Raw genomic sequence first — 58,001 nt, 5'->3', positions numbered from 1 at the left:
AGGTTATCGAGCGCCTGCTTTGGTGCCGAAGTGGCTGTGTTACCACTTCCTCATGCTTGCGGCTGCCTGTCTGTCCGAGATTAGGAGCAGTGCAGAAGAGCCAGGGGAAGGACACACGTGAACGGCCCTCAGCTGTGCTGCAGCCAACGCCAGGGACCCATCGAAATACCCAGCCTGGCAGCGTGAGGGATGTGGTGCACACCAAACAGCTTTGTGCTCCAAGTGGCTCTGGCAGGTTCACGTGTCCTGCTGACTTCTGTGGGAAAGCTGATCCTGAAGGGGTGGGAGTGAGGGTGGTGATATCCTAAAACTTGCGGGCATTTTGGCAGTAGGCATCTCTCTGCAGCCTCCTCAGGATGTCAGGGAATGCCGTGCACAGTGCCACGCTGAGAAAGAAGTATGCTCCTCCTTTCAGCAGATGTGTATTACATAGATATATATTACAAAGTGCTTTGTTTTACTCTGTTGTCCTGGATCAGTTTTCCCTCATGTCATCCATCCCCCTTTTCCCCCCCTGAAACCATTTCTCAGAGGTTCTTTGTTAATTACCTTCCACTGGTTTCAAGTGTTGGAAAAGCTGCTTATTTAAAAAGCATGAATGATCCTGTTTTGATTGAATGATTGTTGGGCCAACTCGGATGTGGTTACAAAGCCCATGACGCTGAAGGAGCAGTGTTGGTGGGGTTCAACCAGAAGCGTGTCTCAAGATGTAATGAACAGAGGCAGGTGTGCACGACACCAGATCCTGAAACCAACTGCTTTACTCTTTTGCTAACTTTCAAGCTCAAAAGCACCTCAAAGGTCAGCAATCTGCTTGGTCCTCTTCTCAATTATGTCTCAGATCAGCCTGCCCAAAACCTGAGGTTGAATGTAAAAAAACCTCAAAAAAAAAAGAACAGAAATTAATATTCAAATATCTGAAAAAGGAGGAAATATTTGCCATCTCACTTTGCTAAGCATTTAGACTTTCAAGACTTACATGTCTTCAGGATTATTTTGGGGCAGAGGAAACCTCTGAGCTATTCTTATCCCACAAGAGTGTTTTAAATAAGTCCTTCTTACACTCCCATTAATTTTTAAATACATTGTTATGTGGATGTCCATCATCTCCTCCTTTTAACAGCTTTTATTTTTATATCAGATAAGTAGCATGCTCACAATGCTTGCTTGCTATTCTATGTATGGAAATGAAATCATTGCTTTACACTGAAGTTGTAAAGAGCGCGGATCACACAGTGTTTACTAGATTGCAGCCGAGTACAGGGTTTTGCCTGCTAAATGTTCCCACTGGCGGCTGGAAACCGGTCCACATGGGCACCTTCCAAATCCCAGTTAATAATTACCGCTGGCCGTGCTAAGTAACGCACTGCAGCATCAGTGCCTTTCAAAGAGTTGGAAAGTTCACAACTCGCGTAACAATAGGCCAGGCTTGGTACAGTGAAGCCCGGGTCTTTTTCCCTAATCAAAATTCTCTACATAGACGGATCTTTGCCCAAATTATGAGTACATGATTTAACCCACAGTGACTGGGGTCTTTGATCCAAATGAAGCGTGCGTGAAGTTTAGCAGCCTGCTACTGCAGTGGTTATAAAGAAGTTATTGAATATTTGCTGTTAATCGGAAGCGGAAAGTGACTGAAAGTACAGTGGTCATGTTTTAATGGCAATCTGGGTTAAAGAAAAACATAAAATACAGTGTCAGAGGACTACCAGTGTAGAGGTGCTGTGGCAGTAACCATCTGTGCAGCTTCACAAACGATCCTACCAACAGCTCAACCACGAGAAGTGCCTCATTACTTCTTAAATGAGAAAAAAAAAAAAACCCAAACCTGTAAAATTATGATTCTGACTTTTCACTTGAAGCACTGGCATTCAAACATCAAAGTAAGCAGCCGCGGGCTCACACTTTAAGATGGGATCCAGAAGAAAACAGGAAAGCAGAGCTCGCGCCCCCCGCCCGCCGCCGAAGCCAGGGCCCCCGTTCCTTCCCGCCACCCCCTGCCGGCTCCCCGCGGCGGGGGCCGGGGAACACAGACCCACGGGTGGGGGTGTGCACCCGTGGGGCTACGTGCCGAGTCTGCTTGCGCAGGCTGGGAAGACCTGGGGTACCCGCGGCAAGAAGGCGGGTGCGCAGCGGGTCCGGCACCGGGCTATGGTACGCCGGGCTGCAACGCCGGTGGCGGGGGATACGCCGGGACCCGGGGGTGCCGTGGAAACCCTAATGTGCTGGGGGCGGGGGGCTCGGGCCGCCACGAGACCCCCGAGAGGGAGCACCGGGAGCACCACCACCCCCCACGCCGTAACTGCTCGGCAGCGCGGACCTCCTCGGATGGCGGCGGCCCCGCCGCACAAAGCCCCCGGCTCCGCGGGAAGGGCGGCCCGCACTCGGGCTCCGCCTTCGGCCCCTCCCCGGCGGCCGGGCCCGCGCGGAGGGAGCCGGGGCCGGGGCCGGGGCTGTCGCCGCTCAGCGCAGCGCAGCCCGCTGGGGGCGATGTGACCCGGGCCGCCGGAGTGCGGAGCGGCGCGGAGCGGCGGGCGAGCCCGGGGGGCAGGAGGGGGGAAAGAGAGGAAGAGGGAGACACTCCGAGCCGGGGAAAGATGTGGCTGAAGCCCGAGGAGGTGCTGCTGAAAAACGCCCTCAAGCTGTGGGTCACGCAGAAGAGCAGCGGCTACTTCATCCTGCAGCGGCGTCGGGGCCACGGAGACGGCGGCGGCCGCTTCACCGGTACCTGGTGGCGCGGGGGGCTCGGCTGGGCGCCGAACCGGGCCGGGGCGGGCCGGGCCGGGCGGCGGATACCCCCCCCCGCCCCCCCACCCCATCGTGCTGCCTGCGCTCTGCCCCGCGGGAACTTGGCCGCGCCGGCGGGACCCGCCAGTGGGGTGGGCTGCGGGAGGCGGGAGCGGCCTCTTTGTTCGGCCCGCGGCGGAGCCCCTCGCCGAGCCGGCTCGGCTCGGCACGGCTTGGCTCGGGGATAGCGCGGAGCGGAGCGGGCGGAGGTGCGGGGCGGGCGGTGGGCGCCGCCGTCCCGGGGCATCGCGGCTCCCCGCCGCGGGCGGTGCGGAGGCTGCCGCCGGCCGGGCCGTGGGGGCGGCCGCGGCTCCCCCCGAGTTGCCTCGGGAGCAGCTTCGTGCTTCTGTAGCCTTGAGCGCCGCTAAAGCCACTTTTGTTTTTATTTCCCCTCTCTCCCCTCCCGCTGTCTTTCTTAAACGTGACGAAGGGCAAACTCGGGGACCGTCAGCCGCGGCGCGGAGGAGCCGCGCCGGTGCCCGCGGCCGGCGGAGTTGGATGGGGAGGGGGGTCGGGGGGGGCCCGCTCCGAGCAGGGCCGGCTGTAGCCCGGGCGGAGCTCCCCGGGCTCGGCGGGGGCTGCTGGTGGCACCCCCATTGGGCTGTGCCCCCCCAAGACCGGCCGCGACCTGCGCTGAGCCCCCCCCCCCCCCTTCTATAGTGGGAGCTATATAAATACGGCTAGGATTTATGACTCTTGGCCGGTACGTACATTACGGGGAGGGGGTCGCTAATTCAGTCTTGTGGAAGAGTGGATTCTGACTTATTTTTGCATTAATTATACTACGGCTTATGTGGGTGTAGATAAGGCACGTTGTAGCCATGTGGCACTGTAGCTACGTGCGGTGAAGGGTATATATGAGGAAGGATCTACCCTCGCAACAGTATAGATCTGTGTCTAACTCCAGTGAGAGCATCGCGTGAGGCTGCGTTGACGTTGTAGAGTAACCGAGTAAGGAATTTGAGCCAAACTTTTGGTTCAGAAGATATCAGCAGCTGTATTCAAACACACAATACTTTGGAGAAATAACACAGTTTAACAGTGTAATTCTTACTTAAAAGCAGATGAGGCTGTTTTGTACCTTTTAAAAATCAGAATTTTTAATGGTGACTTCTGCATTTGAAAGTATGCTCAGGTATTTTCAAAGTCAGTATTTTCTATGTGGTTTAAGAAGCTACATTGTCACGTTTGTTATTGATTTATTAAAACCTTTTGCTCCTGAACCATTGACCCTTGCCACTTGGTAATACTGCTTTTTGCATTATCTTTTTTTTAAATTAGGGCTTGTCCTAGCTGTGGGGTCATAAAGAGCACAAAACTTAATTGTGGCTTGGTAGATCCCGTGTTATCGATGTATTACTAATGAAATGCTAGCCCTGGAAAGGTTAATGGAAGTTTTGCCAGCTAATTAAACAAAAGTTTACCCTCATATTTTCCCCCGCCCCCTGTGTGGAAGTCATAGGCCACTCTTTTGTGATTGTAAGGACGATGTCGATTAATTTTCAGAGTTAAAAATAGCTGTTTGCAGCTGCTTGATTTAGGTCCAGGACAATCATGAGGTTCAGATCCACAAATATTAACTCCTCGTGCCTGAGCTTTCCACGGCAGAAATTTGCAAGCTTAAACCAAACAAGCTGCTTTTCTCTCTGGTTAAGTTTCAGGTGAATCATTTTGCTGAATCTACAGTGCACGGGCTTGCATAAATCTCTTTTGGCTGGCAAAGGAAAGCCGCTCCTGTCTCGGGCAATGTTTTCCAAGGGAACTGTAAATTCTGACAGTCTCTTAAACCATTTGGAAATGCCTGTATTAAAAGTGCTTAGAAATTAGACTCCTATAACCAAAAAGCAAGTGTAGGGGAGCATTAAGCATAGCTGGAGTTAGACAGATAGCTTAATTTTTTTCACAGTTTCTACTTGGGACAAGCGAAATGGAGACCTGTTCTGAGAAATACTTGGGCTTTGCTGGTAACTGCTTTCGGTGCAAAGCTTACCTCCTGGTTCTTGCTTTACATGACTAGAGAGACACTTTATTAGTACCTGCCTCTTCCAAACTGACAGATACAAAGGGCCGTTAAGCACTGCCATATTTCAGAGTATGGTCTACCAAGCTGTAAGTTAGAAGATTTTGTTTGTTTTACTGTAGAAGCAAAACTTAAGTGAGAATGATATCTATATGTTTTCTTTTCCCTCTAGTAACTTGAGCCCTGGCCAATTGCAATTAAGTTTAATGGAAAGGTAGAAGTTTCAAAGATGTGAAGATCCTGTATGTGAAAGCCATGGTAAAAAAGAATCTCGTAGCTCCTCTGGTGAGGAGGCTGCGTATCCTCAGGCTGTGTTAGACCCATGTGGGATCGGCAGGACAAAACCCCCAGGAGACCGATTTCATAATCCCAGGAGATAGATTTCATAAGTAAAGAGTGTAGATGGGGCAGTGGACCACCCATGACATCATTTGCTTTAAACAGGGTGGAAGGGTGCAATGCCTGAGCTGTCCTTGTGCATGTTAATTCAACATGGTATTTGCACTTGAACCTATGTGAGGACATCTGTTTTATGGCCCTATTCTCGTATTTGCATGTCCTTTTTCTTCTAGGACACTTCTCCCTCCTTATCAGGGCATTTTATCCATTATGTAAGAGTAAGTTAGCACAGCTGGAGGGTATATTTTATGTGGATTTAATTCCTGAAGCATGGACTAGAGAAGACCTCTCACACAAAAGTGCTTTTCTTCTGTACCTACGTTTCTTTCTTTGAGTACTGTGTTTCAGTCAGACTCTGAGAAGATGTTTGTAAGAGAGAGACTGTATTTACTACTGTTATTTAATTTGTGTCCTAGGGCAGTTACCAAATGCACAATGGACTTGTGAGCAGTGCCAGTACGATGGAGGCCGTGTTTAACTCTTCGTTACCTGGCCAGTGTCATTCTGGTTTCTGTCTTCCTGAAGGATATACTTTCCAAGTAAATGTTTAACTTGCTACATTACCTGGATCTCTACATGAGAAGTCTGTTGGATCAGAGACTTAGGAAGGAAATAACTAATTTTTAACCTAATTTTAAGTTAAGATTGTGAAAATTATTTAGATCGGTAATTTCTGTTAGTTCTTTGCCCGATTGGAGACCTCTTTGTAGGTTCCTACAAAAAGGCTTGTGATACAGCCATGATTAACAGGTCAAAGTTGGTTGGATTTGGTACTTGCTGATATCTTTGATTCTGAGGTTACATATTAATGGCGAGATTGAGATGCCATCAGTAGTTAAAAATACTGTCAAATCCCTTATGGTAGAATAGTGCAAGATGGTTTAACCTGTAAGTGAATCACTACTTTCATTTCTAGTAGGGGATGTTGAAAGCTTCATTCACCTTCCTGTTTGATTAGATTAGTTTTGTGCATTTTGACAGCAAAACTGCTTGTTCTGGGAGGTGTTGGGAATGATTTCATCATGAGCACTGGACTGAGAGTAGTTTTTCACTCTTCCCAAGCACCTAACTTTGCAGTTGCTTTATGCAGTACTTCACATTGCACACTCTTAGTATATAAAAACCCACTTAGGATTCTTTTAAATACTTGTGAATTCTTGCTGTTATAAATAAGGTTAAATAAAACTTTAAAATGAACTCTTGTTTCAAGCAGCTTTTTGTCTTTACTTTTTGGGGTACAATGCTTCTTTAACTTCTTGCTTGAAGTAGATCAATAAAAGATGATGTTTTGTTCCTGTTTTACCTGTGTTTTTGATTTAGTTATGATACTTCCCCCTACTATTCTTCCAGCCTCCATTTTCAGCTCAAGGCACTTTTCAAGCTGGATGTGGTCTTACATTGTTTGCAACTCGCAGAGGATGAACATTCTGAAAAGAAATTAATTTCTCCTTCAGCTCATATAAACCTTTAGAATGCACAACTTTAAATATAAGATAATACATGGGCAAAAAGAAGCATCTTCTGTATGTGAATCTGAACCTTATTATTCCTTCAATAAAAATAAATGTGGTTGGCATGATAAATACACTTCCTTGGGCTATATGCCAGCAATTGTAGTAAACTCCCATCTTAGGATTTTATTTTTTTCTTTTAAATAAAATTCTTGCAGGGCAATAGCTTTCAGACTGATCTGTAGAGCACCTCTTTGTTGTGAATGGAGATCTGACTAGTTACCTAAGAGCTCTCTTCCTTATTTTCCCCTTGCCTGGATTTTAATTTTTTAATGCATACAGAAAAATGGCTATTGATAAGCTCTATGTAATTTTTCTGGAAATTAAAAAAGCAGATCTGCTGCTGCTCTTTCATATTCTCTAGTCCAAACAGTACTGCAATCATAGTAAATACATCAGCTTTTAGTATCCCTGTGCATCTCCCAAGGTCCAGGTAAATAATTTCATACTCTATTTCAGAGAAAGACAGTAAGGGGACACAGAGGTTGAGGGTTCCCATGACAAAGATGGGGAATCCATCTAGATTGCTTCTGTTCATTACATTTTAGCAGGAGGGGGTCAAAAATATACTGAAGACTTGGATTTTTAGCAGAGAATGCAAATGGATGTCCTTGTAAACTTTTTTACCTTTTGGAGGGGTGAAAGGCAAAATGAGTAGCATATTAAAAGATCTGTCCCAATAGAGTCTTCAAAACAGCTTGCCTTTTCATCTTAAAGTATGTCCAAGATACCAAACCAAGTTATTGACAGATAAAGGCTCAATCTGAGCTCTACTTAAAAAAAAAAGGCACTTTTAAATGCAGCAGGTTGAGGAGAGGAAGATGTCACAATAATGATGTTAATAAAGGATATCAGTAGTGCTTACTGTCTGTATTCACGGTTTTGTTTTCTTAACGAAGAGCTCTCTCTGAAGCCTTGCACAAGGAGAGGGGAAAATCCAAATACTTTACTGAAAGCTTGGCCTCTCGTCAAAATGTTATCTAGCCTTGCCCACAACTGGAATTCAGATCGACAGGTTTTTTTCCCGTTTTATTTTTTTTTTACTCCTTATTTTACTGTAACATTTTTTAAGGAGAATGAATGCTTACAAGCTCTTTCCTAAGACTGTGGCTTCTCCTGGAGGCATGATCTGGAAAGAGGGGTAGAAGTGGGAGGGCCAGGTTCCTTCCTGCAAAGCCAGGCACCCCAATACTGGAGCCTCCTGAACTGTGTGTGCTGCTCTGGCTCCTGCTGTTTGCCTTTCTGGGGTGGCTTTCCTGCTCCTAAGGCACAGCAAGGGTGTATGGGTAAGGCAAAACACAGGTTCTTGTGTTGAAATGCTAATGTTGTGTTAAATACTAATATTAAAGGTGAGAATGTACCTGTGTGTGGAGAGGCAGGAGCTGGGTTGTGTCTGCTTAGAGACTGACCAACAGCCTGTGCAACACTAATCCAGTGAACAGCTATGATGGCTTTTTATTTTCCTATTGTGGAGGCCAAATGGCGCAGAAAAAGGCAGGAAAATCAGAATGGTTTGGGTTGGAAGGGACCTTCCAAAGATCATCTAGTCCAATGCCCACTGTCATGGGAAGGGACATTTTCACTAGGTCGTGTTGCTCAAAGCCCCATCCAGCCTGACCTTGAACACTGCCAGGGCGGGGGCATCCACAACCTCTCTGGGCAACCTGTTCCAGTGTCTCACCACCCTCATAGGAAAAAACATCTTCCTTATGAAATAATTGAGCATGTCTGTGGTGGCAGAGTTTAAGTAACGCTAGATCAGTCCCTTCAGTGTTATTTACAGAAGCCACCAAAAATGAGAGACCTTTTTATATTGCCCCAAGTAGCGTCCTGTGTCTGGGTAATTTACAGGACTGCAGCAGCAGCCTATGTTCCACCTTCTTGTCCATTTTCAGGTGGAAAACAATTTCAGGTATTTGCACTTGTAACGTGAGAATCAAAGCATTTGGCTCTGTGGCCTTCTCGGGGCTATAAAAATAGGCTTGGCCTGACCTGGACTGATGGCAGAGGACTGAGATAAGCAGCTGTGAGAATCCTGCCGAGGCAGCATGCTCGCCTGAGGAAACGGTTCATGGGGAAGCAGGGGCAAGGAGAAATTACCAGTGCCTCAGGGCTGCAGTGCCATTTCCACCATCCTGGGAGAGCAGGTGCACTGTTCGGCTCACTTCTCTTTCCCCGGTGTGGTCTTTCCCTCCCCATGTGGTGGTCCGATGCCAGAGCAAGATCTCAGCATCACACCCAGGGGTATGGGAGTCACAAGGACCATGGGACACCCGCCTCTGCAGTGAAATGGCTAAACTCCCCTTGTTTCTCATGTGCAATCTCCTGGAGCACTGACACTGGGCAATAATGATTAAACAATTTATTTTAATTTGTTTCTGCATGTTAGATTGAAAAAAAAAAAAAACCAACAGAAACCAATTTACCCTAGTGGCAGTGTTTGATCTCCCAAAGCCCATGTTGGATGTAATGTAAGGGCTTGAATGTTGATATTTCCCTGGGTGAATAAGTGCTTGGAGCATTAGGTCTTTATGCTGAAATCTAACATTGTCTGTGCTTATCTTCAGTGTGGTGTGCCCTTATCATTAAAAGGAAACACAGCCTTCCTAAAGCCCTTGTAGGAGTCCTCTTTCATCCTTTTTCTTACGTACTTGCCCAAATAAGTTCTGTTTTTTTTTTTTTTTTTTTTTTTTAGTGGGGGAAGCCTAATAAGAAATATTCTCTCATGGGTGCTGTATTGTATCTGAATCTGTTTATATAATTTTGCAGAATTCAGCAAAGACAGTGTGGCTGGTGTCAAGCCGAGACGTTGAGCCGCTGTTGTTAGTGGCCTTACATAACTGACGGTGTTCTTATCCAGCAAAAACATGGATTTTAGGGAGGCCTGAATCAAAGTAACAACCTGTTAAACATCTGAGTTTTGAACTTTTAGAGAAATCGAATCAAGATGGCATGAAAGACCTAGAGACATCCCCAAACATTTATGATGGGGGCCAGCACTGGCCAGCACTAGCTTCATGCCCACTGTCCTGGGCTATCCTACCTTGGTGCAGATCAAAAGCCTCCACCCTAGCCTATAATGCCCAGTGCCTGTGGGATGAGCAGCGGTCTCTGGCTGGGCTGCGAGAGGTGAGGATGAAGACAGCGGTGGCCCTCAATGCATCTCAGCTCTGTGTCTCACCTTGGGCCAGCCCCGGGGCTGTGATCACCAGTTAGGGCTCCTGTGTGGTGGGGTGGTTGAGGCCAGGTGGGAGCCAGCTTCATAACCCACCCCCCCCATCCCTCCCTCAGCAAGGACAGTGCTCCTAGGGAGAGCTGCTGAGATGCCTTGCAGAGCCAGGCGAGCAACTCCTGCTATTTGGTGCCATCCCGGGAGCACCCTTTTGGCAGGCTAATCTTATTCTGGTTGGTGTGAAAACCACCTTTCTGCTCCAGCTGGAGCACAAGGATGGTGGGGGGCTAGGGCACGGGGACATTGACGTGTCTGTCCCTGTGTTCTGCTGCCTGGTGGTGGGCTGCTCATTCAGCCAGTTTGCTTGCCTCCTCTAGTGCGGCTAATTGCTGCCCACCATGGCTATTGTGAAACTGTAATTGTTTGCAAATCATTGCGAGATGCAGGAAACTATGTGAAGAAGTGTAATTAGGATTCAGGGTATGGAGTGCTTCTCAGCCTCAAAGAGTCAAGATTAATTCTGCTTTATTGAAGCTGTTAGTTCAATTTCACTGTCCTAAAAAAACCCCAACTTTGTTTTTATTATCATCTGGATTGTTTGATTTACTCTTTTCTCCCAATTTGCATGCTTGAACAGCTTAGATAGAGTGCCTCTTGCAGCTATTAACTCTCCTTGTGAAGCTGCATCCGCTGGGAAGCAACCTGTACTGTTAGCTCCTTCCACTTCCCAGGAAGAGCTTTCTCCTTTCGGGCAAAGTATTGGTTTTGTCAGACTGCTGCTTTTGCTTCCTGGACCTGTTTTTCTTTCAGTCTCCAGCTTTCTGATGGAGGAGCAGAGGTAGCGAGCAGCAGTGAAAAGCTGTAGTGAGCTCCCAAGGATGAATTCAGAGGCATGCTTTATGCTTTGTGGCTTTGTGCTGGAGTGAGACCCTGACAGGATGCTGGGCTATGGCTGTAATCACAAATCACAAATCCTGAATCAGTTTGGTTGTTTTGTCTTACAAAAATAACCTAGTCTGATTGAAAAAAGGGCATGAGTGTTTAAAACAGGGCTTTGGCATGATACGGGTGAGCATAGCCACCAACTGCTCTTCTGCACAGCCCTGCAGAGCAGCCACCGAGCAGTGACTGCAGTCCCTAGAGACCTCACAGTGCCACCACTTCCCTGACTTTGGGAATGCCAGGTGCCTGCGGCCAAGAGCAGCCTCAGCTTTGGAGGAGCTGAGCATCTTGGCAAACTGGTTTGGGTCCAGGTACTGTGGTGGTCCTCTGCCTGTTTTCTCAGAAGGGCTTGATTTGGCAGTTATTGTTTAGGCAGGGCTTGTTGCACATCTGTCCAGCTGTGCTGGTCTCAGGTGCCATGGAAACCTAAAGTCTTTTTTATTTTTCCGAGTGGGCCAAGGAGAAGCGCAAGGACAGTTTTCTCTCTGCATCAAGCTTCTACAGTGGTCAGTTTGCTTGTACAGTGGCTAAAGCTGTTCCCCAGGATGCTGGAGACACCGATTGGACTGTCTTCTGTGTGACCCCTTTGGTTTCGAGAGAGGGGGGGTAAGCGCTTGATTTGGGAGGTTCGGGGCTGTGGCACATGGATGGGGTGAGGTGCCCATCTTGTGCACATCTGGCCTGCTGCTCCCCAGGTTTTAAAAGTGCCATCAGAATTTCTTATCAACTAATTGCAGATACCGCACGTTATTGCCTCTTTGAACTACATTGACCTTCACTCCCTGCTTTGTAATGAATTTATGAGTTTCCGTTAAACAAAAGATCCTGGCTGTAATGACCAGATGTCTTATTTAAAAACAAAGTAAAACTGTAAGGGTAATGTTGCTTAGTATTGTGGTACTGCAGTCTTCCTTGTCACTTAGTCTTAGATTTAACTCTCCTTTTTTTTTTTTTTCTTCAAAAAAAAGCAATAGCAGCTTTGGCCTTTTGCTTTTTTGTTCTATTTTTTGAGGATTTTATTAATTTATTGGTCCCAGACTCCTAAATGATCAGTCTGAGTCCCTCTGCCTCGCAGCACAGCTTAGCTGCTGAAGTGACCACCCCATTTATGGGAAGGCATTTGAGTAGTTCTGAAAAATTTCCCTTTAAGGCCTTTAAAATATGATGGAGGTAAGCAGAAATCATCTTGCTCTATGTAGAGGGTGCCTTAATTCATGTGCTCTTGAGCCAGCATAATTGTTAATGCCTTGGACTGTCTCTTGAGTATCGCCTAAAAGATGGAAATAATAGATAGTTTTTCAGTTCCATTTTTTAGTTTGAGTTCAGCTTTAATCACTCTCTGCCCAGTGTCTCAGAAGTTTGAAAGAATATTTGAAATACCACGTGGATAATCAACACCAATCCGGGAAAGGAGCCTGCATTCTTTAGTTTGAAAGGTACAGTATGTTTAGTAGAAGTTGGTGTTAGATTAACTTTCTGTAAACATGTTCCTTTTTCTAGATTAGTTATGAACATGACACAGTATAACTTGTAATGGGATCTTTTATCTTTCTGTGGGGGTATAAGGAACCATGTCTTTAAAGATGAAGAGTGGTGCACTTGTGATAGTTCATTTGAGAACCTGATCATTATAGCATATCCTTGACTTACTTTTTTTTCTGTGAAGAAATGCTCAACAAGTTTATTGTACATGATGTCCTGTTTGCATCCTCTTTGGTTACAGATTGACCTCTAAAGGGGAGACACTCCCTACCTGTTGCAGAATTTGAAATGGTTCCTTGCTAATTTTTATACTTCAGTTTATTTGCAGTATTGTGTCTGTAATATGCACGTACATTTGATAAAAATGGATCTGCAATTAGAAGTACAACAGTCTTGTTTTACTTGGAGGTATTCCAATTTCCAGTATTGAAGCAGTAAAATATGCACAAAAGTAGATGTTTCAGTGAAATAAAAACTGCCAAGTAAAGTGTGGGATTTGTAGCAAGTTTTCCAGATTTGTTTTATAGACTTACTTCTAAAAAAATACAGATAGGTGTTCCGTCTACCTGAAATCCAGCTTACAGCTAAAGTGATCAGATTTATTGAGGAGAAGCATATAATTTCAGTAAAGTGTGTCTTTTTCCACTTCTGTCCTCTCCTCCATATTTGTCAGAAGTATACATTACACCTGAAACTTGCATATGAATTTTAGCCTGGGAATATTCTTTCTGCATGAAGAAACTTGTACCTTTTGAGGAACCTGTGATGTTCTGTCAGCAGTCTTTAGCAGAAGGCTTTGCAAACTTACGTCTGCAGCTTTTCTTAGGGCAGTTACTGTACAGTTAACTGCTTTCCTGAAATACTTCTGCATCTCAGGAGGTCAAAAAGCAGACCAGAAGTTGGTGGAATGGCTTGTTAAAGGGAACAAAGTACTCTGAACTTTAAGTTCCTCCCAAAAATCTTGTCCCATATAGAGTAAAAAGAAAAAAACAGTGGGAATTGTGGGAAGGAAACCAGTGCAGCAGTTCTCTCTTTTCCCCAACTGCTTCTGTTTTCTTTTAATTTTGGACTGTCCTGTAGTATAAATGGTTTCACTGCTGCCTGTGAAATGGAAGAGGTCTGTTGCATCCTAGCTGAAGGCATGCTAATGCATCAACATGTGAGCCAGAGACCCTTTGTATAATTTATATGTACCCGAGAGCCAGAGACCCTTTTATTTTATAAGCAGACCCTATTTTACAAGAGACCCTTCCATGGAACAAGCTGTTAGGACATATTATTAGAAAGGTTCTTGCTCACAAGCTAGGTATTTTTCAAAGCATGTTTCAAAATCAGTGTACTGTGTAAAGTTTCTTGTTTGTTCAGGAATGTTTAGGTTGTTTACTTTTCAGTGCTTCAGTGAGAAGCATAACACAAGTGTTATGATTTGAAAGTTACCCCAGATGAGTATGAGGCAACTCACACTGGAAAAATTTTGCCTCTAATTGTAGTAATTTTCATGCTACTACAGTTTCAACTAAATTATATTAGACCTGCGTGTATTTATTAGTGTTGAATCCTTTTCATGCTTCTGCAAATGCAATTGTATTAATTCCCTTTTTCCTCCTCTGCCTCTGTCAGTCTCTCCTTTATTTTTTAGCACTTAAGCATCAACTTCATGTGCAGCTGAACCACTGCAGAAGTACAGGCACTAAACCGCAGTCATGGGGTCCTGCCAGACAAGGTTACTGCTCCATGTTTGGCAGGAGAAAACTAAAGAGAGGAACGGAGGGACTGCTGCACAGCCTGCAGTGATGGTGAACAGCCTTGCAGGGGGGTAGGGTGAGACCCAAACATGGGCACGGAACCCACACTTGGTGCTTGCTCGGCTTTAGCAGTACTTGCTTTTATTTTTCCCCTGCTGCCCTTATGTCCCTTCTGGAGCAACCCCACCACAAACCCTTCTGGCAAAGGTGGGACAGGATGGGACCCCCTGTCAGCCACAGCGCTGGCTTGGAGTGATTTAGGTGTGAGGTTGCTGCGCCCTTTTGAAGCCCTTGTATGGGGGCCAGCCCACTTGGACTTTGTTCTGGCAGGTATCCTGAAGACCATGCTCTTTTTTTTCTTCTCTTCGATTTTTAGTTCTGGCTCCTCCTTGTCATCCTTAGTTAATATTTTAGCTATGGGTAGTTTAGACAAGGGAGATTATTTTTTCTTTGCACAGTTGAAGGAGGAAACTTTTTAATAGTTGGTAAGCAAAATGGAAATTGTAAGCAGAAGTAAACAGTGAGAAGAGGAATTGTTTTTTTCTGGTCAGTTATTCAGGAACAGAAAAAGGAATTCATTTTACACAGGCTAAGAAGTAAAACCAAAATTTTGCAGCTACTTTTCTGTTTTCATGCATGTTTTCATTATTTTTGGAAAAATATTTCACAAATCAGATGTTCATTAAGCATTTCATTGGGATTTTGATAGCACTCACTGCTGATTTTTTTCCATGACTTTAGTGAAATGAAAAAGAAATCTTTCTCCTAGGTCTATAATCAGGCGAAAACATGCACAGAACTTCATAAGTTTCGTCTTATTTTTCTTGCAGTGTCTCAAGTCTTTTGAAATTGGAAAGTTAAACCCTATTTTTGTTCTCTGCATCATTTGATGCTATCTTACTGGCTTTAATCCAGCTGTTTTGAAGACTGCACATTGAAGTTGGTGCTCTGTTTTCTGTGAGCGCAGATAATTTGCTACCTTTTATACTTGAATGAATTTTTGTGTCTTTTTCTTGCAGTTACAGGAGAGCATTTAGCATTTTCTGATATTAATCGTGTTATTGGTCTCTGAGTCTCCATTTTAAATAGATGGGTGTAGTATCTGGACATGTATTTAGCTGAGAAGCAAACTGGTGCTGAATAGTATCTCACCGTACAGTTTTAAAACATCTTGTGTCCAACTTTTGTGGGTTTGAAAGCATCATCAACAGTGTGTGTGAATGCAAGGAGGAAGTACTTGATGTAATTGTCTTCACTCTTGGAAGGTTTTTGATGCTATTCCATGTGAGCTTCTTACACCTCCTAGACAGAAAGTGGTTACACTGCTGCTTTGTTGTGCCATACTCAAATTAATTAGCTGTGGTTTGTTGTCCAAGTGAGAAGGCATTTCAGGTGAGGACTTTGTAGGTTTCGTTTTATTGTTTGCATTAATCACTTAGGTGATGGGCTAGAGAATGCAATCATAAAAACTGCACATGGTGCCAAGGGGAGGCAGAACTTTTGGAGGCTGAGAATAGTTCCTTTTGTGTTGGATAAATGGTGAAGGAACAAAAATACAACTGTAAATATAGCATTTAGGTCTGGGAAATTAGATGTGTAAAAGGAAAATGTAGTATTGCAGAAAACTTCCTAGATGTTCTTGTGGCTTAAGCAAATTGAATATAAGCTGCTTCTGAATGGCTGTTTGTAGGTGACATAAACCAATTCTGAGTTACTTTAATATGCCAGTTTGCAACTCATGGCATTTTAATAACTTTTTCATGCATAGTATGGTCCTGCCTGCTGGGGGGAGGTTAATGGGGAAGGCCAGCAACTCCAGCTGGCCTCCAGACTGAAAAGACTTTTGCGGGGGCAGCAGTTGCTCCAGCTCTCCAAATGAGTTTGCCTGTATTTATGCCAAGTGCCAGTTTACAGTGGGTTACTGCTGCAAGCTCTCTTGCATACATTGGTGTGTACACAATGTACAGGAGGTGATTTTCCATGTTTCTTATGGCTGAGACCTTACTGGTAGTGAGCATCATGTCCAGTTTGGAGTGTTACACTTAAAGATAAGCTGGTGAGATTCCAGTTTAAACTCAAGAACAATGAGCTGTTTGAAAAGTATGACCCATAGGGACAAGATGAGGCAACTGGGGTTTCTTTAGAAAATAGAGAAATCATTAAAGGGTGGGCAACTATGGTGATATTTTTTCCGTATGTCAAACATTAACATCAGAAATGCCTGTGGCCGATTACTCTTCATTTTCTGGGAAGGAGGATTAATTTCCAGCAAGAAAGTTTAAGATTGTGGTGGTTGGCTTGTTTGTTTGGGTTTATTTTTGCTGTGAGAATACTTAATGAAAATAGTGGCAGAGGCTAGCAGGGGAAGTTGTTGCATCTTGGTTGTGGGAGGCTTTGAAGAACAGGTTAGACAAACACCACTTATGGCATAGGTGTATTTATCCAGCTTCAGAGCGGGGCTGGAACAGTAACTTCTTAAGGTGCCCTCAGGTCTTTCCACTTCAATTCTGTGGTTATATACATATATATGAGGCAAAACCAGAAATGCAAAGAACTTGATATGCTTTTGATCTTCTAATCTGGTTTGCCTTTCACATTTCGAACATCTGTAAATCACAGCATAAAATAGGGGAAGAATTGTTATCATTACGTTCTGTATTTTAATTTTACGCCTTTAGATGTGAAAAGACTTGCAGGCTACAGGGATGAAAGTTGGCACTAATTCTCTTTTCCCCTGCTTTTTCTTTGCAGGTCGCTTGGTTGGTGCCCTGGATGCCGTGTTAGACTCTAATGCACGTGTCGCTCCGTTTCGAATTTTACTCCAAGTTCCAGGCTCACAGGTTTACTCTGCCATTGCATGTGGTGAGTTATTGAACGGATCAGAAGTTTACTGGGCCGTAGCTATTGGTGAGTCACAGACGAAAAACCCCAAACTGATTCTGAGCATGGTCAGTGTCTGCATGTCCAAGAAGCTCAAGGTAACCCCAGCTAGTAGTGTGTGTGTGGAAAGCTATTGCCTATATCTTAACAACCAAATTAACGTCTGGTTAAAAACCCAGATAGGAAATATGAAAAAGTGTTAACTAGGAACATTAAGTGTCTATAGAAAGCTTGTTTAGCTGAGGGTGTTTTGCATTGATTTTCTGTCTTGCAAAGTAGTGTGGTTGTGTTCATATGCATATCTTTTCCTACAGTAGTAATAGTTCCTTACAGCAAGAAGCTACTTAGTCTAGGCTTTCACCAGTCTAGTCTTTCGCTTGCTTACTGTGAAATGTCTTACCACGCTTGGTTTTAATGAAATATAACTGGAACATTTGGAAGATGGTACATGATTTAGGAGGTAAAGTTGTGAGGGGAGAATGTCTAAGTGCCTGCTCTGTTGTGCACAAATCCCTTTTGCAGTGTTTCTGCAACCCCTGAAGGTTGAGCTGATCTTCAGGAAAGTGATTATCAATGTGAATTGCAGCAACCTTGTCATGGCATAGTAAAGGCCATCTGAATGGACTTGTTCCATTCATCCTGTTCCTTCTTGGCCAGTCTGCAGGGCTGTTCTCATCCCTTCTGCTCCAGTCTATAAAATCCTAGCACTGAAATTTACAGCAGGTTTTCCTTTGGGAGTGGTTCAAAGCTGTGCCAGGGGAGATTTAGACTGGACATAAATAGAAGCATTTCTTTACTGAGAGGGTGGTCAAACCCTGGAACAGGCTTCCTAGAGAAGTGGTCGATGCCCCAAGCCTGTCAGTGTTCAAGAGCCATTTGGACAATGCCCTTAACAACATGCTTTAACTTTTGGTCAGCTCTGAAGTGGTCAGGCAGTTGAACCAGATAATCCTTGTAGATTATTCTATTCTATTCTATTCTATTCTATTCTATTCTATTCTATTCTATTCTATTCTATTCTATTCTATTCTATTCTATTCTATTCTTTCTTATACAGATCAAGCTGTGAAATAGTTAGCTAATATAAGTGTTAACAAGTTGTTCAAGGTGTTTGACAGAGTAGTCCTTTAAATGGAAGCAGGAATCTATGTATTCGCCCTCTTTCTCTGTACATGCTCATTCAGCATTTCTTCCTTGGTTCAATAGAGATCCCTCTGCGTGTTCCCCATTAATAGCGGGAATTTTTCCCTCTGTCAGATGTGTGTGAAGAAGCTTGCATAAAGTCTATTTGTGCTATTTTTGTTGTGGCTAGGTTTTCATTTTGCAATTGCTCTATGCTTTATATCACTACCCCCTTCCTTTTTATATATAAATAATGCCATCTCATGGAGAAATTTAAGAGCTTCATGCTGACAGTTCTCTGATGAAGCCAGGTAGCTTTCACTGGAAAAGTAAGCTCAGTGTGCTGCCATGGGCTTCTTGATCATTTGAATATGTAATATCCCTTTCTGGGGCTGATCCTTGCCCTATCCACACTCTTACTGCCCACAGGTTGTGGGGTTTTTTTGTACTAAAGGAACTACAAATCAAAACTTGCCTGGTTGGGATGGTTAAGGATTTTGCTGAGATAAACTTACTTTATTATTGTTTTCTAAAATTCTCTTTGGCTCTTCTGAATGGATGGTCAGCCCAGAGAAAATGAGATTTATAGTAACAGAGCGGAAAGCAGAGGGCTCTGTTTTGTATGCTGCGTGGGTAGGACATACATGCTTGCCAGAGCTGCACAGAAATGAAGAACCATGGTAGCAGAAATTGTTTCTGAATGATATCGCTGCTGTGAAACCCTGATGTGAGTGTCCAGGGGAGAGCTGGTGCTGGCAATAGGAGTCAGAGGAACAGCATCACCTGACCCTTTTCTTAGAAAGCTGGAGGACTTTCCCCACGCAGAAAGCTGTCGCTGCTCACCCAGCTCTGTCCTGTCTGAGCGAGGTGCTTCACGCAAATGCAACATTAAGAGTTTTGTTACTGGATTTGGGAGGAGCAGTGAGTCAAATTAAGGTTCCTGCTGTATAGCAAGGACAAGGAGCAGCTCCAGGAGCTCCTTCCAGTCTCCTGGTGTAACTTCGTTAGGGATAGCCATCATGTCATTAGGCAGTTAATTAAAAAGTCATTTTTTAATTGTATGTTGGCAGTCCTCTGTTCCAAGAACTGTAAGCTGAAATGATAATATATGCATAAGGGTCAGATCTGTATTACAGACTTCTGCAAATCTCTGAGGGCTGCTAGGAAGTCTGCCCAGCACGGCTGTTCTGGCAGAGATGTTTTAATCCAGATGGTTAATCATGTTATACCAGTACAGGGAAAAAAAAAGGCTAACCTCAGCCCTAGTGTAGAGCCACTTACGATTTTCCTTTCAGAAGGCTTGTGGACAAAACGGAAACCCAAGTCCCAGTCAAGTGAGGTAGCTTTTGGGAGAGGGAGAACAAAGGGATTGGTGAGAAGTGGGTTTAAAAAAGAGATTATGAGGAGTGAGCTGTGGTTAGACTAAATATACAGTTGGCACAGGCATGTGAAGAAGGTGGGTGAAAGTTGGAATAAAATGCTGTGCAGAGCATCAGCACAGGAAGAGGAATAAGGAAGAGATTGGCAATGCTTGGGTCAAATCACAGGATGACTTTAAGCCATGAAGTGGAAATTAGAAATAAAGAAGGGATCTGAAAAGCTGAGTAGTTAGCTTGACCAAATGAAAGGGGCAAAGAGAACTTTCAGTATTTGAGCAGAATCCCTGAAGATACCTAAAGGCTGGCAGGAGAGATTGCAGTAGCCCCTGTGGGAGATAGCCAGTGCCAGAGCCCAGGCTCGGAGCAGTCCAAGCAGTGTAGGTGCTGCTGTGAAAAGGCATCTTGCTCACAGCTTATTTCACAAGAGGCAGTCCACCAGCTCTCCCATACAGTTGGTATCTTTTGGGTAGCTCAGAAATAAAAGTTCAACTCAGTATTTTCTTTGCACAGCCATTTCATTATACAATGACCGCATTTCTGATGTTCTTAACCATTGATATAATTTGTTTTCTTTACGTAGAGGGCATTTAAGTGTCTCTTCTTTCATGATTTTTTTTTTTTAATTTAACCTTGATTAATGATATTTATGAAGTTCCATCACAAGAACTTCCTGTCAAGGAAGTTAAATCTTGGAAAGTTTCCCTGCCAGTTGGCATTCTGCATGGAAAACAGAGGAGAGGAAAGTGGAAAATCCTTAGCTAAATTTATCATTTTTTTGTTGTGAGGCAACATGATGCATCTCTAATGTACACACAAATCAAATCTTGAGATAATGGGTCTTCTATTTGAGATTCACTTTATTATTATATTCATCTGTGATTTGTATGTCTGCATCCAACTACTTCTCTCCTTTTTTCCACTAGCAAGCCATTAGGAAAAACAATTTTTGCTGCCTTACATTTTTACCTATAATGTTTGATCACTGACCAGTAAGATCTGGAGGGGCCAGATTTTCCCCTGATCCCCTGTATGTTGCCTGTCTTGCTCTGACTTTTCTGTCATCGTGTGATGCAGCGACAGTTCAAGCAGAAAGAGCCAAAGCAAATAGGTGGTGACTGAAATATTATTTCTAGAGTTAGTGTGAACACATTACATTTAAAACAATAGCAGAAAAACCCTCAAATAAATCCTTAGAGAAGGAAGCCTTAAAGATTTGAAAATCTGTATTTGTCAAAGATTCTCTGTTCACTGTGTTTCTTCCCCAAACTGCAGAAGTGTGCTCTTCTAGACCTTTTAGGTGTTGCTGAACCAAACTCTTTTTATTTTTAGGTAGTTTAATTATTTAATAGAGAGCTTTTCAAATAGGATGCAGATTATGACCATGTGTATTCCTCTCAAAGGGTGTGCATGTGTGTGGGGGTGGTGTGTGTATGCATGTGCGTACTGAGGGAGGGAGAAAGGAAGATCAGGGACTTTTGAGAACAGGATGTAAATCAAAGGTTTCCAGAGGGTGGTTAGGGAATGTCATGTCAAAATAAGCTTCAGTCTAGCAGCGCAGGATGAAGTTTTGCTGTTTTTTCTGCTTTGACTTTTAATGCAGCATTTGGTGGCTGAAAGCATTTGAGAAGATAAAACTAAAAGCACTAAAACTAATTCTCTAAAACAATGAGATTTTTGTTTTTCTCTAACTATACTGCTACGAATGAGACCTTTTTGACCTGTTTGCTACCAAGAATTTTGAGGTTGAAAGTTCAGTTTTTCATAACGAATTTATGAAATAGTGCATTTTAGTACTTTTTTTCTTCTTTTCAGTTTTATTTTTGTAGTACGAGTTTCAATACACTACTTTTTGCTTTTCTAGGTGCCACTGCAGAGGAGATAAACCAGCACTGGGAATGGCTGGAACAAAATTTGCTCCATACTTTGTCTGTGTTTGACAATAAAGAAGATATTGTTAGTTTTGTCAAAGGGAAAGTGAAGGTAAGGAAACTGTCTTACTTTTACCCTTCACTGCCTCATTACATGTGGTTTATTAGAAATAATGTTACAAAGTTGTTGTCATTTGTATTTGGTTTTGTCTATCTAAACATTATTTATTGGTTTTCTGTGTGGTACTTGCACCTGATGTGGTCAGCATCTGTGCATCTTTACTCACATTTCCTTGGAAACATCTCAAAACCAAAGTATCTAATTTAAACTTTATCCTACCTGTCCCTTTCCAGCTTCAATGTTCTTCTCTTCCCTGTGATGTGCAGCTGAGCTTTCTTCAGCATCTGCTTTCAGTTCTCCATCTCCACAGAACATTATGTTAAATACCTTCCCTTCCTATAGCTCAGCTTTTCCTCCTTAGTACATTTCTTCTCCTATCTCCCATGTTTTTCCTAACTTTAACCCATCAGTTTCTCCTGCCCATTTCCATACTCCTGTCCTTCTTGACGGGGCTCAGAGGTATCATCAAGTGGCCACAGGGTTGAGGAAATGAGCATCCTTTTGGAAGACTAAAGAATTTTAAAAGTGAGGGAATTTGGTGACTGAAGACCAGATTTAAAATAATAACGGCACGTGTGGTAAAACTTAGAAAGCCTTAGAAAGTCCTGAGCTCTGCTTCTAGTAAAATACGTGCTTCAAGAGTAATGTTGTGATGGCTGGCGGGTCTGTGGGTCTGCTGGTGACTATCTCAGGTCCTGCTGCAAGCTTTTTCTTGCTAAGAGTTTTAGTGAGGTGCTCTTCCCCCCATACTCCTTTTTTTGGTCTGGAAAATTTGTAGGAACTTACTGGTTTTGGTGGATTTCAGCCCTGCTATTGTGATCTCAGTGGGATGTGAAGTTGGGGAAGAAGGGGACGGAGGGGAGAAAATCACTATGTAAATCTTAGTTTTATCCTGCTTTCTTAAAAAAAACCCACTTTATCTAAGTGCACTGAAAAGCTCGAATACAATTACTGCTTGGTAATTGCAAATTATACCAGGTGCTGTAACATACAGATTATTTGAATGGTGCAATACATACTTAACTCATTTGTTCTAATACTGCATTAATTAAAAATACTTAATTATATTTCCATAGATGTTCTTGAAACCACGTTTTTAATGGTTCCAAGCATGTTACAAGTTAACTGACACATCTCACTGCATTGCCTCTTCATAGGAAAATACTACTGGTCCGTATACACAATTGTTACTCTACCTTTGCTCTGTATACACCAAACAACAGCAATCATAAGCAGTAGTGAAATTGTAAATATATGGTTTTGCCAGACTCATTGAAAAAATAGTAATAAAAAAAGCCCCCAGAAGTTTTGATTTGGAAGCATTCAAAATGTATGGAAGATGCAAACACCATAGAAAGTTCTCCATTTGTGAAAATTGCAAATCAATTTTAATTTCTATGTAAGAAAGGGTTGCATTATTAAGATTTGAATGGGTAGCTTGTAGCAACTTCCTCGAGTGTGAATGCCATCGCTTAGCCTGATGTATTATCTCATTATGGACTCAGGCGCTGATTGCGGAGGAAACAAGCAGTAAGCTTGCCGAGCAGGAGGAAGACCCTGAGAAGTTCCGAGAAGCCCTGGTGAAGTTTGAATCCAGATTTAATTTTCCTGAAGCAGAGAAGTTGATCACCTATTATTCCTGTTGCTGTTGGAAAGGAAAAGTTCCTCGGCAAGGCTGGCTTTATTTGAGCATAAATCATCTCTGTTTTTACTCCTTCTTCCTGGGCAAAGAATGTAAGTGTAAATGCATAAGAAATCTAATGCTGGAGAGAGATATAACTATATTAAAAGCAAGAATAGCTAGAATTTTAATGAAAAGCCTAGTTCACCTCTGAAGTTTAGTTTCTGATTTTTTGTTCTTCAGTTGAAAAATCCTGTTTAATGTAGTTTTCACTTCAGCCTTTATGTTTCAGTATGAATCCAGTAATAAAAATAAGACTATAAGAGCATGCAGACACAGCTGCTATCTGATTCTTTTTCTTGCCATAGTGAAGCAGCCTTAAAATGTAACCGACATCCTACAGATTCTGAAATAGACACTTTTAGTGCCTAAAACAGTGAGTAAAGATGGGTCCCTCCCAGAGGTGGGGAAGCAGAGTTGACGCTGCTGGGTAGCAAGGGAAGGGCTGGTGAGGCCAAGGGATGCTGGAGTCCAGCTACCTGCTTGGAAATAGCCCAGGAAACATAACAGGGCTGTGCCCTGGAGAACCAGGTGAAAAATTGGAGGTTTTAAGTGAAAGCAACAGCAATTTAGGAATATCTTCGTGTTTCTGAATAGCAGTGCAGGAGGGTCATGAGAAGTATATCTCAGGGTTTTTAGACCTTCAGACAGTTCAGTGACTTGTAAGACTTTGGTCATGGTGTTCCTCTACAGAGGAAGGGTCATGTGATTATGAAAAGCCTGTCAGAATAGATATTGGAAGGTAAAAATGAATGTAATAGACATTAGATGGTGAAAATCGATGTAGCTATTTAAACTCTGTGGCATTTCTCATTTTAGTAGGATTGTGCATGAACTGGCAACATTTTAAGTCCTGTTTAATCTGCTGGAACTTCAGCAGAGACAGTAATATAAACCTGTACTGCTGTAAATATAGCAATTGTCAGTTATAACAATTAGGAAAAATTTACCATTTACTGTCTGGATTTAATATTGGGATGGCTAGTCAAATAAAACTGTAGATTTAAAAATTAAGTACATCAATGTAAAGATAAGAAAGATAGTAACTGGTAATTTCGAAGACTTAAAGCATACAAAGACATGCTTAGAGTTAGAGGTTGTTTGTTTCCTTATATTATTTCAGGCTGACTATTTTATCATATCTGCAAAAGGTGGCAGAGTTAGATTTAAAATGCTGGTAAGCTTGTTATTTGTTATAAAAACAAAGTTGAGTTTTGCTGGGAAGACTAGAATGGAGTCTTTTGATACATACTAGATATCTGAGTTCTTGTTTAATCTCCTTGTTTTCTGTTTAGTATTAAATAATATCCTTTGTCAATCATTTCTTCTTGCTGTCATTGCAGGCTTTCTGTCATTAAATCTGAGATATCCAGTCTGCCAAAGCAAACAAAGCAAAAATGATACTTATTAATGATAGATAATGGGGGAAGGAGGAGGGAGAAAGAAAAACCCTTTATATTGTTCCAAAAATGTTGTTTATGCAATACCACAGATCATTAAATGATACTGGAAGTACAACATCATGCTGTATTATTTAAGAAGAAATCAGTTCTCATCCCTTTTAAAATAGTTCATTATGAAAATACAAAAAACCCACAGACAACTACATGTTTGTAACTTTTCATTTTGACCATGGAAAATATGCTGTTCATTCACCGTTGCAGTCAGTTGCATTGCCTTTGTGTTCCCATGCATTTGCATGGAAATGTGAAATAAAAACCTGGATTTTCTTTTGGCTAAACAAACTTCCCTAGCTCAGTGGAAAGCATTATATGTTGAAATGCTTCCTGCTTCCTCGGTTCCGATAAAGATTACTTCTGTTTCAAAGCTAGTATTTTGTCACATTTATGAAATACTTGTATTACATTGAATAATCCAGATAGTTCTGGTTGTTACTATTTGAGAAACTGATGCTGTTCATATGTAGAACAAGCAATTCATTGTCTTTTTTTTTTTCCAGGTAGCAATCACAAATTAAATCTGGTTAAATCTGGTCTTGAAAATATTGCTAAGAAATCACATCTATTGCATTCTTCAATACAGCACAGTGAAAAAAACCAATATATGAGTTGCAATAAAAATAGTTCTTAAATATGTTTTAACTCTATAAAAATCCCCCCAAATTGTAGACTGAAATCTCTTTACAGGCAAAGTGTTAAGTCTTCTGCTTCTAGCAAGTCTGTCCCCTTCCCCTTGTTTTATTTTATGTTGAAATGACCTGGAATGCAATAATGGAACCTGTTTTCAGCTTCTCATAAAACGAACTTACGGCTTATGTGAACATAAACTCTATGGAACATTTTTTCCAGGACAAGTCCCCTTTTATCTAAGCCTCGAAGTATTTGCAGAATTTCAGAGGCTTAGAACGTCAGATTTCTTGAAAGGATGTGCCAGGATTTCTTCACGTTTTTTAATTAAACTTTTGTTTTCCTAAAACTTCGAAGACTTTGTACCTTTCATCAGTAGTTTGGGCCCCTTACAGTCTGCTGTGCTGTTTCTATAACCAACACTGTAGAGCCTATGTGATTCCGACCTTCATGAACAATAGTGCTATTGCTACGGTGCTATTTAATCTTTCTTCCCTTGGCTGTGCCTGTACAGATGATTTTATGACCATTCGCAACAGTTTGTGCATGTTGACGCAGCTGTGCTTTATTTAAGTAAGAAAAAATGTAATCTTGACATCTGTGGTTCATGTAGTACAGAAAACTTGCTGAGGGTAGCTCCTTAGGTAATTAATGATCATGGATAAGTGTCATATATATATATATGACAATGTTTGTTATTACTGCCTTTTTATTGCTTTATTGGCATCAGGAGACCAGCTAGGGATGTTAGCGGGTGTAGTCTTGATGTTATTGGCACCAAGAATCCTGGGAAGCTTCCAACAGTTGTTAAATAGAAATTTAATCTATTTTAAAGTCCTTTCCAACCTAATTTCTACCCAGAGATTCGTACGAAAGAGGCAAATAACATCCTGCAGTGGTTATCTAAAATAAGCTGATTCTGTTTGCCATTTGTATTTATATGAATCAGCAGTGTTTAAGGATAGAGAACAGTGTCCTATACGTCTTCTTTTCTATAAACAGGTCTGACTACAGTTAATGTTTAGGACAAGATTTGCCTGTGCACCTTTTCAGTAAAAAGTAACAAAAATGGGAAGATCCCAGTGCCTAGGCAGCTTTTTTATGAATGCCTGTTTGTAGTAGTAATTAAACTTTATAAAAATGTCCATGAGCAAAACCTTCCTTTTTTATGGGAGTTAGCTTTATTTTAAAAGTTAAAGTATTGTGCCTGTAAATGGGTTTCCACCTGCCTACAGTTTTATTTCTGGGAGTTTACAAAGCCTTTCCTATTATCCTCGTACTCTTGAAATGAACTGTTTCTTCTGGTACTAATGAAGCAGCCTGCAGAAATGGCTTGTAAACGAACTAGAAGCACAGCTTATTGCACATGTTCTGCAAAGGCAGAACTCCCCAGGTCCAGCACTTCTTGTGAAAACAGGTAAAATTTTGAGGGAGAGATTCTGAAAAATCCAGATTTTTGGAGTGGAGGAGAATGAATGTAGAGTAATAACAGGCGTTTCAGCTTTTGCTTGGTCTTTGTCTGCAAAAATAGGTCTCTCTCCTCTTCGGTTGTTTGCATTTAATTCTGAATGTGCTTATTTCACAAATCTGAAAAATGTAAGCAGAGTCTCCAACCCACTTTTGTTTTTTTCTCCAATGGCAGTGAAACTTATCATTCCTTGGGTTGAGGTCCAGAAGCTGGAAAGAACTTCCAATGTCTTCATGACCGACACGGTCCGTGTCACCACTCCAAATAAAGAGCGCGACTTCTCCACGTTCCTCAATATCGCTGAGGCTTTCAGGATCATGGAGCAACTGGCAGATGTGACACTCCGAAGGCTACTGGATAATGAGATCTTTGAACTGGATCCAGGCCTTCAGGATCCTACTCAGATTACCAAGAGGTAAAAAGCTAAATTGTTGTATGAGCAGTGGTTCTGTGGTGGGCTTCATGGTTTGCTGTGTTAGCTCGGTAAGGTTTCAAAGGTTTACTTGATTGGGCACAAAAGAGATTTTATAATGTATTATGGTGTATCCAATAGGTGCATTTTAACTTGTGTGCAAGATGACTTTTTTCCATTTTATATTCTTCCCTTAAACATCACTGTTGGTTTTTGTTCATTTGTTTTAAAAGTACAATTTCCTATAGAAGAGTAGATTGCAGCAAGGGGTATTTTCCATCTTCCCTGAAGAGCAACATTATTTTGTTTGTAATTTTGGCAACATGTAGGCTTTCCTAGTGCCTTCAATTCTGTAGAATTATTGCTTTTGATCATATCTGAAACATGGAATTTCCCATTAGTATGATTGCCATAGCTGACTTAGCAAGCAGTTACAGGACTTATAAAACCCACAGGCAGTTGCAACAGATTAATATGCTATTGTCAGCTCTACCCCATCTGTCCCCGAAATGCATCTTTGCATTCCTCTCCCACTACAGAAATGCATTGAGCTCTCAGGGCGAAGATTGATAACTATTTCTGTGCTGGTAGCACAACACACCACTCGGTGTTTTATTTGCTGCTGCAGGAAGGGGGACGGGGAAACTGCCCCGAGGAATTTTAGGTGGGCAGGATGGAATAGCCCAAATTGGAATTTGCCTGGGGCATCAGGGTTAACATGCTGGTTTAAAATACTTTTTTTCTGAATGGGATGTGAGCAGAGCACTTATCCCCCCCTGAATCATACCCTTTCCTGCTCTTCCTTCCTCTCCCTCTGCCAGAGGTATGAAGGGAATGACCCAGGTGTTGCTTCCTGGCTAAAACATTAGGAATGCATGGTATCCTTTCCCAAAAAATACAGACATGTCCAGTAGCAGTTTTATTGTTTCTGAGGGGCATTTTTTGCAGTGGTGTTGGCTATACATCTCAGCTAAACACTTCTGCAAAGTTTCATAATGGAGTTTAAAACAATAAAATGCACTTTCTCTGCAATTTCATATGTACACATGATAAGAAAAATCACTGACACCAGGATTTCATCCATGATGTCATCAAGGAATTCATTTGAGGTCATATAGTGGTGAGCAGCCATGAACATCTTTGCAGGCTTTTTTTTTTTTCATAGCCAGCGTTACTTTAAACACAAGAGCTCGGGTTGTTTTTACAATGTATGTGTAACTGGGTGTTGTTAACATTGTAGGCTTTAGGCCCAAGAAATGTAGGATATGTAATGTGAGCGATAGGTTGTAGCTAAGCCGCCTTCCATGCTTTACCATTCCACGCTCTTCCCACTTTTGGACTGAGAAGTTAGATGCACAAAGCAAGGAAAGTAAATCCGGAGGAGATGTAGCAAAAAACTGGGGGGAGATATTTTCAGCATCTATTGATTTTTAACTCATTGTCGTCACTTCCCAAAATAGTCTTTGAATCAGGGGTACTAACTGAATGGAAAACTACAAAAAAACTAAAATTACAGTTGCAAAGAAATTATAAGCTTAGTAGTATGGTATAATAAGGAGGCTCTCAGGGAATCAACCTCTAAGTACCTTGTGGCATTTTTGAAAAGTAGTATGTCTATTAGCAAACAAGCAACAGAAACCATCCCACACATTTATTCAAACAGGTTTTTTCCTCTCCTTCCTTGCAACTTAAAAAAAAATGTTGGGGCAGGCAGAGGAGAAGGAAGGATAAAAATATATTTACTGGAGAGTTACTGGGCAAGATGTTCTCTAACCTGTGCTGATGTGCTGTGACTTGTGATGGAAGAAAGGAAAACATGGAAACACGGAAGATGCCAAAATCCCATTTCCTCTACACGAATTAGGTAGTGATTGGATAAGTTGCTGTTTCTGGTGCCCTTTGTCACACTTCAGCAACTACTTTGATGTAACATGATTAAGCAAGTCTGTAGATTGAATAGTGGATAAACTGGTTTTTAATGCTAACATGTTTGGGGGGGGGTTGAACTTTTTTGGTGTATGAAGTTTTTGTTGCTGCTTTTTTTCCTGAAGCCATTGTAGTACTACAAGAACAACTATTTTCCTCTTGACATTTTCTCCCTAATAATTGTCTTTGTTAATTCTTGTGCGTGATTTGGAAGCAAATAGTAGTCTATCAAACTGCAAGCAATAATCCACATGTCATTAGAACTATTCCAGCTGTGTCAAATTAATGAAATTGCTGTAGATTGCCTTTGTTTGTTAGGCTTTCTTTTGCAAGAGGCTCATCTCAATATCTTTATTTTTTTAAAAATGCATTTTTAATGCCATCATGGTCTGTATATTAATTCTGAAAACCAGAAACCTTTGCTGCAGTTCCTGAGGCTCTTGGGGTCACCCTCAGCAGTGGAGGGATGGGACTCAGAGAGGCTGTGGGATTAGCCCCACGGTTTGTGAGACAAATTATATTATGGCCAGAGTCAAACAAGTTAATATACAAGTTTCCGTGCTGCTTAATGAGAGGATAAGGCTCAGAACAATGGATTATAAAGGGATTAATGGCAATTAAGTTAATTGCCATAAAAAGCAAAGTAAAGCTGAGGCATTTGATAACTACAAATGCCATTTCTTGCAGATATATTTATGTGCCATACAATTTTACTGGAACATACAGTAACTATTTTTTCTTTTTTAATAGGAAGGTTGCTAAAGTCTCTGGTATAGGTTTCTTGTACTTCTTATTTCCATCTCTTTCAGGATGCAAGAATATCCATTGCCTTCCTCAAATGTAGCGAGGAAATTGGCCAGAGCAGAACACGCGATTTAAAAGCTTTAGTGCTGGTGTCAGTAGGGTTTCAAAAGTGTGATAAGTTTCTCCAGGCTCTAACCACCTCGGTTTCTTTTCTTCATGTCTAACTGAATTGCCAATGAGGATGGCTTTGCCTCATACAAAGGCAAAGACGGTTTTTAACACTGATCTAAGCTGAACAGAAACTGTTTGAAGTAACTTGAATCGTAAATGTCACTTCAGGCCGCATTAATTCCTTCAGAGAGGGAATCCAAGAAAGCTGTAAACCTTGAGCAACAAGGAGGATGTGACTAGAAAGAATCTCCTTTTATTGCATCTGCCCAGCAAAAGGTGGGGTTAGAATTATCTCTGTGTATCTCTTGTGACAGACGATTTCCTAACCTCTGTTTAAGGATTTCCAGTAATAGAAATACCAGGATCCATACTGGTACTTCACTGTCCTATCATTGGAAAGTCTTTCTGAAGTCTAACTTGAAACTTCCATGTTGCTTTTTGAGTCTGCTACTTCTTGTCCTACCCAGTGCTATTGAAGAGATCAGATGTTCTCTCTTTAGAGCAACCATTTTTGTATTTGGAGGTTGGCATGCATCTCCTTTCTCTTTTCTTCTTTAAACTGCACTGCCCTAGTTCAGCCAGGTTTTTCTTATTGGTCCTGATTTTGGCCTTACTGGTTGCTCTTCTCTGGACATTCATCACTTATCCCATGTGGATGCAGGCATGAGATGGTGGGATACAGGATTGCCCCCAATGCCTTGCTAGTGCTGACCGGGGCAGGAGCAGGATGACTGTCTCTGCAGCAACTCTGGGACTGCTATGCTGCATCTTGGTGGCCATGCCCTTCTGCAGCCTGGTGCGGTGCTCCTCTTCCTCCTGTGAGCATGAGGCTGTTGGCTCATGTTCAATTTGTGATCCCGTGTAACCCCTATGTCTTTTCTGTTTGCTGAATGGCTGCTGGTGGAGTTGGTGTCTATGCTGCATTTGTGCAGCTTATGATGTACAGCTGAAAATACTCGTAATGCTTTTTTTCCACACCATCCCTTAAGTTTGTAATTACCAATCTGAATTGTTCTGCTCATTCTACCAGCCTCACGTTGTGTGCAAGTTTAATAACAACAATCTACAATCTCTTGATCCATCATGTGGATTGATGATGAAGATGTTGAACAGAAGCTAGTTCAGGACAGACCCCCAAGGAGATCCTCTTGATACAGTCTTCCAATTTACGAGGGAGACTTTGTGGGCTGCTTTTTGGGGTACTCTTTTGTCAGCTGGTTTGGTGTAACAGTTTTTCACTTCGATCCAGTTTTATTAGTTACGTGTGAGAAAATATCAAGATTTTCATAAATTATGCCTAAAACAAGCATTGTATCTCCTCCATCTACAAGTCCAGTGTTCCTGCCACATAAGGGAATGATGTTCATTTTACATGTGTCTGACAAGTCCATGCTGGCTCTTCTCAGATAACTTCTCCTGGCTTGCTTACAAGAAGCCTTTCTTGCCACACAAATTTAGTAGTTCTTCCAATAAACAAGATGTGTATCATAGGATGTGTTATTTCTAAAATCTGTAACTTTCTGGAGTCTGAATAGCAAGAAAAGTCTAATAATTGTTCTCTAAAAGCAAGAGGTCAACCAGTCTGTTTAGATTTTAGATAGACAGCAAGTGACTCAGCAGAGCTAAAAACTTGCCAAGTTGACTTCTGTTAGAGTTAAAACAGAGAAAAACATTTGACAGTGAGGACGTAATTTTAAGTGTCCTGATACTTTTAGGCATTTTGTTAGTCTTGTGTGTTATTTCCTTTAATTTAAAACTCTTGGAAGGTAATGTAGGGGTCACACAGAGGGAGTTATTGCTGTTCAGACTTGCCATTCACTTTGAAGTGCTGGAGTTGGAGGCAGTCCAGGATCCCGTACCATGCAAGTCGGGAACTGCACTTGGAAAGAATTGCTGAGTTTTCTGAAGGGAACAAGGCAATTGCATCTTCTCACCTTTTATTCTTCTGATGCACATGTAAACACTCGATAAACATTATTTTTACATAACATTAGCATTCCTTCTTTTTCTGAGGTACAACTCAGTGTGCTGCATTTGCTTAAAAACTAAACCAACATGGAAATTGTTAAGTTAGAGGAGAAAATTTCAAACAGATTGGGACACAGATAGAAAGGTTGCCTTTCTGTTTGGCGTTGGAGGTATTGTGAAACTCAGAATGGAAGCTGTGGGACCTGGTGACATGGGCCAGTCGCTGCATCTTTGCTGTATCATGTTTAAACAATTGTCTGTTTTGTTTTAGGAACTGATTTTATTTGTGGGGTTTTTGAATTACAGGGTTTGGGCTTTTTTAACCAGCTTTAATTTTGTCTGGCTGTGTTTATGAAAGGAAGCAACTGCTTTAAGCCCTAGAATTTGCCTGCCTAACAGGAGATATTTTCACTGTGTGCCACTTTCTAATAAAACCTCTCGTTTGAGCCCACAGCAGTAAGTGCTGACAGCATTTCATCCCCGTGCTACCATTTTTCTTTCTGGGATCCTTCCCACCAGCAGGCTGGCCCCTGTTTCAGCACTTGTCTCTGGGGCATCCCTGGATGTGGTGTGGTCTCTGCGGTGGCCATGTGACCTTGTGTTGTGAGTCATGGAGGGACAGTCAGTTCCAGGGATGTTGGGGTTGGCAGCCTTCTCCCAGTATGGGGTGAGGGGGTTGGAGGTGGTGCTTGGTGAATTCACTTAGTTTCAGATGCGGGAAATGTCATTCTTCAGCTTAAAAACCTGTGGCTTCTTGTCTGAACCGCCCCACGCCTGGAGCCTGCAGCCCCAAGAGATGCAGCAAAATCCTGAAGACTCAGAAACTGCAGATTTTGGAGCATTAGAAACAGTCACCTCTTAACACAGTCTCTGCGTCAACAGATGTCCTACTCTTCTGTATAATGCCTCTTTTCACAAAAAATATTCACATAGAAATTTTCACAACCGAGTAGATGCACGGAGGGTTTTACCTTCTCAGCACAATAGCAGGAGAGCACAGCTCTACCCAGACCTGACTGCAGATGCTATCAGCAGCATTCATCTGTGCTGTGCAAAAATGGAAAATATTTTAGTGGTGAGTTAACTAGGAGGCATATCCTGATCCAGCTTTGTCACAATAGCAGATCGCTGCGGGCACTTATCAGAGTTGCTCTCGCTGTGGAATTTTAACTTGGGAGCAACCTTTTTATCTTTCTTCACAAAGAGGGTTTTTCTTTGTTCTTTGTGAAAAACAGGAGACTATTTGTCTGTTTTCCTTGGATAATATTATTAGGAAGATAATACTTGAGAAGGAAACAGCAGCTGAATGCTGGTCAAACTCCTTCTGCCTTTTCTGTTGGTCGCAGAAACAGATCCTCCTTTCTCAGGTCTCAGTTTGTTCTGGATTGTCTTCCTCCCTGTTTCACATGGCTTTAGTTTTCTCTATGGATTAAACTGAAATGAAACAATTGATTTGCATGCTGAAGCAGAGGCTTCCATCAGTCTCAATTTATTTTTAAACAGCAGGGCTGGGGTAGGGGGAAGGTGTCTGCAGAAGAGCAGGGTGAAGGAAGGAGTGGAGAGGGGATTTACAGCACCAAGGTACCACTCCCTGTTATGCTTCAGCCCACGCTTTAAATTCTTTCAATGGAACAAAGTCAAGCTTTTTTTTTTTTTTTTTTCCCCTAAGGTGAATCATGTTTGGAAAAATTTACTTGTAGTAAAGAAAATGATAGAATTTAAGCCCTAATGTTTCTGGAGCTGCTGTTGGTGAGCTAATAGCTGTGGCCTGTTTATAATGTAATTGCATAGCTCTCTAAATTACTGCAGACTTCTTCATTAAAAAAGGAGGAGAAGAAAAAAAATCCCCAAAGCCAAGTCTGTATAACCATAGCTCAGTAATGAAAGCTTTATTTATTTAAACTTTGTTTCTCCACATAAATGTGGAAGGAAGCCAAGTCCAAACTGAATGTAGCTGGTGCTGTTACTCCCCAGCTGAGTCTGTAAGTGACCTGAAACTGTTTTGCATTTTGCAACTCTTCTCATGGCTCTCAGAGGCTGATACCTCTGCAAGTCAAGGATGCGATGATGTAAATGCCACCATCATTAACTCTTTTACTCCTGACCACTTCGGAAGTACTCATTGAGCAAATGCATTACTTTTGGGTACAGGTGCAAAATCCCTGGGGTGATGTTGGTAATGCTGCTGGGAAGGGAAACAAGGAACATAAAGCTAATCTCCATTGCTCAATTTTGTTCATCAGATGAAAGATGTAATTATCTCCTGGGCATTGAAATCTGTAACTCTCTGAGGCTGGAAAGTCATATAGCAGCCATAGAAAATGCATGGTTAAATAGTAATTTAAAGACACCCCAACAAACCAGATGATTTAAATTAGTGTCCTTTCCCTTCCTAGTCACTACAGTAGTTGCTTTTGACCTTATTGTTAAGCAAGCAAGTATTGATAATGATTCTTTCTTGTATTCCAAAGTTGGTCTTTTATCAATCTATTCACATAGGCAGTGAAGATTGCTGTGCACGGTGCTTTTATTCTGTATCCCTTGTTCTTTGGTGAGGCTAACAAGAAAAGTGAACCTTGTGCTGGATGTCCTGGCTTTCAGGGTCTTGTGATTCGCTCTTACTGCTTTTTCTTAAGGGATCTTGAAGCCAGAGCGCAGAATGAATTGTTTCGGGCCTTCTTCAGATTGCCAAGGAAGGAGAAGCTGCACGAAGTTGTAGACTGTTCTCTCTGGACACCGTTTAGTCGCTGTCACACAGCGGGAAGGATGTATACTTCAGACAGTTATATCTGTTTTGCCAGCAAAGAAAATGGCTGCTGCAATGTTATCATCCCACTTAGAGAGGTAGAGTTGTTTGTTTCATTTCGGGTCCTTACTTGCCTTTTTCTGCTTGAAACATCCACTGTCACTTGATTTACCTGCAAACTATCGTTTGATGAAAAAGAGTAGGATGCTTGGGTGTATGGTGCCTACAGGATTGTTGTAAAGTTTGTTCTGGGACTCACTAGGGCATGAGTTCCTGAAAATATGGGTGATTCAACATGATCTTCAAAGTGAAGTATGGACAGGTAATGCAGCAGAACAGAGCACTGCAAAAGCAGAGTCTGCTCGGTCCAAGACTCAGACAGGACTCCCCTCCCAGCTCCACAGCCGCATACGTCCAGCTTGACACTGATGGAGACTTCAGCTCGGACCCACTCTAGCAATATAAAAGCATCCTTACCTGGGGTCAACACTTAGAAGTGTTGAAGCTCTTCTTCCATAGATAAACTCTAGCAAACATGTGGATACTTTGCAAAGCTGTAGGGCGGAGAGAAAAAGGGGATCTTCTGGATACAGTGACGAGCTGCCAAATTTCCATAAAATCAGAGACTTATTTAAATGGAGGGAGAGCGCATGGGAAGGTGGTGGGAGTAAAAGAGAAGGAAGCTGTCATCCAACACCTGCCTGATATGCTGTGGATACAAGGCTGTTATGATCGCTTAATTAAAGCTTTCCTTTCGTCCTCAACTAATAACAGAATAACATCCAAAGGATACCCTAACTGTAGCAACCTACCTTCCACTGATACAGAAACAGAAAACAGTAAGAGAACAGTGTTATATACTTAATCAGAAACAACAAAACAACCGTTTTCCCTTATCTTCAAGTGTGAAAGAAAATCTCCTGCATCCCCCAGACTTGATCAAATTGATCCTTTTCTAAATCTTCTTTTAGTCGTACTTCCCTTTCTTCTCTTTCCCCTCAGTCAACTCTCCAGAAGTGGGCTGCGAAGTAATTTAAAAAAAAAAACCAAAAGGCAGCTGGGATACTTTTTAGTGTCTGCTTTGAGCTTCTAAAGAGGCCATGAACTTCAGGTGGTAGGATGTGTCTGATCAAGGAAAGGCAATATGAATAACCATGTTTAAAGGATGTGTGCATATGAATGCTGTGTTTGTTCATTTTGGTACATGTAGACTATTTTAGGATATTGTGGGAATGTGGTGCATAATGTGTTTTCTATAATGTTTCTGGAAAAGGTAATCAGTATAGAGAAGATGGAGGACACAAGCCTTCTCCCTAATCCCATCATTGTTAGCATAAGGAGCAAGATGGCCTTTCAGTTCATTGAGCTGAAGGACCGGGATACTTTGGTGGAGAACCTGCTCCAGAGGCTAAAAGAGGTGAACTCCAGCAACCCAGTGCACTGTAACAACTTGCCAAATAAGAACGAGGTACTGAACTTCTGGGGTTTTTTTGGGATTATGAATTCAGTGTGTTTATCCATTGGTCCATTGTCCTGCCTTTCTCAGGGGGTTGATCTTGGGCCCAGTGCTTTCTGATGCCTTCTTTAAAGACCTGCCTGATAGGATGGAGCACAACTGCAGCATGGTTGTGATTGACACACTGAGAGGAGCAGTGAATATGGTGGGGGGTAGGGCTGCCCTTCACAGAGATCTCAGTGAGGGCTGATAGAGACCTCATGAAGTTCAACAAAAGCAGATGAGAAGCCTAGCAGAGTAACCCCATGCAACAGGAGGGGCGGGCTGGCTGGCTGGCTGGCTGGTGAGCAGCCATGTGGAAAAGGTGGAGGGGTCATGGTAGACACACGTTGAGCTTGTAAGTCACGCAGTGTGCTCTTACAGTGAAGAGGTAGAGGGCCAACAGCATATGGGGTTGTACTAGCAGGATTGTAACCAGCAGGTCAAGGGATGTTACTATTCCCTTTTATTCAGCACTTCTGAGGCTGATCAGGAGTACTGTGTCCAGTTTTGACTCTACCCCACCACACAAGAAAAGCATTGACAAATTGGAGTAAGTCTAGTGGAGGGCTACAAGATGATCAGGGACTGGAGCACATGCTTTATGAGGATAGACTGAGGGAGCAGCCTGTCTTCCACTACCTAATGGGGAGTTACAGAGAAGATGGAGCCAGACTCTTCTAGGAGGTGGTGAAGAACAAGCAGCATCAATCCCAAGATGCAGCAAGGGAAAATCCAAATAGATAAAAAGAGAAAGATTTTCCCTCAAGGGTGGGCAGAGCTGGATCAGGCTGCCCAGAGAGGCTGTGGACTCGCCTTCCTTGGAGCTACTCAACTTGACTGGATACAGCCCCCAGCAACAGTCTTGAGGGGCCCTGCTTTGAGCAGGGGATTGAAAAAGATGGCCCTCTCCAACCTAAATTGTTCTCTGATTCTGTTTTTCCAATCCTAACCAAAGAAGATTGTTTGGTAGCTTGTCATCAAGGACACTTAGAATTTACTAACAACTTCTGTTTTAAAGTAACAACCCTTTTCCTGACATAGAAATGAATTGTAAAGTAAAAAATGAAGTATAAAGTTTGAGTAAGGCCTTTCCTCCTGAAAGGTGCGAAAGGTTTTGATGCAAAAGGCAAAGGCTAATCCAGCTCTGTGTCTTGAAGACAGTTGAGGACGTAGTTCTTAGCCTCTTTTCAGTCATTACCTTTGATTCTGCGTTCCAGAGCAGCCCTGCCTTTGGATCCATGTGTGTGCTCAGGGACGGTGAGCCTGCATGTCTGGGAACAGAGGCTTCACAAGGCAAGGAGAGAAGCGAATCTGAAAAGGAGAGCAGTTATTTGCTCAATGCAGAAGCACTAAGGTCGGACTTTCATCAGTCAGGAATGGCAGGCCTTGATTTTGGAAAGGTATGTATCATTTAGGGGAAGTTGTAGGAGGTTTGGTTTGTTTTTTTTTTTTTAAAAAGATGGGATCACGTTCAAACAGATACTCATTTTTAGTAAAATGAACTATGTAATGGCTGGAGAAATTAGATATGTGATAACGGCTTTTCTATTTGCTTGGAGTTTTTTCTTCTCCCTCCCCCCATTTCTTTCTAGGAAATGTTTATACTTTTTCTCCCTGTGTGGTGAATTGCATGTGTAAAATGGGGAAAGTTGTAGCCTTTAGAGCAGACTTCCTATTTCCATTGGTAATGGAAATACATTGCAGAATTTCTAATACGTAAAATGTTTCTGTTTACCAGTTCTCACATACACACTATTTGTTCTTTTAAAATATATCTTCTTGTTCCCAGTCTAGGGAGCAAATCAAAGAGAGCCTGTGGGATGACCATTTTGTAGAATATGGCAGAACTGTGTGCATGTTTCGCACAGAGAAGATCAGAAAACTTGTTGCTATGGGAATCCCTGAATCCTTAAGAGGCAAACTCTGGCTGCTCTTCTCAGGTGGGCACGCTTAGAAATGTTGGCTGTAAGCATCATCAGATTCTGAACATGGCAAAACATTTAGGCAAGAAATCTCCCAAGGGCAATTAAATGTTGTTTACATGGAGCTTATGATACTGCTTACAGAAGAGAGATGATCTGAACTGAATTCATAAGCACAAGGAAGTACCTAGGTAGATCTGTAAAAATTTTATCTCAGGATGACATAACATGATGTGCAGAAGAATTGAAATAACATCTTCTTCATCTGTGTAATTTAAAATTAACGTCATGTTTTCATAAAATAATCTTCATCTTCAAGCAACAATTAGATTGTAGAATAAATATTGATTTAAGCCTAGACAAATCAAATTATTGCAAAATAATGACATCTTAAAGTCAGCAGTCCTGGTTCTGCTTCTTGTTGAATGTTGGCAGGGGTAGTAGAAACTAGAGATGGAAAAAACAACTGGTTTCATCCACAGATCTGGCAGAGCCAGAATGTGCCTACAATATGATCTCAAGTTTAGTCCTTAATCCAGTATATGACATGTTCAAACATTTGTAAAAAGTATTCCTTCATGTGGAGTTTTTCCTCCTTGGAGGTTGTGAACAGCGCCAAGTACATTTCTCCCAGTAGTACTTTCTGCTGGGGAAGTTTTCCACTCAATGTCAGTATTAAGCTGTTTTGAATGATGTTGCGTCATATAAGCTTTGCTGATATTTATTTTGTTTTCAAGACACGTATTCTGCTAGGCCTTTATTTCTTTTAGGTCTGGAGATTCCGCTAAAGTCAGGTACCTTGGGGAAAACCATCTTGCTTACATCCTTTCAAGCAGAGATACCTACAACACTAAGTTTAGTGTCATCCTAATCCATTTGCGTCCTCTTCTTTCTCTCTTCCTGCTGCCTTCAGATGCTGTGACGGATCTCACCTCACATCCTGGTTACTATGTACATTTGGTGGAGGCGTCCATGGGCAAGTGCTGTATGGCGACAGAGGAGATCGAGCGTGACCTCCACCGCTCACTGCCAGAGCACCCCGCCTTCCAGAGCGAGACGGGTATAGCTGCCCTGAGAAGGGTGCTCACAGCGTATGCGCACAGGAACCCCAAAATAGGATACTGCCAGGTGAAAAACTCCCAGTGGGATAATGCTCGCTGCTTTTTTCCCTCATTCCACTCTGTCAGTTTTATCATTCTCTTGGGAGTATTTTTAGTGGTGGTTTTGATAAATAATGTCCTTCTAGTTACGAAAAGTACATAATTTCAGCTATTAAATGTCATTTACTCTGGAAAACAAGTGCACAGACTTAACAAAGGTATTTCCTCAGCATTTTGAAAACTGCATTTAAAGGAGGGGAAAAAAAGTGTTTCTGATATTTCTGTTTGTTCAAAAATGTGTTTCTTGCACAGTACTTGGAGACAGTGCAAAGTAAACGGGCCTGCACAGATGAGATTCATGTAGAGCACTAGAGATTTAATGAACTAAAGTTCTGCCCCTTTCTTCCAAAGCTGGCCCGCTAAAATAATAACTTTACCTTCTGTGCAGCTCTCTGAATTCTGATTAACATCAGACTGGTCCAGATGCCAGAAGGGGAAGAAAGCAGCCCCAAAACATCTTGCACTGTCAGTTAGCTGCTTTGTATCTGGGCAAATCCAGTACTGTGCTTTTCTCCACTGTTTCCTACTGCTCTTATGAAAAGCAGTGTACATAAGCTTGTAAAACCTGTTATGCCTTTGGGTTGCAATTATGTATTTGCTGTCTATTACATTTCTCTTGTTATTTGGGGTTTTTTTTTAGTTGTTTACAGCATGTTAGGCTACTTTTATTTCTTTAAAAATAGCCACAATTTAGCTTTTGTCAGTAGGATTTGCTGTCACTAACAAATCTCGTTTTCTTCTTTGCCCTTGTAAGTCTATGAATATTTTGACCTCTGTGTTGCTGTTGTATGCCAAAGAGGAAGAAGCCTTTTGGCTGCTGGTTGCTGTGTGTGAGCGAATGCTGCCAGATTACTTCAACCACCGAGTGATAGGTGAGCTCGTGTCTCCCTTCTTGCTAGCTGGGAAGGGGCAGATGAATGGCATTGGGGTGAGTAAAATGCTCAGGGTCTTCTGAGGTCCAGACCCCATGGGTGAGGTGGTCCATGGACTTGGTGCAGTGTGCAGGGACAGCAGCGGTGGCTGTTCAGGTTCCAGCTGGGGTTGGTTTTGGTCTGAAGGGTTTGAACTGCAAGAACTATAAATACATGCTCAACTTTACAGTTTGTCTTTTTTTCCCTGTTGGTCAGAAAGCGGTGGTACTTTTGCCTGTTAGGTAAAAATAGAAAAGCTTGCATGTCTTGGTTAGGAATGTTCAGTATTAGAGACTCAAGCTGTTTAGGATGAACCTAAGAAAGATCTGCTAGGGTAGCTATTTCTGATCCGACCTGTCTGCATTGCCTGGCTGCTGGAGTTAATATAGGCTTGCATCTCAACTGGCCCTCTGTAATGAGGGCTGATACAAAACCTTCTGAATGCGAGATGCTGCATTAAGAAATAAGCCCAGTCCCTCTGCAGTGCATGCCTTGTACTACATGTGCTGCGTGTCCTGTTCTTTGCAATGCAACTATTTTTAAAACTGTTGTGCAAACGTCTGCCTAATGCACAGAAAGAGAGGGGCTGAGGAGCTTGACGCAGTAATTGCAGGTATGCATGCAGGGAAGAGTATTTGTTCTTTGCAGTCACTTCCTCCTCTTACAGAAATGTTTGAGAGCTTTTCCCTCTTTAATGCTAACCTTACGCTTTTAGCAAAGGGAGGGATCAGGGTCACTTGTGAGGAGGTGGGGATAGGAGTGCTTCTGGGAGCTAGAAATGGTGTGGGCACTCTTGTTCTGCCAGGGGAGCGGGAGGAGACATCTGAGATTTCCAATCTTTTTCTTGGAGGATGGGATTGTCATACCTCCCTCCTGACACTGTGCCTCTGCACAGTTACTGTCTTGTCCCTGAACTGGCAGGTAAGGTAAGTTAAAGCAGAGTTATTCCAAAGTTAGCTGGATGCTTAGGATGTTTGGTTATTTATTCACAATTTTTGCTTTCAAAACTTAGGCAGTTCAGTCCTACTCAACCTTTTTGCTTTTATTACATGACCGTCTCCCTCCTTCAGCCTTGCCAGCTATGACCACTCTTGTCTTTTCACAAGCCTTTTCATCATTTCATTGCTTGCAAATGGGAAAACCCTGCAGGCAGGGCTGGCACCCGTTATCTCCTCCTTCAGGAATTCTCTCTGTCCTACCTTGAGCAATGCATAGAGGAAATTATAAGCAGATAGCTGCAAGGTAGAAACAAGTTGTACTTGGGTCAAGAGTGGTGGCAAGGATCACGCACATCCTATTCTCATGTTACCATGACTTTTCCATCCTCTGCATAAACCAGCAGGCCATCTTACCCCACTTTATCTGTTTGACTGTCATAATATTGATATTAAAATTCTTGAAACATTGAAAACTTCATTTAATTTCTCAGATTTGCCTTTTCAGTCTTGGAGATGTCATTTAGTTTGCATCTTGGGTCATCTTTTTTTAAATGGATACCCTAGTATTTTCCTACCTACATGTCATGGTTTCATGCTGTAATACATTAGAGTTTCAGTTGCTCAGATTTCATGGTTTCTGGGAGCCTAAAGGAAAGGTGGGCATAAAAGTCACTTTGAATACACCTGCTTGACTTTTATCTATGGTGTCAACACTTAATTATAACAAGATCTGCGAAAGATCTGGGCAGCATTACACATTCCTTTTAAACCTCTGCTTTTGCCAGTGCTGCCTCTGAGTCTGGAATTATCTTTTTATATGTGATGCCTATCTGTCTCTGTCTTCCTACAAATACCCCTAAAACCAGCTCTATTTATTGGGTCTATGTTAACTATGGCTATTAAATTGTTTGTTTTAAGCTTGTTAAAAAAAACAAACAAAAACTGCCCTCTGTTGAGTAACCCCAGTCCGTTTTCTCCTGTTTTACCGTTCTTATTTATGACCATCTGATGTGAGAAGGCTTTCTCTTCAAAGCAAAGCACCATGCTTGATGTGTTTCTCAAAAGCTCTTTGCATGTCCCTGGGCACTTATTTTTGATTTGTGGTGCTGTAATGTTTGTTCAGCCACCAGCAGAAGCTCTTTGTGGCTTGATGTGAAAAGTTCTAAGACAGAGAAATGTCACAGCTGGGTTTTTTTTTATGATTTGGATGCAAAGCCCAAAGATGCTGTCTCTCTGACACAAATTGTCCAGGTTGTATTCTGCTTTTGAACAACAGAAGTTTTGAGTGCTAAGGGTATATATATGTCTCAGGAATTTCATAGCAATTAAAGTTGTCTCCTAATGCTAGCAGAATATGGACTATGAGAAAGAAATGAAATAACTTGAAAGGGAAGACAAAATAATTGAAAAGCTAACTGCATTTTGTATACAGGAACATTTTAAACTTCTAGTGTCTTTGGTTAATGCCCCTGATGTGGCGGATGTGGTCTGTAGACACAGGCCACTTCAGTGATATGAATCTATATTGATTCTACAATAGCTGCTGAAAAAGTAGCACTGAGCTAGTAGCTAAAACAGAGCAGAAATCTGCTCATTTTGGAAAGAATGGTTGGGACAGTTAGGAAGCTTATATCTGGGCATTGCAGAAATCTTTTGTTCTTTATATATAGATATATATGCGTGTAAGTATATATTTATATCTGCTTATATATTTATGTGTAAATATTTTTCTTTGTGCTTAGTGTGCGTAGCCATATTTGGATTTATTGTGTATCTTATATTTTCTCACTTAGAATTAAAGCTCTACTGCCTGCTTGCTTGAGCACATACCCTGGAGAGGAATGTATACTGTCTTATTTTCACTGCGTAGATCCCAAGTCGAAGAGTAAAATGCTTTAAGATTGCTTTCGCTAGCACTTAATTATTACGTGCTCTTTTAGCCAAAAACAACAGCTGCAGCTATTACTATTTCATTGCACCCTAAACGCACTTGGGAGAATCAACAAAAGTTTTTTTGCAGAAAGTTGTACAGTAAGGATTACGGACATGAGGGTTGGGGCTGAGATCACAGCAGGAGGATAATGGGATTTTTCATTGTAGATGTGTATGTATCTTGTCAGCTTAAATCTTAAGAAAGTCTTGCAGTTGATAGTTGACAGCGATCATTAGCTTTAAAGAATGTTTTGTCCTGTGTCAGTCCTGGCTAATACTGTTTCTTTGTGACTTGCAGGTGCTCAGGTAGACCAGTCGGTGTTTGAAGAGCTTATAAAAGAGCAACTTCCAGAACTGGCTGAACATATGAAGGATCTGACAACCTTAGCTTCCATCTCTCTTTCATGGTTCCTTACCCTCTTCCTTAGCATCATGCCCCTGGAAAGTGCTGTGAATGTTGTGGACTGCTTCTTCTATGATGGGATCAAAGCCATTTTCCAGCTGGGCTTGGCCATACTGGAAGCCAATGCCGTGGATCTGTGTAACAGCAAGGACGATGGGCAGGCCCTGATGATCCTGAGCAGGTATGGCCACGCAGGAGTGCTCCTTCCATCGTGGAAGGAGCTGTAAAACAAAGGCATTTGGGTGCCAGTGTGATATCGACAGGGCGCTGTAGGCACCAGCGGGACCCTCCCTGTTACCTTGCTGCTGCTGCTTTTGCAGTGTCTGCCTTAAACAATGGGCTTTGTACATCAGACGAGTAGATGTCCTGTGAAATTTCCTGGCAGCACCGAGACATGCATTGATTGCGTCAGTGTGCAATATTTACTGCTGCTCTTCGTGCCTTCCCTAGAGTGACGGCCTTCCTGCTCCAGACTTCAAGGAGACAGAAGTTTTCTTCCTTGGGCAGCATTTAGTCATTTGGCTGGCTTGCTGTTCCTTGGATGAGTAATCATGAAGGCATTTTTGAAAAGCCTAGCAGCCCGAAAACCAATTTATTTCTAAATCTGAGCCATAGGACTTGTTTGCTTATTTATATTAAGAAGAGCACAGTGCAGAGTAATCTGTGTTGCTTATATTTCTTCCTTTCAGGTTTTTAGAGCGTGTCAAAAATGAGGAAAGCCCTCTGCCACCTATTGGTAATCACCATGCATTCTTCAGCGACGACCAGGAAGCCTCCCCAGTGACTGAAATAGCTAACCTGATTCATGACTCCTATGAGGTAAAACACTGCTCTGTGTCTACTGGTCAGTTAAGTTAGAATTTTAAAAAATAAAAAGGTTAAATTCAATGTGGATATTTTGACAGTTAATACACATCTTTACAGATTCCTTGACTAAGTGATTAAATGCACAAGGCTAGGTGTAGTATAAATACCTACACTGACAGATCAATTAGATACTGGGTATGCTTCTTCAGGAACTCACAACACTTTAAAAGTTGTATTTTCAGTAAATGAGAAATACAAATATCATAAAATACTATAAAAATAATAAAATTCTGTCCCTCCCTTGTAGAAATTTGGAGACCACTCTGTGGCACAGATAGAGCACATGCGCTACAAACATCGAATCCGTGTCCTGCAGAGCCACGAAGACACAACCAAGCAAAATGTGGTGAGTAGGGTTTTGTTTCAAGTGAGGTAGCTTAACATCTTTCTGCAGGCAGAGAGCTTTCATTTTTTAAAAGGCACCCCTAGATCTTGAAAAAAGGAAGAATCATTACTGACTCTGGAAAAAGCTCTTTCCTGGGTTGCTGATGGGTTTGTTTTTTCTTTTGCGGCCACATGAATTATTTTCTAGGGTGGCTTTCACATTAAGAACAACTGCAGGACTGACCAGCCCAGCGCCTTGTCTCTGACCATGGCCCTAGGCAGATGCCTGGGGAAGAGTGTAAGAAGAGAGTGAGCGCGATGTGATGCTTCCCTGGCCTCCTGCGACCTGTAGCTTACGGACTTCCTGCCTTTGTTTCTAATAGCCCTTGAGAGATTTCTCTTTTCATGGGTCTGTCCAACTGGTGAACCTAAAGGGGGAAAAATTGCAGAGATTTTTCAATACTGCGGTTTTCAGCTGGACCACATAAATACAGTCCCTGTGGGGCTCATGGGCCTGCTCATGTCAGTGATGGTGGGAGAAAAGATAGTGACTAATGTTTTTTCTTTCTTTTTAAGCTCCGAGTTGTCATCCCTGATGTTTCGATTCTTCCAGAAGATTTAGAAGAATTGTATGATTTGTTCAAGGTTGGTCTCCCTGAAAAGTAGGGGATGTGCCTATTTGAGGCTTCGGGGTGTAACTTCCAGCTGTCACTTTGAAGTGCCACCTTGGACCTTGCGTCCTCTGCCTGGGCCGTACTATTCGGGTGGGATCTTGTAATTTTGTCCTTTCTGTGGTTGCCCAGTTGTTAAAGAGGAATAGTAAGGTACTGATCCTTCAAAGCAGAATTGCTTCAGTTTCCTTTCTAACTTACTGCTTGACAATGGTCCATGGGAAATTAGGTTCTGGTAACTTTCACATGCAGAATAAATTAAATAATACATAGCTCTGCTCACTGGGAGCTCTGCAGTACTTTTAAGTCCTGCTCTCTTAATGCTCTTTAAAGGCAGACCCTGTTTTCCATGGGGGAAAAAATCCCCACGAACTCGTGTCCTTGCTATTTGTTCCAAATTTTTTAACTTTTTTTTTTTTAAGAACTAAAAGCAGTTTCTACCTCAGTTCCTTTCTGTCAAGCTGATATTTGATAGAACTTTATAAAGTTATTTGATGACAGGGACATCTAAGCTTATACAACTATATTGATTTAGAAATCCAAGCATGTAATTATCCCCCTTAATGGACCATTTCTTTTGTGTATTGTTCATAGCTATAAATACTGAGAATATGACTGTGGTATGTTCTTAGTGTTGCATAGCTTTGTGGCTAAGAGCAGTTGTATCCTTCCTCCATTAGTGGTTGTAAGAGGATGCTGCTGGGGCTTGCTCTTCAGCACTTCCCTCTTGCTTCTTGCTGCTCTGTTTTTGAGCTTTGGCTGGCTTGCACTCCTCCCCTTTCCTCATTTAGTTTCTTGGTGGTGGTTCCTTTTTTGTTAGCTCCCTTTCTTCCCTGGGACAGCTCATTTTGTTAGGACTCTCTGTTTTGCATCAGCCTGTCCCTAAGGGAAGACTAATAGGTATGGTATCCAAATGGAGAGGTCTAAGAGAGAATAAATGAGCAGGCCAAGCCTGTCTAATGCTTACCCTGCGGTTTTCTCCAACCCTCTGTACCTTTGGCTGGTTAGAGACATGCCGGGCCAGTTGTGGCTAATAGAGTTTCAATAGCCTGCAGTGAATTTCTTCCAAGAATCTGCCCAGTCTCCCTTCAAAGTTATTAATTATCCATTGGAAATCATGAGAGCGCTTGGCTGCTCTAATTAAAGATTAATACTTTGCTTTTTCTCACAGGAATGGCCTTGGTATCATTACAACACCTCGTACAAAGATAATTTTGAGCATTTCCCGCATACTTTGATGTGAATGCCTTTTTCTGCTGGTTGTGCTCTCTCTAATACCACACACCACAATCCCCCCTCTCCCACCTCTGATTTCTCTTAGAGGGAACATTTGATAAGATGCTACTGGGAAACGACGAGTCCAGTGGTGGAGCGACATGACCCCAGCAGACCGTACGCCGAGCAGTACCGCATCGACGCCCAGCAGTTCACTAACCTGTACAGGCTGGTCTCGCCCTGGACCTGCGGGGAGCACACCGACGTCCTCGCCCAAAGGACCTTCCGGCTCCTGGATGAGAACATGGACCAGCTGATTGAATTCAAGGGGCTCGCCAGCTGCTTAGGTATTGGCTCCCCTTCGGGGTGGAAGGTGGGCAGAGCCGGGGGTGGCGCAAGGGTTAGACACAGATGTTAAAATGCCATACAACTGGCAGGGGACAATGCGGGCAAATTATTTTTTTAGGCTTGTAATTAGCCTAACAAGGGACCTTTACTAAGTTTGTGTGTTTCAATCACCTGAAGTCAAATTAGATTTAAAAGACAGCCTAAGGACGTGATTGAATATTGTATTAAAATATTTGATTTCTTGGACAATAGTCATTTTGTTGAAAATATTTTATGAATTAAAATTATACTTGGGTATGCATGGAATGCTAGGAAATCCTCTCTACCAGGTTGTTGCTCTCAATATACCTCTGAAATCTCAGTATACCTCTTTGTAACTGCTTCTTGAAGACTTAATCTTACACAGCTGACTCCTGCTTGCCTTATATGTTGACAGTAAGCAGAACAAAAAAAACCTAGCCAGCAGGGACTGAGAGCTGTGCTGAGGTTGGTCTTGAGGCCACCAGCTGTTCCAATAAGGTGAGGCTGCCCATCCCAAAATCTGGCTGAAGAAAGTGCCACATCTCAACTGTTACCTGACCCCAAGTGAAAAAAAACTGAATCAACATTGAAAGCTTCAGTAAAAATCATATTCTTGCCACTTAAGCTTTTTAGAATTGTTTTATGTGAACTAAGGCATCCTGTGTTATATTGTTATTTGATTTTGATTCTTAGAGGGATACAAGTTTTTAAAAAGAAAAAGTTCTTCACAGTATTTCAGTGCATTTAAAAGTTCAGAATCTCATTTCTACTGGTCATTGAAAATATGAATTATATTACATGCGAAGTACTTATCTCCTTTGGGATTATTCTGTAGAACAGCAGTAGGGGCTGAAGGGGAGAAATACTAAGAATATGATGGTCCCAAAGGCAGTTTTCTGTCTCCCCCCTCTCACATTCCTGTTAATCTGTGGCAGCAAACAGCCTTTGCTAGATTCCCTGCCATCTTCCTTGGTATTTTTGAATGATGCTGAAGCTCCATAGTGTTATTTACTCCCAGTCTATTTTCAAGAACAAAGACCAAACCAGATGGCTCTCACCTGCTGTTCCTCATTGATAGGCACAATTTAAAATATTTCAATGTAATATACTGGCCATATGTTTTCATGTATTGTCCATGCAAACAATTATCTTTTGTGCACAGAGAGATGCCTGATATATTTTAAACTGTGGGAGTAAATGCTCTGGTCCACTTCCTTCTTGTTCTTTTTTTTTTCCTTGCAGATGTTATGTATAATGGAGAAATGAATGAAAAGATAAAGTTACTATATAAGCTGCATATCCCACCGGGTAAGAAATCGGAAGGGGAATGAATACCTCTGTTTCTCCAAAAATCTCTTGCTTAAGGCTTCTGGGAAAAGGCTGCTTAATGAAGAACCCTATCGTGCATCCTTCAGCTGGGAGCATACAGGATGCGCATTTGTAATTATGCTCACTGCCTTTTAAAAATTACTCCAGTCAAAACCTTTTTGAATAAAATTTATAGATATACAATGTCAAGGCTCACATCTGCTGCATTCAGAGATCTTTCGTAGCCAATTATATGGCTACTCTAGACAAAATGTGAACTGAAATAACATTTTTGGATGGCTTGTACTCCCGTGTATAGTAGAGGTCTCCTTATCACATCTTGATCCAGTTTTGATTAGGTGACAAAATTCTGTGGTAGTTTCTCTGTGCAAAGTTTTTAATTAAATGTGCCACTCTTGGCAAACTTCCGACTCTCTCACCGTAGCACTAGTGTTACTTACATTAACATAATTTTACAGTATGATTTAATGAAGTACCTTTTAAAAACATCTTTGCCCAATTATTTTGCTTTCTTCAAATATGTAAGTTTTAAAAGCATAAGTAACCAAGTATTCGAAGGATTAATCATTACTTTTGTCACTTTTTTTTGGATAGCTCTCACAGAAAATGAACGAGACAGCCAGTCACCATTAAGGAATCCTTTACTGTCAACTTCAAGACCACTAGTCATTGGAAAATCAAATGGTATGTCCAATATGGTTCTCTAATACGTGTGCATATTGAGATAACCAGCTTCCCATTTGTTAACCCTTCTCTATTATTTCCGCTCTCTGGGGTTTATTTTGAAATGTCAGTTTACTCCAGTGACTTGAAAACTAATTCTCCTTTTTGTGTCTGCTCCAAAAAAAGGTGATGCAGTAGATTACCAAAAGCAGTTGAAGCAGATGCTGAAGGATCTAGCCAAAGAAAAGGATTCTAAAACTGAAAAAGAATTGCCGAAAATGAGCCAGGTATGTACATTAGAGGCTGTAGTCCATTTTTAAAGAAGTAGAGAGTACTTGAAAATGAAATGACTGAATACAACAGTTCAGCTTTTTCTGAGAAAGTGTAACTTCAGCCTGAGCTTAAGATTCAGTCCTTCAGGTATCGAGGACTGGGCTCTTCTGCTCAAGGGAGCAGGTGTTTAAAAACACTGAGCTACCTTTCCAGCAGCTCCCTCTCCTCAGACTGGGTGGTGAATAGAAAGAATTTCAAACTCACCCTCACCTGCAGCATAACAGGCTGGAAAACAGGCTCATGCAGGCTGGGAAAAGCCCTCCTCCTAAGCCCAAAGAATTCCTGAGAATATATGTTGCTGTTCTGTCTTCCCTGACCTCCTCTTCACCAAACCAGTAACTTCTTTCTTACTCCATCACCAATTGGGACTTGCCCTGTCTTAGCCAAGCACTGACTAGTACTGCATGAAGTAAGACAGCCGAAGGTTCTCATCATCTTACCATCTCCTCCCTAATGCCAGTGGAGCTTTGTGTATGTTGCTGGCGTAAGGAAATCTACTGGAGGGAAAAGGGTCCTATATTAGTAAAACAAATGCACAGACATGCAAAGATGGGACTACACCCAGAATCCCTTCTGTGCAGGTGTTGTTAAAGAAAGTTTGAAGTGGGTGGCATGTACCTAACCTGTCAGCTCAGCAGGGCCACATAATCTCTCGTAAAGGCATCACTTGACTGGACTTCCTGCACTCCCGTTCACCCTGAATTAGCCATCCCATGACTGTATGAAACTCAAGAGCTCACAAATGTCATAATAGGATATGGAAACATCTCTAGCCTGATAATCATCTGTGATGGGTGAGCAAGTGAAGGAAGGAGAGAAAGGGGTTGGGCAGGGAAGATGTCTGAATTTTATTAGTAGAAGAAAAGAGCTGGGGAAAGATGAGAGAGAAACATTAGAAGGGAAGTTGCTTGCAGGCCTGTGGACGGCTACTTTGGTTGTAACTCATTCTGCGTAACAGCCATGAGTAACGATTGTATCCCTTGCCTTGTATCTCACTTGCCCTTTGGTAATCTGGGAGGTCCTGATCTCCTTCATCAAGGCAGCAAAATACTTTTCTGCTTCCTTCCCTTTGTGATTTGCAGCACCACGATTTCCTAGCATCAGTGAGGGTTAAAATCCCTTAGCTAGCATTTTTTTAGAAGCAGGCAGAAGCTATAAATGAGCATATAAACATAACCAGCATTCTGCCTTCCTTTGCAGTACGGTGCTCTTGCCTTACTCCTACACTTACCCCTAGCGTGGCTATTCAGTAGTTTGATTTGGGTTTTTCATCCTTTACAGAGGGAGTTCATTCAGTTCTGCAAAACTTTGTATAGCATGTTCCATGAAGATCCAGAGGAGAATGATTTGTACCAGGCCATCGCCACTGTGACCACACTGTTGCTTCAGATTGGAGAAGTAGGACAAAGGAGCATCAGCCTGGGGAGCGGCTCAGACGAGTTCACTGACGACTTGCAGCCCGAAGCCTCTGCTTCAGACCAGGATGCTGTTTTTACTGACACTGTGAAGACCCCTCACAAAGACTCTCAACCTTCACCTGTAACTGAAGGGGACTGGACTGTCTCTTTTGAACATATTTTAGCATCCCTCTTGACTGAACAGTCATTAGTTAACTTCTTTGAAAAACCCTTAGAACTGAAGCCAAAACTTGAGAATGCAAAGCTACATCAATATAATCTCAAAACAAATGGAATGAGCTGCCAGCCACGGGGTGAACATACAAAACTAAACACACAGTAGTAGCAAACCTGTCAAAAATGAAATGCACTGAAATGATGCCAAAGCACGTACTGTAAAAGGCTTTCAATTAGCAGTGGACTTTCGAGAAACAATTTGTTGGTCTGTGGTTCTCAGTTTAAGAGCTTTAAAAGCTAAAGGGTGTGTAGGTTTGTTTTGTGCCATTGATTTATTAATTGTGTTCTTGTTTTGAATGTAAAAGGAAACATCTGTCTACAGTGTGAAGACACTGAAGCCCTCTTCCGCACTGGGAGGGAAAACACAGGCTGGCTCCAGTTGTCCTTTTTTTTTTTTTTTTTTTCCAAAACAGGGGAAAACACTTCTCAGCTACTGTCCGCAGTTTGTTTGGGTTGCCTTTTTTGCACTAATACTGAAAACTGTTTCAATGCTGGTAGTTGAAACTATTTTAATATATTTGATTGTATTCCAATTTGTATGTCTTGCTGAAATGTTAAGTGTACATGGACTGTGCTTCTGATGTTGGTCTGTGAAAACATGCACTTTTCAATAAACCCTTTTTGTACCAGACTTGCATGGACAGTATTTATTGATTTGTGGAAGATAAGTGCCTTTAGTCCTACTTTCATTAAACAAATTCCCTGAGCTAGTGCACTCACAATTAATTCACTGGTCAGAACCCCACATTTCAGTGTAGCGCACAGACCTGCTTGGGAGAAGCTTCCTGGTTCTGCCCAGGAGACCAGCAGGGACCAAATGCAGGGAGTTTATTTATCCACAAGAGATTACGTACATGAAGCACTGATCTCACAGTTTTGGGGGCTGGGGTTTGTTGTTGTTGGTTTGGTTTGTCTTTTAAACAAAATTGGCCTTAAAATACTGTGTCGTGGCTCTTTATTCCCATAGGAACAAAACACTAGGACTTTGCCACCCACATAGGAACATTCTCATCTCCTCCTTACTCCATTCACATTTAACAAAAGTCTACCAGTATCTGTAATTAAGAAAATTACAGAACTATGTACAAGGCCAAAGAAAGCAAGCTGCTTTAAGATGTTGTCACCTGTTCAACTCAATGCTTCACAGATGAGAGCTTGAAGAGACTGGACAATAAAAAAAACCCAACAACTTAGGAATAAACTTTCTTTTTATCCTTTTATTGTAATGAAAATTAGTTTAATTTTCATCCACATTCACTGTCTGTAGACCTGCAAAACAAGAAATTGTATCACCACCTATTACTAGGACAATTCCCTTTATGTCTATGCAAGTCTTCACAAGTGCACCTACAGTTTCAAAGCCAGTTTGCTGATCTACTTCTGGAAGATCAAACTATATAGGTAAGTATTTCACCAAATGTTAAAAACTTCACGTTAAATCAATTCTGCAAATAAGATACTTCTCAGATGACAAGCAGAAAAACTCAACCTCCTTCAGCATTTGACATCAGAGGATGTACTTTATATGGGAAAACAAACCTTAAAACTACCCTAACGACTATGGCCAGTGTTTTTTATTCTCTCAAAATTTACACAATTATTTTGCTAAATTATGTATTTACTTTTTAATGCTGATCAGGCAAGCTAGCAGCCCTGTTCTCTACAGAAGAGCTAGTATAAGCCAGCAGTTTGACCCCTTCAGCATGCTTTTCATCTGAATTTTGCATTGCAGGAGGAGCTGTCCCACTTTGCTACTTGTTCAGAAAAACATGGCGTGGAGGAAGAGAGGCAGCATCCAACCTTACCTTTGAATGTTGTCACTGGTACATAGGTAACCAGTGTGTATAGCTTGTTTGGTGAATCTTCATCCTCATTGCGCTTTCTGGACAAACGCACACGGATACGGTAAGGAACATTCCTAAAACAAAGACAACAGAATAATTTTCAGTAAAATATGTACTGAAACCTGCTAATTCATAGAAAAGTTCCTTCCTCCATGGTTACTACCCCCTCTCAAATTCTTAAGCTTTGCCTATTTGTGCAAAGACATGATGAATCAATTGTCTTTCTATCTCAGCATCATAATAACAAGAGTGAAATCCTGTACCTTAGAGATTGTACTGTTTGCCTTAGAGAAGCTTTTTGTTTTGCTTTGTTTTTTAGTTTTGTTAAAGTGAGCAGGTAAGATTTAACTGAGCCTTGAGTAAGATGAATCCATAATCCAGTGGGAGCATAAAGTCAGAAGTGCATCACAAGTCCACTACTGATCCAGGAGATATACTTTGAAGATGAACATGAAGCACAGCATGAGTATGATCAGCCAGCAGCTGTTACTAATGAGCATTTCTTACTAGAACAGAAAACAGTGAGGAAAAAAACCCCAGGAGTCTATTCTGAAAGCCTGAGGCCCCTGTCAAGAGTCAGTACTGCCCAATCTGTGCCCAAACATGCCGGAAGTCATGTGGAAATTCTAGTGAGCATTAGACCCAAATCAAGATCTTTCTCATGGGTATACAACTGATCCAACATTCCTTCTTCACAAAGCCCATGGAACCATGACTAAACCACTTAAGATGATTTTGTCTGTTACAGGCAAGTCACAGCTTAGCATCCTCCCCTACTACTGCCCAAAATATGCTGCCGAGGGAAGGCACAAAATTATTTGTTTACACCATTCTTTCAAATAACCTCCCACCTCAAAATGAACTCAGGATTTTGGGAAACTCCTGCTCAGAGTACTTTGCTCCACAGAATATGTGAAGGAACTTCCCCCTTGCTATATGTTCTCAAGAGTACACTTACTACATCAGATGGATGTGGTTATTAAGACACAGGAACCTGCTTCGATTTACTCCTTTCTTGAATCAAGTGAAAAAGCATTTTTCGCTACTTAGATCACTGACTATCATACTAGCTGACGTGGTGATTTTAGCCTCTCCTGATCCTTTCAGATGAAGGTATTTTACTTCGCATACATTCTCTATTTTAACTAGTGAAAACTGCAGTTAAACTCAGCTGGAAAGACAGATGTGATGACTCCTTGCTCCACAGACCGCCCCTCCACCAGTTAATATAAAGAAGTCTTGGTTGGCAGCCTCGCTATTAAGCTCTGAAGTTATGCTGTCACCTGGCTAAACTGCTACTTCTTCATTGCACATGAACTGGAACAGCTCAACAGGAAGGACAGAGGAACCCCTGCCCAGAAAGATCTTAGTCCCGTCTTCCCGCTCTGTTTTTGAAGAAGGGTTGGCCTAAGCACACAATTCCAGGTAAAGGATTGTAAATATGTCATAGGCTAGACTTAGGAATCTAATTCCCACAAGACAAAGGGTTCGTGTGTATCCAGTGTATCACTCACAGTATTAATTCCTACCAGTTAATCTTTTATTATGGTTTAAGAGGTCCCACTCCTCACAGGAGTTCTTTTGGACCATCTTCACACATGTCAAACACCAAATCAGCTACCTCTGTAGCAGTGATTTAATAGTTGTAATTTTTTGCCCCCCAAACTACTTACCACTTATACTTTCAAGACAAGATTAATGGCCCTATTTAAAACACACCTCATTATTTCCTTGTGTAGCATTTATCAATTCAGCATTCTTCAAAACCTAATCCTGTTTGGATACATTACACAAATCCCAGGTACCTAGCCTGGGGCTGTAGGTATTGCTAAAAAGCCATGTTCCTAAAAACTGTCTGCTGCAATAGGGATTGGGGTACTACAGCATTACAATATCCCAATCCTTTCTCGCCCTCTGCCCCCAAACCCACATTCCTTCTTTCCTTTGCTTTATTCTTATTAGAGGTAGAAGGAAGTTCTTTCAATTCCAGAGTTCTCTAAAGCTTTGCTACAAATACACTGAGGAGGCTGACCAGAACATAAGACGTGGCAGAAAGATTACCTTGGCACACCGTAAGGAAGCATTTGCAAAGAAAATACAAACACTGCAACAAATACACAAATTTTTCTACCCCTCCAAGTCCTGCACCTCCACATACACAGCTACAAGCTCCTTTCCCCACCCAGAAAGGAAAGTTGGAGAAACCTACCTTATCCCTTTAGCCCAGACTGCTTTGTTTAATCTGGTGTCAATGCGAACATCAGGAGTACCCATTTCCTTCATCGCAAATTTACGGATTTCCTTGAGAGCACGCGGTGCTCGTTTCTTGAAGCCCCTAGGACAAACAAGAGCCATTTCTTCAACTTCAGGAAACTGTCACCATTGGACACTTGCTGCAGCATTCACCCACTGACATTCTCCAAACACAGAATCCAAAGAATTGTGTTCAACAGCTGTTCAAGAACTGCACCACAGCATGACTAGACCTTTACTCTGGTAGGCAGCTGCTAAACTTAATATCTATGTCTAATAGAAACCACATATACTTATGTGGAATAACTTCAGTGCAAGTTTGCAACTGCAAGATCTCCCAGATCTTAAGTCTTAGTCAAACATGTTGACATTAAAACTTATCATATTACTGAAGAGATCAGAGCTTTCACAGATACTATGAATAGAAGGCCTATGAGAAAAGCAGTGCAGCAATACTAATACAAACTTGACAGAACTGTATCAGTATTGAAATAAATGGCAGAAGAACAAAACCGACACTATTGTGAATAACAGCTTCTGCTAAACAGTATTTGATGGTTACTCTCTTCACGCTAACAGGACTGTGCCAATACCACCATCAGAACTGGTTTTTTTACGAGTATAGCTTGTCTCATGCCTATTATGGACAGATTCTGCACGATTGGGCATTTACACTGAAAGTTATAGCTGTGCTGTGTTTTGCCATATACATTATACCCGCGCACTGTGACACGCAACTAGTGTCAGTAGTGTCTGAGGTCCCACAGTGGGTTATATTTAGTATTATTTGCACACTGCTGTTGATATTTAGTACTAGAAATCAGGAATGGGTGAGCAATTACAAGCGACACAAGCATTAAACAAAAAGTGTTTCACCCCAAGTACTTCATGCTCAAGAAGAAAAAGAGGATAACCCAAAAAGTGGATAGCAGGACCATCAGCATTAAAAGTAGACTGAATTGCCATAAACAATCAACAGGCAAGGCCAGAACATCTTATTGCCGTTTAAAGGTACCACTGCCTCCCATCCTCACCCACGGTTTTGCAATAGTCTGCTGCCTAGCTTCTCTCCTAGTCTAAGTTAACTTCATCAATTTCAGCAACTGTTTTGATTCAGATAGTTTTCTTCCACCTGACTGTAGCCATACACATACAAAGAGAATCAAAGGGAGACAGTTTCTCAACAAGTCCTCTCAAGCACTTTACTAGTGCACAGTTCTATGAGGTTCAACAGTTTGTCAGGTAAAAAGTTATGCTCCTCTACACACAACAAATGCTGTTTAACTCAAATCATACCTCAATTTACACCTCACACAATTTAGTGATAAGCATGGCGCCAATCATTTGAATACAGTATTTAATTTCTAAACTTAATACAGTGGGCTAAACTTTAAACTTCACTTGGAGAAGAATGACAAGCTGGCGACAGAGGTAAATACATCTAACCTCAAATTAAGTCCGTAAACACAAAAAAGGAAACATACTTGTTCCCAAAAGCCATACGCCAAGTGTAGGTCTGCAGAGGTACAGAGCTGCTTCCTCGGGACACAACGGTAGCACAAGGGACTAAAACATCACGCGTTAGCATCGGTGCCAGTAAGGACTGTCGTTCTCTGCCGTTTAAACTACCGAACCCACTTCCAAACGCCACTTTACATAAGGCTGATTCCACTGATAAAAAGAACTTACACGCCATGGATCCGCTTGTGAATGTTGATGGTATATTCCCTGGTTACCACCTCGTTGATGGCAGAGCGCCCCTTCTTCTTCTCACCACCTTTCTTTGCAGGAGCCATCTGAGAAACGCTGAAAAGCATCCGTGCACGCATCAAACGCAGACCCAACTTCCCTCGGACTTTTCCCCTGTCCCCTTCCTCGCCATCAGCCCCAGCTCCTTACCAGCCACACAACCCCACATTCAGAAACTTAAAACTTAATTCATCCCCGGGGTCGCACCAGTTGCAGACTTTACACAGCAACTTCTCAGCACCACAAACGCTTTACTCTTATCTCCCTGACAGGAGCACGAACATCTGAGGCTCTCTGCCCACTTCCCATGAAGATGGGGCTCCTGGCTAGCCTCGAGCGCCCCTAAAACCTCCCCGTCCTGCTTCTGTATGTCCAAGCCCCTTCCTTCTTCAAGGCGACCCGGGAGGGCAGCTCAGCCCGTCCCGAAGGAAGATGACAGCACCGGAGAGGCTCCTTCCAAGGACTGACGGCGCCCTCGGCTCCCTCCTCCCTCACCAAGACCCAGCACAGGCCGTAACACCCCCACAAGCGCCCCGCAGGTCTCCCCGGGCCTGCGCCCTGCTCGGCTCAGCGCAGGCCTGGGCGGGGGGCAGGGAGATGGGCCCCAACCCCGTCGAACGCGGACCCGCCGACAGGTACCACCCGGTGCCTCCCGCGCTGGGCCAAGCCAAGGACCCCCCCCCCCCGCCGCGAGGTCTCCAAGGCGGATGGCGGTGGATTCGGCCGACCGGCCCCGGAGCCGCCACTCACCCTGCCAGGAACAGGCCGGAAAGGGGCGCGCAAGGGCCTCTGGGAGCGAGGAGCCCTTCCGGGATGCGGGGGGGGACCGACTGCGCCGGCGCCGGCGGAGGGCGGGGGGAGGGCGGTGGCGCGCACGCGCGTGAGGCGCGGGCGGGGCCGGCGCAGGCTTGTCCGTCGGTGTGTTGTCGGTCTGTCGGTACCGGCGAAGGGAGGGATTTGTTGACGGCAGCGGGAGCTGCTCCTACCGCAGCCTGGAGCTGAAGCCCTGAGGCGGGGCTCGCGCAGAGTGAAGGCCCGTCCGCCCGCCTCCTGTTTAAGAAGCTTGTCTTTAGGTGGTGCGTTATGCGGGGAGCCTCCACAACTCGGCCTAGGGGTGTTGTGCTTCTAGGAAGCAGGTTGCCCTGTTGAGAGGTGCAGCTGCCGTCCCCGAGGCAGGAGCTCGGCACGCCAGCGTGGGGCGGTAGTCTGCGGTGACCACCCCGCCTGGCCACCCGCCTAGCAAAGTGGCCAGAGCTGAGGGATGGTGGTGGGGCGAGACCGATCTCGGCTATAACGAACTGGAACAACAGCCCAGCTGTACGAAGAGGCCTGGCATTGCATTGGGTGTGCAACGG

At 42.5% G+C, this 58,001-nt stretch overlaps 2 protein-coding genes and 1 long non-coding RNA gene across 5 annotated transcripts; 2 read left to right on the top strand and 1 right to left on the bottom strand.

Moving 5' to 3' along the window:
• The first annotated feature begins 2,463 nt into the window (after nt 1–2,463).
• Nucleotides 2,464–51,431, top strand: TBC1D8 (TBC1 domain family member 8). Of its 3 annotated transcripts, none has more exons than XM_074859068.1 (20): nt 2,464–2,724; nt 16,810–16,920; nt 21,301–21,419; nt 22,934–23,162; nt 26,839–27,079; nt 34,522–34,729; nt 35,905–36,099; nt 37,347–37,529; nt 37,919–38,069; nt 38,965–39,179; nt 39,966–40,083; nt 43,291–43,576; nt 44,085–44,214; nt 44,510–44,608; nt 45,163–45,231; nt 46,579–46,819; nt 48,084–48,149; nt 48,765–48,854; nt 49,020–49,120; nt 50,448–51,431. In XM_074859068.1, the coding sequence occupies exons 1-20, from the start codon at nt 2,598–2,600 to the stop codon at nt 50,904–50,906; spliced, it is 3,438 nt and encodes a 1,145-aa protein (XP_074715169.1). In that variant the 5' UTR covers nt 2,464–2,597; the 3' UTR covers nt 50,907–51,431. The 3 variants fall into 3 exon arrangements, with proteins under 3 accessions (XP_074715169.1, XP_074715168.1, XP_074715170.1); XM_074859067.1 differs by having other exon boundaries at nt 16,810–16,965; XM_074859069.1 differs by lacking the exon at nt 35,905–36,099 and having other exon boundaries at nt 16,810–16,965.
• On the top strand, nt 4,614–6,506 carry LOC141940188 (uncharacterized). Its single transcript, XR_012627908.1, has 2 exons — nt 4,614–4,896; nt 5,623–6,506. It is a non-coding gene; the product is annotated as an uncharacterized LOC141940188 (long non-coding RNA).
• A 566-nt stretch (nt 51,432–51,997) lies between the features above and the next one.
• On the bottom strand, nt 51,998–57,501 carry RPL31 (ribosomal protein L31). Its single transcript, XM_074859066.1, has 5 exons — nt 57,397–57,501; nt 56,587–56,703; nt 54,854–54,979; nt 52,606–52,718; nt 51,998–52,069 (listed from the first exon to the last, which is right to left on the bottom strand). Exons 2-5 carry the CDS (start codon nt 56,691–56,693, stop codon nt 52,038–52,040), a joined length of 378 nt encoding a protein of 125 aa, XP_074715167.1. The 5' UTR covers nt 56,694–56,703; nt 57,397–57,501; the 3' UTR covers nt 51,998–52,037.
• Nucleotides 57,502–58,001: the final 500 nt, after the last annotated feature.

Source organism: Strix uralensis, chromosome 2 (genome assembly GCF_047716275.1).
Source record: "Strix uralensis isolate ZFMK-TIS-50842 chromosome 2, bStrUra1, whole genome shotgun sequence".
Taxonomy (NCBI): Eukaryota; Metazoa; Chordata; class Aves; order Strigiformes; family Strigidae; genus Strix; species Strix uralensis.
This window is presented reverse-complemented; position numbering and strand designations above follow the sequence as displayed.

Excerpts from the sequence above, each read along its gene's own strand:
- TBC1D8 (XM_074859067.1), top strand. The coding sequence starts at position 2,598 with ATGTGGCTGAAGCCCGAGGAGGTGCTGCTGAAAAACGCCCTCAAGCTG. Across the intron at positions 23,163-26,838 it reads CTTCTTCCTGGGCAAAGAAT|TGAAACTTATCATTCCTTGG; the intron begins GTAAGTGTAAAT and ends CTCCAATGGCAG. Across the intron at positions 37,530-37,918 it reads CAGGCCTTGATTTTGGAAAG|TCTAGGGAGCAAATCAAAGA; the intron begins GTATGTATCATT and ends TCTTGTTCCCAG.
- RPL31 (XM_074859066.1), bottom strand. The coding sequence starts at position 56,693 with ATGGCTCCTGCAAAGAAAGGTGGTGAGAAGAAGAAGGGGCGCTCTGCC. Across the intron at positions 54,980-56,586 it reads CACAAGCGGATCCATGGCGT|GGGCTTCAAGAAACGAGCAC; the intron begins GTAAGTTCTTTT and ends TGTTTGTCCTAG. Across the intron at positions 52,719-54,853 it reads GTCTGGGCTAAAGGGATAAG|GAATGTTCCTTACCGTATCC; the intron begins GTAGGTTTCTCC and ends TCTTTGTTTTAG.